At 33.1% G+C, this 72,089-nt stretch overlaps 1 long non-coding RNA gene across 1 annotated transcript, besides 1 other annotated feature; it reads right to left on the bottom strand.

Annotated features, from left to right (window-relative positions):
• Positions 1 to 35,214: 35,214 nt before the first annotated feature.
• LOC102724874 (uncharacterized) lies at positions 35,215 to 60,849 on the bottom strand. The gene is made up of 3 exons (NR_125830.1): positions 60,770 to 60,849; positions 47,478 to 47,545; positions 35,215 to 35,262 (listed from the first exon to the last, which is right to left on the bottom strand). It is a non-coding gene; the product is annotated as an uncharacterized LOC102724874 (long non-coding RNA).
• Positions 51,364 to 53,564: an enhancer, noted in NCBI's record as "VISTA enhancer hs1422". NCBI's record gives its function as "enhancer in: limb[13/14]" and the evidence as "EXISTENCE:transgenic organism evidence [ECO:0001131][PMID:17130149]".
• Positions 60,850 to 72,089: the final 11,240 nt, after the last annotated feature.

The following is a 72,089-nucleotide window of genomic DNA, read 5'->3' as shown; positions in this document are numbered from 1 at the left end:
CATTGAAATGAAAATTTTCATTTGAAAAATGTGCTGCCATGGGCAATCTATGTTAACCAATTTATAGTCTCTATTTTTATGGGAGTTTGGAAGAAAATGCTTTTAAATCAGCCAAACAAAACTCCCTGAATATGTTATAGATTAATATGTGATGACTTTGCCACCATAAAAAAATATAGAAATTATGAGAAGTCAGAGGGCATGCATCTCCTGCATGCATCTAGCTCTGCTTATGGGTTTGAAACAGGGAGTGATGTTTCTATGTTGTCCTCTATGCTAAATCCCTGAATGAGACAGTGGAATGTAAGACTAAGGTTCTTGTCTAATAACATTTATTCCCAAGGAAAATTTAACTTTAAAAAGCACTTATAATATACAAAAGTTAATTATTAGTAGCAACACCACAGCCATACTCAATATTCATATATTTTCAATGTCATATGGAAACAGTAACAATTTAGATTCACTCACTCAACTAATAAACACATTTTCTAATTGGCAATACGTAACTATTGTCACATTTGGGGTGTCCTATAGATTTTGAAAAGTACTGTTAACCATGGAAATGAATAGCACTTTCTATCTCCAGATTGGTCCCAAATCTGGGGATAGAAAAATAAAATTTAAAAAAAATGCTCAACTTTGACTTATCTTTTGTGTTAATTTATTTTCCTAATTTCTGGAAATGTGTTGTATTTATCTATTTGAAAGATGTAATGTTAGCAAATTCAGAGCAGTAAATATAGTTAAAAATTAAGTGTGTGAGACAGAAGTCTAGACAACAGATTTTTATAGCTAGAATGAGAAAAATGAGAATGTGAGAAATTATGTTATGCTGTTACTCTAAGGAATGATACACTTTGACTGTGACTAAATGTATTAATTATCCAGAATATTTTCTCATTATTGTCACATGAAGGATGAAATTTCATCATTCTCAAAAAATGTTGACTTTGTTTTATCCATCTTTCAAGTATCAACACAGAATAGAAATTACAGAAATAAGTAAATTTAAGAGAAAATTGTGATGTCATCTATCTGCTTAAAAACTCAAAGGAAATCTTCAGAACTTTCCAAGGCCGATACCAAGGGTTGGAAATTATATTAAGCAGTAAAATAATGGGACAAATATACAAAGATAATATCTGTAGGCATCTCAGCATAATGGAATCATAACAATAAGCAATAGAGTCATGAAGAATACTTCACAGCAGGAAGAATATATTGTGGTTTAAATAGAGTAATAAAGTTAGAAGATGAATTAAAATGCAGTAGCATATATATATTTATGCTTATATTCATAGCATATATATGTATGAATATATACCTTTATTTTAATAAAACACACAATACTATGCTTCACAAAATTTTACCTCTGAATTTCATTCAAAAGGCAGGTAGTAATACGAAAGTTTTCAGATGCACTGAAAACTGAAGACTATAGAAAGTTTTTATAGACTGTAACTATTCTTCCTATAGTTAAATGTTACAAATGTATGATAAAGTATAGATTATAACTATTCTTCCTATAGATATAGTGAAGAGTTAACTCACATTTAAGAAAAAAATAAAAAAGATAAATTAAAATTTAACTCCTAGTATATAATTTTATGTGAGTTAACCATGCACTCATGTAGTTTGAGGAAAATTAGGAAAATAACAAAATGTATGGAGAACGTACAACACAAAACATGATGAAATATAGCTATGGATACGCTTGTTGTCCCATGGCCTCTCCTACATACAGATTAGAACTTCCTCTGCACACTAGGGGAAGAAGCCACATACATTTGCAAATCAAAATAAAATGTATAGCATAAGAGCTATTCCTCAACTCTATTATATGGACTTTATATATGTAACAATATATTGAGCAGCAAGAGCTAGTGCTAGACAATGGCAATACAGCAATATACGAGATAAACACTTTCCTTCCTGCTTGTGAAGTTTTACAGGCTAAAACAAAACCCAAAACTAAAGCAAAATCTAAACTCTGAACTGATGTGCTAATGGAACAGTTATTGGATGGGTTGTGTGGATTAGCATTTCAAAATAAAAATATGAGCTACCCAATCAATAGTGTTATTAATAATACAGCATAATTCCTGTATCACTTATTTATTTTACATTCATGCAATTCAAGCAAATTTGGCACAAATTAGTCAAAATAAAATAAACACCGAGGAAGCTGATGGGATTTTGAAAATAACAATAACGATAACATGTTAAGTTTTAGTTCAACCAGCATTTTTGTGTGGGTGTATCAAACTCTGGGCAAAGAACTAGCTATAAAAGAGTAATGATTACCATATAAATCTCTGCTCTCAAGGACTCTAATTCTAGCTGAAGGGCAAATTGATAATTTAAAATAATGTGATGAGTATTAAGAAAGAAACAAGAAGTACAAACTGTAGAGTAGGGAAAATAGACCCATTATGGGGGTAAGGGGAACTTTTTCTGGAAACAAATATGCCTCTCACTAAGCAGTAAGCTAAGAAAAAAATGTTTAAAGAGGAATTCTATGTATGGGGTGAAATATACATAAAAGTGAATGATAATAGTATGTATGAGTAAGGTCAAAGAGCTCTGTCTTACTAAGTCATTAAACATAGTACAGAGAATTGAAGGAGTAAATTTAAAAGGCGTAGATTTCTTCCTTTCTAAGGGGATTGGTATTTATTCTAAGAATGATGAGAAATTATTAAAAATACGCTTACACTATTGGTAGAGGAGAAAAAAGAGGAAAACACTGGATGTGTATTTACCAAAAGCTGATTTCCTAAAATTGTGCTTTGGGTTAGCTGAGATGGCATTGCCTTGACAGTACCAGGCTTGGGGAGTTGAAAGTAATAAGTTAAAATTTAAACTTGTTTTATAAAAAACTAAGTATTTTTTATACTTGTATGATATGCAGAAAAACGTAATCATCCTCTTTACACTGGCCTTACCTAATTATTTTCTATTTCATCTTCGACTCCATTTCTTCAAGAGTAAATGTGAGATTGACCTGGAGGTTTGGTGACAGGTATGCAGGAGAGTGCTGTGAAAGCAACGATGTAGTCAGCCATGAAATCCCTGCTGATCAAAGCTCAAGCTGTTGAACTAAAATGATACTATTTATCTCTTCACATTCAGAATTTCAAATGACTAAAAATATGTATTTCTATGGGGGTGAATTCTGCCCTTATTTATAGAATGATTATCTAAAGTGTCATTGAAGACTTAAAACAGCTCAGTTTTGTACAACTTTAAAAGGTAAGGCATATATGAGATTAAAATTGTGAATATACTTGGTGATTCTTCATAGTTAAATTCTTCAAATTTTAAAATATAGTTTTCTGAGATTCAGAAAAAGAGAAATATCTGAAAAAAATTACTCTTTGAATTCAGTAAGTTTGCCCCTTCATTATTAACACTGCAGTATTTCAAAGAAGTGTGTTTATGATTTGTCAGGGTCTTTTAGCTCTTTTACATTACAGAATGTACAAAAAAGCATAGTGTTTATTTAATTAATACATAGAATCCTTGACTACATGATGGTAAATTTTATTAGGAACTTTTCCTAAATTAGGGAAAAAACATGAACTAAAACAATTGGCTATAAGTTGTTAATATAAATTGATGCAATAAAATTTGATATGAAAATATTAAAAAGCAAAAAATATTTTTGTAACAAAGAAAACCTGGAGTCAAATGCAAAAACCAAATACTACCAAACAGAAACCATAAATTTATGCAATTATAAACTTAAACTCAGACTCATTACCCAATGCAAGCAATAGACATTAATGCTTTGGAAAAGTATGAAACGAACTATGAGTGGCTGCCTTGAAAATTCTCAAGTGGAAGAAATAACCTGAGGCTGATTACCACTGCTGCTGTGGCTCTGGTTGAATGATCCCTAATTTGACTCGAAAGTGACAATTTCACCAAAGTACAACAATAAGGAATATATGAAGACAGCCATTTCAGCACAATGTTTTCAGAGGTGGGCTGACCTAATATTAGTGTCAAAATAGGAAGAAATTAAATGAATTTCCTAAATAGTGAAAACCCAGAAACATTTAGGATTTAGCTTATTAGTAGCCAGCCAACAGTCTTCAATAGGAAAGCAAATGTTAACTCAATGGACTGTCATATTCAAAGTAAACCTAATGGACACATGCTATTACCTAAGATTATACAAACAAGAATCCAGTAACCGAAGACAGCTATAAAAATTTTCATTAGGTAATATGTAATTTGTATGGTATACCATATGCAAATAATTAATATAAGCATATTCTAGTCCATTAGTATTTCAAGACTATTGCCTCTCATTTTTAATCAAAAATATTCAAAGAGAGGGAGAGATAGGCCTAATTTAAGTTTGTACATACTTAAGACTGTTATTTTAAAAATTTGTGACAATGAGAGAATACCTGAAAGAATTTTTTCTCTTGAATGTGAGTTGAAGGGATTTTTTAAAACATAAAACATCTTTGCATTTTTAAAAATAATTAGTAAATGCTTGCATACAAAAGTTCCTCAATTAATATTTATTAAGTGATCAATTTTGTGTTTCCCATCCCGCAATATATTTGTGTCTCTTCAACACCCATTTCATACTGAAGTTAACATTTATAGATATCTTTTAGGAAGTATCATGACTAAAAAAGTTGCAAGTGTCCATTTTCCCAGCCTATCTGAAAAATAAAAAATAAGAATCAGAATGCATAGCTATTGTAGTGGAAATTTGTGCCCCTGTCTTTTACTTGCAGCTCACCTGTTCCCTAGACGCTGTTGACTGTTGGCTAACACCAACTCCTGTTTTCTCTGTGAATTCCCCTCACCTAACTGGGAGCTTCCTCTACATGGAGTCTGTGTTCCCTCAGTAACTGACTTTCAGCCAGATACAAAAGCCTGGAGCACTCTCCTCAAGGGAAAAGCTAACTCTGTGGTAGAGCCATAATCCCAGAAATTGCATGGGTTGAGACTGAAGTTAGTCTCCAATTGAGAAAATATCTTTGTTGAGTTCATTCACTACCTCATCTTGTTTCTTTCACTCCCTTTCTTCTGAAAGCACTCCCCTCAATAAAATATTTGAACAAATTTCCCAGTTTCAGGCTCTGCTTCTAGGGAACCTGACCTAATAAAATAATTGAGAAAGATAATCATTGCATTTCAGAGGGAATATGAAATAATTGAGGTGCTAGTAACAATGTATTTCAAACAAAATTTTAAAAGTACTTGAAAAAAGAAGATTTTTTAAGTAAGTTAAATGATTTTAATTATTCATTCATTAGTCACCTTATTTGAAGGTGACTGATGCTTAAGAATCTATGCCTTCTCAATCACACACAACTACTGGCCTTTAAGGTCATACTGCTGCCTGTCTGTTGGGTTTACAAATTCTACAATAGAGAAAGAGGTAAAATGATAGCCCACAGCCCATGTTTTAAGAGTAAAACTGTATTTCATGAATGCATTAGTAATATATTCATGCATAATAAATTACCACAAAACTTATTGCCTTAAAATAACACACATTTCTTACCTTACAGTTTCTGGGAGTCAGCGATCTGAGTTTGACTTAACTAGGTGCTCTGCCTGAGGGTCTCTCACAGGATCCCAATCAAGGTGTCATACATGGGTCGCATCTGAGGGTCCAGTTGCTGATGGATCTACTTCGAAGTTCAGTGGTTGTTGGCAGGAATCAGTTCCCCAGTGGCTTTTGGCTAGAAATATTCCACAGTTCTTTGTTAATTTGAGTCTCTCCATCAAACTGTGCAAGTCAAAAAAGCAATAGAGAGGATGATTTAGCAACATGGAAGTCACAAACTTTTGTAAGTTAATTACATGATTGACATCTCATCAACTTACTGTAGTTTATTGATCACTAGGATTAGTTTATACTTGTGGGGAGTGGAATACACAAAAGCATGAATACCAGGAAGTGAGGTTTATTGGGAACTAAATTTGAAGACTTATTAGCACAGTCGAACAAAAAATTGTTGTTTTCCCTAGCAGTCAGATCGCTAAAGAGCCATTTTAATACAAAAATGTATTAATTCCATTTCACTTTCATTAAAACAATGAAACCATGTCACCCAACTACTACTTCGTAACAAATGTCTCCAAGAGCATTGGACACTTGTAGTCTGACCAGATGTATACCCTAAAGTGGTTTCACAGCCTCTTGAGAGAAAGAAAGTAAAAAATCTGAAAGAAGAGGGAAAACAGTTATACAAATGGTAAGTGTTTAAATTTTTGTAATCTGGATAACATGAACAATGTTACTGGAATTGCAGGTGGATAAAGAAAGGGACAAAGGTAAAGGGATGAAGAAGAAAGCCAGAGTAATATTTTTTTAAAAAACTAGTATCAAATCATGTTACTTGTCTTCATTTAACCCGTCAGTAGCATCTCTGAGCCTTGGGGCTTAAACTTATCAGTTCCCCATACTCTGCATGATCTCGAAGTGATTTTGCTCCCACCTAACTCTGACCTCATTTCCTGATCTCCTCTATTCCACACCTGCCTCCCCCATAGTTCAAAGGAGTCATCTTTAAGTCCTCATGAACTGCAAAATTTTTCCCACCTTGGATATACTTAGTTTTCCCTTTGCCTGAAAGTTTTTATTTCACATTTCACATAATGAATCCTTCCCAAGATTCTGTGTTCACTAATAACAAGTCACGGCCACCCTTTTAACTGAAAATTACTTTTAGCCAAGCAAGAGCAGGCTAGAGCAAGAGCTGCCAGGGAACAGGCAGCTATTTCCTTCTACTGAGCTATCCCCGCCTCATAACTTATTGACTAGGATACAAAAGGAATAAGTGTCTCTTCTTCAAAAAGACATGAATTGATACTCATTGTTTCTTTATAGTAGGTATCACTGTTTATAATTATTTTATTCATTGTTTTGCTTATATTTGTTTATTGCCCCTATTTGGATGAAAGCTCGCAAAAGGAGGCAGGATCTGTCTTTTTTCTTGATCACTGTCAAAACCTCCACAATTAGGAAAGTGTTCGGATTATGGTAAGCTCTCAATAAATATATTTTGTTTTTATTAAAATATTGTGAATTAATTATTTATTGGATCAGAACTGAAGTGTGTTCTTTTGGCCCTATTTAAATTTAAACAATGGCATGTCTTGTCTGCCTTGGCTGCAGCTATGGCTTGGATATGATTTGTCTATCCCCATTTAAGCTCTTGTTTGAAATTAATCTCCAAGTGTGGTGGTGTTGGAAGGTGGGGCCCAGTGGGAGGTGTTTGGGATGTTGGAGCAGATCTCTCATGAATAGCTTGCTGTTCTTCTAGGTAGTTAATGAATTATTGCTCTCATGAAGCTTGACTAATTCTCTTGGGATTGTATAAGTTCCAATGACAGGGAGCTGGTATAAAGCCAAGACATGCCCCAGGTCCTCTCTTTACGCATGTCTGCTTCCCTTTTGACCTTCTCAGCCATGTTATGACTCAGCATGAAAGTTCTCAACAGAAGCCAGTGCCATGCCCTTGAACTTCTCAGCCTGCAGAACCATGAGCTAAATAAACCACTTTTCTTCATAAGTTACCCAGTCTCACGTATTCTTTTATAGCAACACAAAATCTAGTACGCTCTTTTATGTCTAGAATTAAAGTAGTACATTGTAGTGCCCCCAAATAGTCACAGTTCATATTTTGGTGCCTATGTAATTATTAATACTACTCCCTTTATTCTCAAAAGTATCCTGGTTGGAATGATAAATTAAATGGCTACTGAATTTGTGTCTTCTAAAACCTCTCTCTTCCAATCCTCTGTTATCTTTTTTTTATGAGCTTATTACAAAGAAACATCTTTGGAAGAGTAAAATTTCATCTCTCTTGGGTGTAAGACGTTGAGTAAGTCAAATGTCTTTCAATGTATATTTAGTATATTTTAAGGGTATTACTCATACCCACATTGTAGGGGTGTCATGATTTGTAAATGACACAATGCTCATAGAGAATCAGATATTAGGCATTTAAATGATAGTTCCCCTCACCGAAGATAACCATGACAGCCAAGTTCCCAGGAGTTTAGTGTATATATATTATATATAAATATATATACAAATATATATAAATATATAAATATATATGAATATATATAAATATCTATATAACTATACATATAAATATATATAAATATATATAAATATATACATATATATATATACTGGGTTAGATGCATACTTTACTTTCTTGATCTGTTGCACTTGGATATATAAAATATTTAAATGGAGCTGCAGATAAAAGAAAGCTAGCATATAGTATAATTTCTGAAATTTAGTCCTCTCCAAAGCAGTCACCCACTTTGATGACCAAGCATTAAAATGTTTATAAATAGTATGTTTAAGATTTAGTAAAATACATTAAATTTGTGCATTTAAATTGGGAATGAATGGCATCTTTTAAAATATATTTATAACCTAAATTACAAATATTAATGTAAACAATTAAAAAGGAATGATCATTACTTTTAGTTATGTTAAATGTTTTCTTTTTTCTTAAGGAACATAGAGAATCTATGTCAGTATTATCTGAAAATTAAATTTTTACTTTTATGCTGCCAGTAAGTAACATTTTGGGTACATGCATTTAAAAATTAATACTAAGAATGTTTATTTATCCCAATTTACTTATCAAAGCAAAGGAAGCCCTAAAAATATGAGAAGGTAGTTAGAAAATCAGATAAGCTCCCTAACCATAGCTTTAAAAGTATCTGGGTTAGAAGGCCAAAATTCTTCTATTTGAAAGTCAACAACTCAAATCAATGTAAAGGAATGTTGTTTTCAGTAGAGATTACTGAAGTCAGACTACAATGACATCCTCTTCCCTCAAACTGTCAAGCAAATAGACAAAAACTACTTTAAGTCTTTAGTTAGGTACATAAAAGTATAGGAGAAATGAGTCAAAACTAGAATTACTCAAGCCTTAAAAATACTGAATTTTTTTTTATTAAGAAAGTGAAGGAGTAAAAGAATGGCTACTCCATAGGCAGAGCAGCCTGAAATATTTTATAATTGAGAACTCCTACTCTGCCGCCTTAAATAAGGGCCTTTTTATTAACAATTTTTGAAAGATCAAGTAGAGAAAAACGTTAGTGGGCCAGGATGTGGGACTGTTGGTGTCTTCAGCAGCTACTGTTGACCAGCCTTTTCTTTACTCTACAATAGCAAGTAGTAGCAATGATACGAAATGAGAAACTATTTGACCAGGGTGAGTGATAGAGCGAAAGGTTATCTCATATCTTTCAGAAGCCTTGGAACATCTGGAATTGTTCAGTTTATTTCACATGGGCAATAAAATGGAAAAGCTGGTGTATAGTAATTTAGTGGCTTCCCACTTCATCATGCACTCTTTGTATTTTTCAATAGATTAGATATGTGTTTTTATTTTTGAATGCTAAATGGTGTTCATTATATAAATGAAATGAGCCACTTGGCGACTATGGAGACATTGTTTCTACAACCTGCCAAAAATTAGCTGAACAACTGCCATGAGTGATGATGGGGAACTAAGTCTTTGCATATGCTGAAAAAATATAAAAAATAAATTCCACGTGTATTGCATGTCCTTCAATTTACAGCTGGTTAAGCCATTAAAAGTACCACATTTTTTTTTCCAATTTGCTTCACACTGAATGGAATTTATGAGTCTATTTGTAAAATTAACATTCATTCTCCTCTATTATTAAGATTCTGATTATCTTGTTTTCAAATTCCAAGACTACAGAATCAACTCTTTCTCCCTTTAGTCCTCTATTTTACACTACTTTTTTCATTATTTGTTACTAAGTCAGATGATGGCCTGGTAAAGTGGAGAAATAGTGAAAATAATGTATCTAACAATTTATCAAAAGCCTTGATGAATTTGGAAGTTGATGGGTATTTAGATAATAGCTTGATGGGTGAAAAGACAGATGAGAGACAGAGAGAAAGACATTTCTATCTCTCTCTCTCTCACACACACAAACACACACACACACACACACCTCCCCACACCCCCCACACACATTTATATATGTGAATACCATCAATCAAGTCTCGCGTAGGGCAGGGACCCTTTCTTACTTCCTGACTCTGCTCAGATGTTAGTTTTATAAAGTTTAACTTTCAATGCTCTATTTATATTGAACTGGTTGGTTTTTATTATTAATATTTATGAGTCTCTTCCTGTCTTTCATGATCATTAAATTGCTTTCACTTCTTATCCAGTGCTCAATTTTACCCTTTTCTTAAATTTTACTCTTAAAAGATCAGGGTTCAAGTTCATTTAATGGCTCCTCATTTAAGAACTATATAACCTCAGATAAAATTAACTTCTTTGATTCTCAATGTCTTCATCTAAAAAATAAAGTTATCATGACTCTTATTTATTTCACTACAAGTTTGTAAGAATGAATAATAGTCAATGTGAAATTTTTTGTACAGAATAAAGTATACGTAAAATTAAAGAAATTATTAAAGGCTAAGACAACATACAAGCCACATTGTGGAACAAGTCATCTCAGTCTATTTAATAAGCCACATGTAACAGTCAGGCAAAAGGTATTGTCATAATTTTCTTTGGTTTCCTTTGTTTGCCAAACATAATTTTTTACATGTATTAAAATGTGGAATACATAAACCAAGCATCTCTTAATGACTATGTGCTTCAATAATGGCTTTTCTACCAGTTTTGTTAGAAAAAATTTCTTAAGGCATTCATATGAGAATTACAGTTTTGTTACAACTGTTAAGGTTATAATAAAATATGACTATTTTTGTCATTTTTTAAAAATTACAGGTTGTAGCCATCTCAGTGCAAAGCTTAAATATGGTATATGCAAAATTAATTTATAACAACATATACATAAAACTGATTTTTACAAAATATCTTTGTGGAAATACGAACAAAAAAGTGAACAATACAGCATTAATTAATTCAATCAAGTGCTATCTTTTAAAAATGTATTTTTCTAAGACACTTAAGCTTAAATGATATACTATTAAATTTCTCTTCTAAAAAATTCAGATCCTGATTTTGAACATACTGTAATAGGATTCTGAATATGAAACAAAGGGGAAATGACCCTGATTCTAATTTATTTTGATAACAAATCAAGGTTTACAGTGTTATCCATATATTAAAAAAAAAAGTAGGCATTTGAGAAATAGGGGGAAAATGGAGAACCTTAATACTTTGAGACCTAAGACATTTGCATATTTTCACAAGTGTTTTGAGAATAACAAATACCTCTACATGATTTTTACATTAAGAACAATTTCTGTTGCCAATAGGAATATCTTAATTTCCATACTCTCATTGGTATTGTAAAATTTCTTGGAAGAAACAGAAATAATCATTCTGCATCTTTTAATAATTATAAAAGCCATTGGATGCAACTTATTCTTCTGAACATTTTACTAAAAATGTTTTTTAAATAAGTTTACAAATATTGCTATAACTAAAGTTGAGAATTTGAAGCATTACAAATCTGTGTACTTTTTTCTTCCTAGAAAAAAGTAGAAGAAGCTAGTGTTATTATGCTAGCTATCTAGTAAGTACATTAAACAGTAAAAATAGAAAGACTATATAGAAACTAATATGCTATTGAGGTCAAATTAGCTTATAAATTTGCTTTTCAATGAAGAGGAAATCCTCATATATACAGGCCCTGGTGATAAGAGGAAAAATATTTCTGTCAAATATTTTTCTGCTTGGTGAATTAACTAACAGTGTTTCTCTCTTTTTTCATTATTGCATAATTTATTTTCATCTCATAAAAAATTAGGATTCCTTGAGACAGATAGAAAAATCTTTTAAGTCAGTAGGACAAAAGATATGTGTGCTACCATGAAAGTCTTCATAAATTTTCCTAAGAGATGATCTGGCTCAAACAATTGGTTGTCAGTTTTTTCTATTGCAAGAATGTTAAAAAAAAAAAAAGTGTACAACTTCTCTAGCACATTGCTAAGAAATATTTGTCCTAATAGATTCGGAAACTCCCTTAATAAGATTCACAGAATCAATTCTGATTCCAAATTATGCTTGTCAGTATTGTAACCAAAGTTTAGAATGACAACGTTTCCAAGGTTTTTGTGACTCATGGGGCAGATTGCCATAACACGGACTGGTGACATTTAGTGTCACTGAATGAAGACACAAGTGCAAATTGTTTACTTAAAGTGTTTTAAAAGTTGTCTCTATGCAAGAACTCATCCAAAGAAAAAAAAATTCAAGGAATGCATGACCTAAAACTGAATCTGGAGAATTTGGCTGTATTTTTAAACAATACATAGGGGTAGAATTTTGTCTCCATATTAAAAAAAAAAAAAAAAAAGAAATAAACCTGGAAAAGGCTATGCAAAACTCTGTGAATATTACATTGGGTCTTTACAGTTCATGTCCCTGGGATGAACATGAACAAGATGGTTCTAGGAAACAAAATTCACAAAGATCAAAAAGAGGTGTTCATGGAATAAGGTTGTGTCTTGAAAGCTTTCCTAGGTGTCCCACCCAGCTCAGTGAAACTGAGTCCTTATTTGATGTAGTTTCCATTCACAGCTGTCATAGTCTACAGTGCAGTTCTTTTCACCCCAAAATATGTGTGGTTTTGACAAATGTTCTCCCTAAAATAACCCAGAATACATGATAAGATTATTAATAGGCATGCTCTTAATAGACAATGTCAGTAATCTTAACACTTGGTCATTCAAAACTCTAGAAATGCTGATACAAAAATATGATGGCTACTAAAGTAATTTAGGGAGAAAAAAAATGACCACAAAAATAACAACACTGTCTTTAAGGCACTAATAGTATCACTAGAATTATTAATTGACAATATGCACTAAAAATACAAAATTAAAAACTACTTAAGTGTCAGTAATGAATACTAAGCTAATGCTACCAATGTATTAACAGTCCTTGGTAGATTATTTATCCTCAGGAAAAATAGGCTAGACTCATGTAACTACTCATTTATTCAACCTAGTCAAATCTCGCAGGGCATTGGAGGTTTAAAAACAAGATTCCAGAAAAAAATGGCTAATTCTGTTGTTGTTGTTGTTGTTTTGAGACAGAGTGTCACTCTATGACTCTATTGCCCAGACTGGAGTGCAGTGGTGTGGTCTCAGCACTGCAACCTCTGCCTCCAGGGTTCAAGTGATTCTTTTGCTTCAGTCTCTCAAGTAGCTGGGATTACAGGCACCTGCCACCACACCCAGCTAATTTCTGTATTTTTAGTAGAGATGGGGTTTCACTATGTTGACCAGGCTGGTCTTGAACTCCTGACCTCAAGTGATCACCCTGGCTGGGCCTCAAAAAGTGCTAGGATTACAGGCATGAGCCACCATGCCCAGCCACTAATTCTTATAAGGAAAGCAATACCTCTATTCCATTGAACGCTTACTTTAACATTTTTAAGGATAATTTCATTTGATACTCCAACAACCTATGTAAAAGGTACTATCAATTCTATTGTAATAGTAGGTAAATTGAGGTTTAGTAATCTTGACTAGATAATCTAATCATATTCATCCAGATGCAGAGCCAACTGCAGCTTCAAATTCTTCTTCAAACCAAGAGTTTGTTGATTCCAAAAACCATATGGCCCATTCATTCAAATGTTGGCAAGAGAATGAGCCTATAAGTAAATAAATGTGCTCAGTTCCAAGGTAAACACCAAAAGTAATAGGGTACTCAGTAGTGAAGTGTTGACCAGGGGTGATGAGGGTGGCTACAGAGTGAATCTTAGTGAGTAAGTAATTTAAAATGATGAAACAGTTGTAGAGACCAGAATTCGTGAAGGCTTTAGCAAGTTGCCTTTGAAAGCTTCTCTAAATGTTGGCTTTTTTTTGCACTTTGAAAGCAACAATCGTTACAACTAAAACAATCTTTTTTTTTTTTTCAGTCTGAATACTTTGGAAAAGACAGTAAAAGTAAATACCCCTAACTCCTCAAGACTGTAGAAGATTTCTTCTCTAATAGCAGAAAGACAGTATTAAATCTGACAATTCGGAAAAGTCCACATCTTGCCCTGAGTAAAATTATACATGTGTTTGTGTATTTGTATCTTTACATTTATATGTATGTATATATCTTTATATTTATATTTATAAAGGTATATGCATACATATGATTCATAATTTTAAGTGAAGACATTACAGTATATTAAAAGAATATTATCTGTTCTTATAGCCAACTATTTGAATATAAATTAATATTAGACATTAAAATTCTAAAAAATATAAAAAAATAAAATTCTAATTATTTATATTTTAGTTGCTGGAGATAAATTAAATACGGCCTCATTCATCAACTGAAATTCTTCTTCCAATTGTCTCAAAACCAAATAAATAAAACTAAGCAAATTTTCCAATTTATACATTTTAAAATTTTATATTTCCCCAAAATTAACTTAATACTTATAAAATAAGGCTTTTACTAACTCACCAGAAAACTTTATATATCAAGAACTTCCTTTGGTCATAATAGAAAACAAATAATATGAAAAATATTGATATTTTTTGCCAAAGAAGAGTAGAAGAGATTTTGAACTTCATACAATCTTACATTTCATCATTTTACAGGAGAAGTAGAAAAAAAATTCAGCAGCAAAATGACTTGTTCAACATCATAGAACAGAGCAAGGATTGAAACTCAAAACTCTGTTTAATGTGGGACAGTTTACAAAAATGTCCATCTAGTCTTTTCCTCTCATTAAGAAGTAGTGCCTATTTCTCCATGCCTTTTATATTTGGTAGGCTAATGCTAATTGCTTTCCACCACTGTTACGTTAACAAATATGCAAGTAGATGCTTTAAAAATGTGTGTGCATTGAGGCTTGCTCTCTTTCTGCTCTTGGAACTCTGGTAAACATAGGATAACATGCATGATGATTAGAGTCATGTATCTCAAATGTCTTTATCACCTTGGCCAACTGCCTGCTAAACACCTCATGTATGAGTAAGCATAGTCTGTATCATTCAGCCAATAATCAACGTTCCATCTACTCACAGCTGTGTTTCTATGCATAAGAGTCAGCCAAGCCAGTATCAAACAAGTTAACCTGGAGAATAATATATATCCAGCAGAACAACAGAATCATCAGTTAAACAAATCTTTGTTGCTGAAAGATACTGTATTTTGGAATGATATGTTACACAGCAAAAGCAAACTGATACAAATAAATTTTCAACTTCAGTATTTAATAAGTAAGATTTTCACAAATCGTCTTTCCAGGGTTACCCCAAAAAGCAGATCTCCCATGTGTATCATGTTGATAAAATCAAAGGCAAATGAGAATCTGCTGCTTAAAACTTGTTGGAACTACCCTAAATCTATTGAAAAGTCTTCTAAGAGACCACTGCTAAGGCAAATAATTTCCATTAAACATGATAAAAGACTTTCTTTTATCAAATATGTGTAAGGATTTCAAATTACAAAAATAAGGGACCCCAAATAAAAGTGCCTAAGAAGGCAGTTTGATAACCTGGAGACATCAAATAGAAGAGAAAAGCAAATAATGATGTTAACAAAATATGGTCAACCTCAATGATAAAAAAAATAAAAATTCAGAAAGAATTCAGAGAATCTTAAAGAGGTTAGGCATGTTGGAATAAATTTTTTGTTACTCAATCCTGTATTCTCAGAAGAAAAAACAGAGCTAAAACTTAGCCCAATTAACTGATTTAGGGGATATTTAAATTACTTTTAAGTCTGTCATTTTATTGATAAAAATATTAAGTCAATGTGACACACTAGTCACAATAAAACAAATGGCATAAATACTTATATATCTATAATTGATAATAAATTAAATGACTGACTAGTGGAAAGCTGTGAGGTACTGATTTCAGCGACATATAATTTTGGGAGGCAAAATATTTCCCAGAGAGTTTAGACATGAAGGCTTCTAAAAAATTGGAGTTTATCTCTCTTGGAAAGCTAGGATACTTTGGTTAAAAGGTAGCTAACTCACCACGGTGCTTTGATTCTGAGACAAGGCAGAATTATATTCTCTATATTCACCACTTTGAGAATTAGGAAGGATGAAAGTAACACAGCACGTTATTCTTTTCAGTAATGCATACTTTCACTTCAAATTTTCATCTTAAATTTTAAGTAAAATTCAAGCTAACATTAGAATGAACAAGGTTCCATTACACAAAGGGCCATAATATATCACCACTAGAAATTAGTCTTTATTTTTATGTGCTTAATAACAAACATGACAATTTCAAATGCTATGGGTTAGAGGATATCAATGATTCTTGTATAGATTAGTTCTCCAAGAAACGAAACATTTATCAAGATATTTGAAGCAATGCAGGTGAAAAACCTTGGGAAATACAATGTATTATGCATGTGAAGACAATTGGCAAGGGAGACATAGAGAAGGGCACACTGTAAGAATTATAGTAGGAGGAAGTGGATGGAGTAATATTTGTGAAAGATGATTTCTAAAATATCTTATGTGAATTTGAGCACATCAATTAATTGCAGTAATGTTTCCTTAATTTTTCATTAAAAAATTTTAAAGTTACCCATATTCAGCTTAATATGTGGTCATTTTAACTTCATTAGCATCATGAATTATTTGAGTGCTGCATGCAAAGGCATGGAATTTTAGAGAAAGGCTATTTTCATTCTTTATCTGTTCAAATTGTCAAAACATAGATTATCTGACTTTCACCAAATTGTCTGTACTTCTGTTACAGCATTTTTTGCCATTCACCATGAAATACTTCTTATTATAAAAACCAGCTTTCAACTATTTAAATAGAATGAATATTCTGTGGAAGAGGAATTAATTTCATCTGCAAAACTATAGAATTACAGCACATTTTAGAAAACTCTATTGGTCTTGACCATATCTTTTTGTATATAGAATTTTATGCAGGAGAAAAATTAGAATCTGAAAATCAGGTAGTTCTGAAAGTGCATGTCCGGAGCCATAAGAATTAAGATAAACAGGTTAGTTTGCTTGTTTTGGCTTGTTTGCCTTGGTGTCATTGTCATTGTTAGATGTTTAATGATCCAAACCAGTATATTTCTAACTCAGTTATATTCTTGTTGTGTCTATTATTTAAGAGTTTTTACTCACATTGGGAAGGGATGTGTGTGTTTGTTTGTGTGGTGTGGCATGGGTGTATGTGTGTGGTTCATATATTAAAATTATATTAGTATTTAAATAACTTTTTAATCTTTCTGATCATTTGAAACACTGGTTATTGTTTAAGCTAAAACACACATTTTCAAATGGAATAAAAGAAAAAGAGAGAAAGTGAGAGAGAGAGGGGAAGGAGAAAAGGAGGGAGGGAGGGAGAGAGGGAAAGAGGGAGGAAGGAAGGAAGAAAGGAAGGAAGGAAGGGAGGGAGGGAGGGAAGGAAGACCACCCAAGGAGTTGTAGATAAGAAGTATGGGATAAGTTGGGAAAAATTTATGAATGTTTTAATTGTTTAGGTCTATAGGATATGAAACCAGATTTTTAAAAGGACCCAATTTTGCTCCATTTTATGCTTTGATCCACTGATTAACATTTGCAACCACCAACTCACTTTCCTGATGGAGCCAACTGTCAGATAGTGATGCTTCCAGGGCCCAGTACAAAGTTTCCAGCTGTGGATGTAGACAGATCAAAGCATATGATGGACTCTCTACAACACAGTCTATCTGGAATACTAATAATAGTCTGTACTACATGTAAAGAATCAAGTCATTTTTCTCCACTCCTTCAAATAATAAGGGTTTCCTTGTACATGCTATTAATTGATTCAATATGCAGAAGGAATGTATGAACTTTTCCCACGCCTTAACTTACTCTTTTTTTGTAATATACATTAGTCCACCTCCAGAGGTTGTTTTAATTCAAGTCAGGTTGCTATTTTTTTTTCATAAAAATGGAGGGGGTAAAACTTGTTATTTTAGCTTTACATGCTATGCATCTTCTTATGTTTTATAATTATTTGTGTATGTGCAGGTGACTACCCTATGCAATTTTGATACTGCTTAACTTGTTTTTGGTAGAATTTCATTACGTACTTTTCTAAATATTGAAAGTTTTACCATGAATACTTTATGAAGATTGCTTGGTCCTATGAGACCCTACTTAAGATTTTGAAGCCCCTAGTTCAAAGAACTCTTCAATAACTGGTAATTGTCTTTAAGCTTATCACACTATGAAAGACTGAAGTCTTTTGTTTGTTTGTTTGTTTTATATGGGACAGTAGGTGTTTGCTTTTTTTTTTATTCCAGATTCACCATTTGCTTCTCAACGGTTTAATCTCTAGTCAGGGAACTTTGGACATTTTTTACCCAGGTGATAGTTTCTATAGCTTGATTGTTTTAAGACACTGGAGCATGGAAGATGCACCCACAGTCAACATGCATTCCTTATGTCTTCTGAAGGGAAAAACATAATGGCCAATGCTTCTAATTTCTAGCCACATAATCATGTATTGTACACCTCAGATGTATAAAAGCTATATGATAATGATACAGAAAGGACATAAAATAAAACATGTATAACAACAGGATCTCTTTCCTCATATAACTGACTTCATTTTTCTCAGTTTGTAGAGTTGCTCAGAAGTCCCTATGTAATCATTATTTATGTACACTCAGAGTAGATAGAATAGTGTCCTTTAAATTTTCTATATGCCATTAAGTGAAGGGAAGCTTCTGCCTTGGGCATTACAAAGATTCTATTCTTGACCAAATTTTTTTTTTAACAAGGCCTTGACCTTGGACTCTGTCTTTGGCTTGCTTAGTCCAGTTTAGTGAGAATTCTGCTGAGTCAATTTAGTGGAAAAACTCCACCTTTGATATCTGATCACCCTCTACATCTGATCGAATTTCTCATCCTCATTCTCAATATTTTAATCATCATGGCTTGCCTACAGAAAATATCCTGTTCAGCCTTTATATTTTCTCTCCTTAACTTTCCATTCACTGACTCCCAACTCTAATCCTTGACTATAAATCTCCACTTGTCCTTGTTGTATTAGGAGTTGAATCTACTGCAAAGCCCCTCTTGCAGTAGTCTGTCTTGAATAAAGTCTTCCTTACCATGTTTAACATGTGTTACAAGTAATTTCTTTTTCTTTAACAGTTTTGATGTCTATGACATAAAGAATAAGGTTCAGTATTCAAGTGTGCACCTTTGTCTTTGCTCCTGGATGATTGATCAGGGATCCATTGTTGAGGCCAACTCCTGATTCTATGCTCACAAGGACAGTCCTTGAAGCATGGCAGGGAGAGATTTTGATCTTATAATTTTGAATGCACTCTCTGAAGCTGGGTTAGTCTCAGGCTTCTTTTGAAAAGTACCTCCTGTGCTGGAAGTGCTTCCTAGCTTCTTGTTTTGAATGGGATTAATTCCCGGACTCCTAGGATGGAAATGATTTTTTATGGAAAATTGAAAGGCCTTTGTTCTTTCTATTTGACTCTACTCTCCCGTGAGAACCCCTCTGTCAACTGAAACTCTCCTCCTCAAACTCCTCTTGACTATAAAGTTACCCATATTCAGCTTAATATGTGGTCATTTTAGTAGTTAGTGACTATATGTCAGCACAACAATAACTTTGTTGGTCTCTTTCATTGATGGCATGACTCTACTAAGGGTAATTTGAATTTCAATGGCTTCTTTGGGAAATGCAAGATCCCTAAACTGGCTCCATTAAGACCTCTCCTTTCCCATTACCTCTTATATTCATCCATTTTCACACTGCTATAAAGAACTACCTGAGATTGGGTAATTTTAAAGAAAGGAGGTTTAATTGACTCAGTTCTGCATGGCTAGGGAGGCCTTAGGAAACTTACAATCATGGCAGAAGGCAAAGGGGAAGCAAGGCACATTTTACATGGTGGCAGGAGAGAGAGGATTGGGGGAAATTGCCACACATTTAAGCCAACAGATCTTGTGAGAACTCACTCACTTTCACAAGAATAGCATGGGGTAAACCATCCCCATGATCCAATCACCTCCCACATGGCCCCTCCCCTGACAGAAGGGGATTACAATTCAAGATGATATTCGGGTGGGGACACAAAGTCAAACCATATCACCTCTGCTCCTCCCTCCTCCTCCCACCACCTTCAGTCTTCCCTTCAACTCTTTTGAATTCTTTGTTCAGGTGTTATGAACAACTGTAGCTTACAGGTCTGACAAATTTATATGCCATGAAAACTACAATGAGAAAATCTTACTTTGTCATTTAAAATGGTTTTGACTCTTCCCACTACAAATTTCTCATTTCCAACTCTAAGGTTTTAGCTGACAGAGTTTAACTCCAGAATGCTATCTACTTGGTTAGCATTTAATTATGACAATATGTGTGTTTTTTTCTTCTGTTTTGCTATAAAATGTTGAGCATGTTAGAAAGAAATAACGTACAATTAACTCAAAAGTTTAAAATAATCCTTAAAATAACATCAATTTGGTAGATGGGAACATTTTACACCAAAATGCAAGTCTACCTATGATGTTACTTGAGAGCAAAAGAGCTAAAATTATGGAGTCTGAATGATTTTCTTTCATTATGTCACTATTCTGAAAGGTTGCAATGCAAATTTACTACCTTTATTATTCTGCAACCAAAAAGAAATAGGGACCCATGTTGCATGTTTCTCTGTTGGACATCACAAGATCAGTATGAAAGAAACAAAATACAACAATCCTCACTTTGTGGCTAGGATGTGAGAGAGGAATCTATCCATGATTAAGCATGATCATGGTGCAATGAAGAACAGAGAGACCTTTTAAATCTATTTTTTTCTAAATTATTCTAAATCTTTAAAAGCATATGTGTATAAATGTTGATATAGTACATTTTTACCAGTTTAGATCCCAGAATATTAAGAAAATTGACATTAAAAAAGTTAAGTAACCATTTACCTTTCAATTTGTAAACAATAATAACTATATTGGAGGAATATAAGATTAATACTAGTATTTCTTCAGTATTGTTTTTCAGTTTGCAGATCTTTAAAAACAATGAACATGTCATACTTTTCAGACAATGAACATGTCATATTTTTCAAAGGATGTTGTGGACTTTGAAATCATATATTTTTTTTTTAATTTTTTGAGTCAGAGTTTTGCTCTTATTGCCCAGGCTGGAGTGCAGTGGCGTGATCTTGGCTTACCGCAACCTCTGCCTCCCAGGTTCAAGTGATCCTTCCGCCTCAGCCTCCTGAGTAGCTGGGAGTACAGGCATGTGCCATCACACCCGGCTGATTTTATATTTTTAGTAGGGATGGAGTTTCTCCATGTTGGTCAAGCTGGTCTCGAACGCCCAACCTCAGGTGATCCGCCCGCCTCGGCCTCCCAAAGTGTTGGGGTTACAGGTGTGAGCCACCGCGCCCAGTTGAAACCACAGATTTTTTAAGAAAAATTATGGGCCGGGGTAGGAAGAGGTTGGTTAATGGATACAAAGTCACAGCTAGATGGATGGAATAAGTTCTAATGTTCTATAGCATTTTCAGGTGAATATGGTTAACATAATTTAGTGTATATTTTCAAAAGCTAGAAAAGAGGATCTTGAATGTTCACAACAAAGAAATGATAAATGTTTGAGATGATGAATATGCTAATCAATCTGATTTGATCATTACACATTGCATGCTTCAAAATCTCACTCTGTAACCCATAAATATTTACAAACATTATTTGTCTGCTAAAAGCAAAAGAAAAAACAAAATAAGGGGTTCACCATCCTGGAGAAACTGTGACAAAATTAGTATAAAAGTTGACCATTCTGTAAAACCATATGCCTCCCCCCAACACAAAATAAACTACCCACACGGGGCACAGTGGCTCACGCCTGTAATCTCAGCACTTTGGCAGGCCAAGGTGGGTGGATCACTTGAGGTCAGGAGCTCGAAACCAGTCTGGCCATATGGTGAAACCCCATCTGTACTAAAAATACGAAAATTAGCCAGGTGTGGTGGCATGCACCTGTAATCCCAGCTACTCGGGAGGCTGAAGCAGGAGAATTGCTTGAGCCCGGGAGGCAGAGGTTGCAGTGAGCTGAGATCGCACCACTGCATTCCAGCCTGGGAGACAGAACAACACTCTGTCTCAATAAATAAATAAATAAATACAAAATGAACTACCCAAATGGTAAATACATAAAACATAAAAATCATTTGTTACAGAACTGTCTACAATGGTGAAAATTTGGAAATAAGTTGTCAGCTAAGAGGATAAATATGTATATTGTGGAAGACAATTGAATGAGATATTACATAGTCACCGAAGTGATAGATATGCTAAAGATACAAATGGGTCATACCAAATGGAAAAAAAAGTTTGATTTTATTAAAGTCTCAAAAAGCAATACATTTATATATCTCATAAAGTTGGAAGAAAATACACAAACTTAAAATATTTATAAAGAGAAGAATAGGTGATTTCATGTATATTAGAAAAATTATATTTTATTCCATTTTAATATTGTTCTTAAAATTTTAAATATTAGAAATTATAACATAAAATGGATAAACTAATAATTTATTTCCTTTTTAGTATATAGAGAATAACCTATTCTTTATATCATCATCAGTACTAAATTTATTACTAGAGTACCTCAAGGAGGAAAGAGAACAGAGTAAGGAAGATTAAGTGTTTTTCTTAGAGTTTTAAAATGTAGTGTCTTATTAAATGAGTCATTAAAATTATATCTACCTGTATTTACATGTGAAAAGTGCATGGAATAAATGGAGAAAACAATTAAATGAAGTGGTATTCTTGTGAAAGTGTAAGTGCATTTAAAAAAATCTGTATTAAGCAAATTTTAAAATGGCTTCAGTTTCTCCCCATTCTAGTGTGAGAAAAAGTGTGTAAAATGAAAAGAAAGTTTGGAAATAGCTTCCAGGCAATTTATATTTTAGACAAAACGTCAAAATAAGCATTGCTTCTACCACTCATTCAAACCAGTCTCGTGTGTGTGTGTGTGTGTGTGTGTGTGTGTGTGTGTGTTGTTAAAAGAGTGCAGTTTTCTCCTAAGTGGCCTACACTGCCACATCTAATCTAGTATTGCCCTGCCTCTGCTGCTCTTCCTCAATCATTCCATTCTCCACATTGCAGTAGGAGGTATCTGTGAAAAGCAAATCTTATTTTATGTGCCTGTTTCTGAATGCATTTCATTTTTTTTTAATTTTTGCTCAGAAGATAACCAGTGAAAATCTCAACACAACTTTCAGGAACTCAAATCTTGTCCCACTCAAATTTCAATTATGAACTTCCCACAAATTTACCACCCTTCTTTTATTCATGCTTTTTATTGCTTCAGAGTATGATATGTTATTTTTCATATGCTTAGAATGTTCCCCCAATTTGGGGGCCTTTGCCTGGCTATCCACTTAACTGCTCATCCTTAGGAATACCATCTCCAAGACATCTTACAGAGAACTTGGTACTATATACATATTCTCTCTCTCTCTCTCCATATATATATATATATATATATATACACACACACACACACACACACACATACATACATATATGTGTGTATATATTTAAATACACACACACGCAAAATGGCGATTTCAGAAGGCTTCCACATGCCAAGAAACCTAGGTTAGAGATCTGGATTATTAGACACTGTAGCACTCACCAGAGTTACAATTAAATCATCACATAATTATTTTATAATATCTGTATCTCTCACTAGTCTATTGTTCCTTGTAAACCCACAAAACACAGGGATGTTTTCATCATTTTGTGTTTATTTTGAACCCAAATTATTTATTAATATTCTTTAGGATACAAGTGACTACAAAACTAAACCAACTGACTTTTAAGCGAAAAGCAAATATGTAGATTAGCCTAATTGAACTGGTGTAAGGCTAGCTGCAGGATGAGGAACGAAGCCCTCCGCCATGTGGCTGGACAGTGTGAATCTCTCTCAGTCTCAGCACTGTGACTTCTGAGAGGTGGATGCAGAGAAAGCTCTCTGTGGTAGCAGCCACGTTTCTTCTCTAGATGCTTGCATTCTGGGTGCTACAGGAAAAAAAAGGAGTCTTCACACATTCATTGGTTCTGTTAGATTATGTGTTTGTTTCCACAGTGTCACTGAGAGCTTAACAAGGAAATGCACCAATTGACTGTTCTACTAGTGGAGCTGAGGGGTGAAGGATGGAGAATCAGTTTTACCTAACACAGATGGGCTGAGTGGAAGAAGTGTAGATCATCTAAACCCAAACCACAAACTGGTTACCATAAAAAGAGGATGTGATGATTGTGGCGAAACAATAAATACCAACAATGTCTGGTGCTTCCCACAGTGTGATGCACAAAGGTATCAACATGTATCTATGGAATGGAAGAATGAATGATGACGCCTAGAAAGCTGCGCATGTAAAATGCTGTTGACACCTGGTACATTCAATACTTTGAAATTAAAGATGTAGTGAACGTACGATGAAAAATATCAAAGAAAAAAGCAAAAAGAAAGCAAAAAAAGTTAACAACTAATCATATTCATAAATGCCATAAAACACTATTAATTAAACTATAGAAGAAAAAGACACAATATTTGGCTTTCAAACAAACTTTATATATAAAATTAAAACATGAAAATATTTTCTAGTACTTGAAAAACTCTTCTACAATAATTGAAAATGATACAGCCGTTTCTTTTTATGACAGGCAAAATGATATTTGTTGTGTTAATAAAAACTGGAATGTGATAGGAAAGAAAACCAAAAATGTAATTTTTGCATTTTTTTCATGTTTTTTGGGCATTTATATATCTTCTTTTGAGAATTGTTAAAAAATATAGTAGTCTTTCTGGAGAGGAAAAGGTAATACGTAAAAGGAGACAGAAAAGTTGTGACATAGTTATCCCACTTTGGTTACATTTACCAAGATTTTTTTTTAAAAAATTTATTTTCATAAGTTCTTGAGAAGTGGGTAGTATTTGGTTACATGAGTAAGTTCTTTAATGGTGATTTGTGAGATTTTGGTGCACCCATTACCTGAGCAGTATACACTGAACCCAATCCATAGTCTTTTATCCCTCACCCCCTTCCCACACATGTCCTCTCAGTCCCCAAATCCATTGTGCCATTCTTATGCCTTTGCATCTTCAAAGCTTTCACAGCTTAGCTCCCACTTATGAGTGAGAACATACGATATTTGGTTTTCCATTCCTGAGTTACTTCACTTAGAATAATAGTCTCCAATTCCACCCAGGTTGCTGCGAATGCCATTAATTCATTCCTTTTTATAGCTGAGTAGTAGTCCATCATATATATATACATATATATATATATATATACATATATATATATACACATATATATATATACACATATATATATATACACATATATATATATATATGCCATTGATAACTGGTACATTTGAGTGTGTGTGTGTATATATATATATATATGCTTATTTCTTATCGATGAGTGGTACATTCGAGTATATATATGATATATACGCTCGTTTATCAATGAGTGGAGATATATATATATGTATGTATACGCACACACACAATATATATACCACAGTTTGTTTATCCACTCATTGACTGATGGGCATTTGGGTTGGTTCCACATTTTTGCAATTGTGAATTGTGCTGCCATAACATGCATTTGCAAGTATATTTTATGAATAATGACTTCTTTTCTTCTAGATCAATACCCAGTACTGAGATTGCTGGATCAAATGGTAGTTCTACTTTTAGTCATTTAAGGAATCTCCACACTGTTTTCTGTAGTGGTTGTACTAGTTTACATTCCTACCAGCAGTGTGGAAGTGTTCCCTTTTCACTGCATCAACGTCCACATCTGTTATTTTTTGATCTGTTGATTATGGCCATTCTTGCAGGCCTAAGGTGGTATTGCATTGTTATTTTGATTTGCATTTCCCTGATCATTAGTGATGTTGAGCATTTTTTAATGTTTGTTGGCCATTTGTATATCTTCTTTTGAGAATTATCTATTCATGTCCTTAGCCCACTATTTGATGACATTTTTTTTCTTGCTAATTGGTTCGAGTTAGTTGTAGAGTGTGGATATTAGTCCTTTGTCAGATGTATAGATTGTGAAGATTTTCTCCCACTCTATGGGTTCTCTATTTACTCTGCTGACTGTTCCTTTTGCTATGCAGAAGTTCTTTAGTTTAATTAAGTCCAACATATTTATCTTTGTTTTGATTGCATTTGCTTTTGGGTTTTTGGTCATGAATTCCTTGCAAGATTATAATTCTAAATGAAAAAAGAATTATTTGTTACCAAATAAGGAATTAAAAGCAAAAAAGAGGAAATATGTCAATATATTAATATTCTTAAAAATTAAGCTGAAATAAATTATTGAGATGGTGTTTTGCCTTTTAAATAGTAATGAAAAATTAGTAGAGATTCTTATGTTAAATAAAACCACATTAAAGCACAAAAGTTTATATTCAATTTAATAACAATTTCATAGGAATTCTGCTTGAAATGATTAAAATCAGGAGAGCGTTTAGGTGATGATAAATGTCTGATGACATGGGAAAAGTAATCTTTAATATTTGCTTTTTCGGCCAGGCATGGTGGCTCACATCTGTAATTCTAGCACTTTGGGAGGCCAAGGCAGGTGGATCACCTCAGGTCAGGGGTTTGAGACCAGCTGTCCAACAGGGCGAAATCCCGTCTCTACTAAAAATACAAAAATTAGCTGGAAGTTGTGGTGCACGCTTGTAGTCCCAACTACTCAGGATGCTGAGGCAGAAGAATCACTTGAGCCCAGGAGGCAGAGGTTGTGGTGAGCCAAGATGGCACCACTGTACTCCAGCCTGGGTGACAGAGTGAGACTCTGTCTCAAAAAAAAAAAAGTTTCTTTTTCAATGTTGTTAGTATTTATGATAATGTTTGTATAATACATATTATAATTATATGGTACGTAATATATATAAAGTGGTTCAATAATCACATGTGCATTCATATGAAACTCCAACAAGTTTCTGTTGTATCTTGTTACTTTGTAGGTCCTGGGACAAGTTACAGATGCATGGTATTTTTGGCCTGGGCCCAGGGTATTAATATCAGTCTTACTCTCACTAACAGTCTGTCACATCTAAGAACAGGGAACCCTAGAAAAGAAGGTTTCCTTTTCTCAGCTTCTTGTTTTTAGCTGGAAGTCTCTTTGCTTCCACATCAGAGCAAATATTACTAATAAAAATAGAAATGATTTCAATTCGAAAGTTACATTAAAAAATTTTGTTTTCTTCCCTGACACATTCCAGTTTTTCTCAACATAACCTATATCATTTTCCCAGTCATAAAAAGAAAAGACTATATCGTTTTCAATTTTGTAAAGGAGTTTTTCAAGTACTAGAAAATATTTTCATATTTTCCCATACATCTAAATTTCCCTAGTGTTCAGCCAACCATAGAAAAGCAGCAGATTGAATGCAGACTTCACTTTAATTATCCGTGGTCATGAAGAACTGAGATAGCGCTGGTATAGATAATCTTAAAACCTAATATAACCTGTAATGTAAAGCCTTTCCCACACTCTGTCATTTCTGAGACTTAATAGGGTGTTAGCCAAGCTGAGTGACCCAAAGGCCATCTTCTCATTTCCCTTTTGGCTGTCTGCAGGGAATGCAAATGAGGGTGAATGGCCATTACAGAAAGCAGGAGAAAGAGAGAAAGAGAATCACTTCTCTTGATATTTAGTCTGTACGTGATCCAGAAATAGCGATGTTTTCATCACATTGGAACCAGAATCTGAGAATACAAAATTAGAGAGTTCATGTTGATTTATGGTATGTTTTAACTTATTGATTGTCTACTGTATGCCTGAGACAAACGGGCGTTGGAGTTAAAGTGAGAAAGGGAGGAAGACCTTTGTCTTCAGAGACTAGAAATCTATCTTTATTATTCCTCTACAAATAACAATGTAACAGAAAGTAATTATAATTTGATTGAATTACATCATGCTAATTTTGTATACTACAGTTCATCTTCACTAGTGCCCAAACAGTTTGGTTACAATGAAAAGACAAACACAATTCTAATGGACTTTGGATGAAAGCAGATGTGTCTACAACTTTGAGAATAATGACATTGTGTCCTTCCTCTGCTTCTTGAAGTTAGAAAAACTTGGCCAGGTGTGGTGTCTCCCGCTGTAATCCCAGCACTCTGGGAGGCAGAGGTGGGTGGATCACTTGAGGCCAGAAGTTTGAGAGCAGCCTGGTGAACATGGCAAAAACCCGTTTCTACTAAAAATACAAAAGTTAGTCAGGCATGGTGGCACATGCCTGTAGTTCCAGCTACTTGGGAAGCTGAGGCACAAGAATCACATAAACCCGGGAGGCGGTGGTTGCAGTGAGCCGAGATCGTGCCACTGCACTCCAGCCAGGGTGACAAGACTGTCTCGAAAACAAAACAAACAAAACAAACTTGCTCTGACTGAATTTATGATGTTCAATGTAAAACTTAATGTTAGTATTTTCTATAAAATTAATAGAGGAAAACATTTGTACCAGAAAGTGTTTGCATTTTTAATAATAATTATATAGGTTGAAAAAAGAATTTTTTCATTAAATGTTTAAACTATATAGGACATTATAGCTATTAACATTGAAGTTGGACAAATAAATCTATTGGAGACATAATTGATTAAAAAAATCTCTATTAGGAAATGATACAATAGTATACTTGAAGAACCCTTGAGAATCAAACATATAAATAGGTATAGGTGTGTTGTGTATGGTTTAGAATACATCCATGAATGTCCTAGCGTTATCCTCTGAAAACGGCCTAAAAGTAATATACTCAGCAGCAATGAGTACATCTAGAATTCACATCTTTATTTTTTGTCTTCTATTTTTTAAAAAAAACATATTAAATTCCTAGTTTAGATCATTGTACAATTGTTATGCTGGTGAAAAGTGTATTTAAAAGTCTGTGTAGAATTTTTGCCACTTTTCTTGTTATTATATTTAACCAGCAAAAACAAAAAGCCTTCCTAGAAAAAATATATAAAATACACAATTATATTTGTTTTGATGATATATTTGAAAAAACAATTGATAAGCGTGTATTATGGCTCAAACTCTATTCCCTAATTGCTATACAACTAATTGCAAGACAATTACCTAAATTAAACAAAGGATAACACATTTATAAATAATATGCAATAGTTCTTCTTGTTTAAACATCATAATCTCTAGCTTTAATTCTACAAAATATTAACACATTCTTGTGATATGTGATCCTTCTCTTATGGATCCCATGGAACCTAGTAATCACATTTGATTTATTTTTGAAATATTTATAAAATATTTTAGAAAATTATCTAAAAATATTGAATGTTGGCTTATAGAATTTTATAATAATTTACATAGATATTGAGTATATCTTATTGAAATAGAAATGTCAATTAAAGACTTTAATTTCTATGGATTGCTTTCAGAACAGTAAATAGAGACTGAACAAAAATTTTTTTCAATGAAGTTAAAATCTTTTTCTATTAAATCTGGATATATGTTTCAGCACTTCAGATATTTAACTACATACTAACTGAATAATTGCTATTTCAATATTTGGGTAAATGTAAATCTAAAACTAAAAACATTCCCCCTCTCCCTCTTCATATATCTTTTCCACACATTCCTTCTATCTACATACTATCCAGCCTATCATTAATTAATCTGATTCTCTAAAGTTAATCTAGTTCATACCTATATTTTGTTTCGTAATTAAGAAATCAGGCCAGCCATGGTGGCTCATGCCTGTAATCCTAGCAGTTTAGGAGGCTGAGGTAGGTGGATTTCTTGGGGTCAGGAGTTCGAGACCAGCCTGGCCAGCATGGCAAAATCCCATCTCTACTAAAAATACAAAAATTAGCCTAGAGTGATCCCCTGTTCCTGTAATCCCAGCTACTCGGGAGGCTGAGACATGAGAATAGCTTGAACTCGCGAGTTCAAGGCTGCAGTGAGCCAAGATCACACCACTGCACTCCAGCCTGGATGACAGAGTGAGATCCTGTCTCAAAAAAAGAAAAAGAAAAAAATATTGAACTAGATTAACTAATCATTTTTTTTTAATTTATGTGTTGCATTGAGAAAAATTATTCAGAATCCACCACTTCCAACATATTTTACCATTACTGGCATTCATTAATTCATATTACTTAGTAGGAAATACTAAACCATTTTCATAGAAACAATTTGCTATAATAGAAAATTATATCACAAACTTAACACTATCTCTTGTATATTCATATGTTTATAAAGTGTAGATAACTAAAGGATTAAGTGGCATTAGGATCTTTGTTTTAACATTTTAAGTTGCAGTTTGAAGCCACATTCATGGCTATTAACTTTGTTTTTTAATAGTTTCTGCCCTTAAAATTTCAAAGTATTTGTGGATATTTCCCAAGATGGTGACGAAAAAGAAAACTATCCTCATTTAAGATGTTGCTTTTGTTAACGTAGTTTAGAGGCGGTTTTTCTTTCCATTAAATTGAGGATGAGAATATCTGCAAGAATGTATACAAGGTTTGAATAAAGTTTCCTTAGGAAACTAAATTAAAAAACGTTTTATTTAACTGAATTCTAAAATGGCACTTAAAAACAAAACTTTAATCAAACAAAAAGTTATGCAAAATACTGCCTTCAGGCGACATCGCCAAATGCCAATTGGACCAAAAAAAAAAAAAAAATGGGCTTCTAAGAAGAAGCTCAAGAAATATGTTAAATTGCAAAAAGCACATCAAAACTAGGTAAAAACAAGTCAATTCCAACAGTTAACTTTAGTAGCTAAAAAGACATCACATATCCAATGCCTAGGAGACACAGTTTGTAACTTTTTTAGTTGATAACATTGCTTTTATGATACCATGATACCCACTTGTATTGAATCCATATATATAAAATTCTTAAACCTATCAATCAAATTTAAAAGTCTAGCCCCAAATCCCACAGGCTCAATGTTAAATTTCCCCACATTTGTCAAGCCTGCTTATATTGAATTTCCACTTACATCAACCTATTAGTTTCACCAGCTATGCTATGTTTTTATAGGGCTTTATACCACTTCCTGGTACCACAGAGAGGAGGCAGAAAAATGAAGGGGTAGCCAATGTGCTTTCCTACATATATTGTATTACTTTGTTTTATTGAAATTTCTGTCTAATCTGGAAATGAGATATATATAGTAAGCTTGTTTCACTTTCTACAGAGTTAGCTCAAACTTGAATGAAATTGTGAAGATACTAAAGCTTGATGAAATATGTAACTCTTTTTATCTGTCACATCCTAATTTTGAGATTATATTTTAAAATAGACATTCAGGTATTTCCAGATAATTGTTCTATTTTAGAACAAAATGGATGAATTTACTTTTCTTTTAGACTGTAAATGTGGTTTGTTTCTAATATATTGGACACAAATTTTAGAGAGTCTATCTTAGGGTTATGTTTGGCACCGGAGATCACAGTGGCTGTAAAGACAACGTCTTGTAAAAGAGTGGACATTGACATCATGGTATTTTTTTTTGTTTAACCATTCTAAGGTAGGCAAACTTAAATTTACTTTTATTACACTTAAGAAATATTTCTTGCTATTACATTTTGCCTGAATAGAAAGAAAACATTTTTATAAACGTTCCTATAGCTTTCATGCTTCGAGGAAACTGTTGCAATCAGACTGAATTTATTGAATATCATTTCAATTTTCCTTTGACTTCTGTAAAAATTTTTAGTACAAGTCTGTTTTAAGGATGAATTTGTTTTAATAATATAGAAGAAAATTCATTATATGAAGAAAATAATTATCTATTTGTTTTAGATAAATAAACAGGAAATGAACAATCAAGTTTATTTTGAATACATTTATATTCCAAATGAGTGACTCATGAAAGAGGAAGAGTAAAACGATTTAAGGATGACATGCTGTTTTTAGCCAGTATTTTCCAAACTGCATCTTAAGAGGTATTCATTACTGTCCTGTGGAAAAGGGGTTTCTAAACTGTTTAGATACTAAAAATGGAAATTTGTGGTTTACGTTGAGAAAAAAATTAGAATTATTCTTTAATTATAAAAACTAATAGTTCCATTGAACATCATTTATTATTAAGCATTCTAGAGATAGAAAGTTTCCTGAGGTTGCTTATCCCAACTTCCTAAAACCTCATCAATTGAAACTGGTGTGAGAGAGGCTTTGCTTGAGCAATCGAAAGAATAAAAGGATATCTATACATTTTTGTGTCAATTCAGAATTCTGGTTTCAATCCTGTTTCTATCCCTTGAGCTAGGTCTGTAATCTTACGGGATGTAAGTTTTTCTTTTTTTTTTTCTGCATAATGTGATAAAATTACCTCTTACATATTTGTTCTAAAAATTATGATGTATGTAAAGAATATAGAGTACCGATTGAAATTAGTGAGAAATTAATAAACATTAAATAACACACACATGCACAGCACACATTTTCTTACTTGTACTTTACGCTTTTATGCTATATTCTTTTCATGTAAATATTTAATATATGAAAATATATTACAATTTTTGTCCAGAGTTACGAGGTTGCAAAGAGTAGCAAACCTAGTCATTATGAAATCATTTTTGCTAACAGGATTTTTATAAGATTGATCATTCAAACTTTGCTGTCTTTTTAAAATAACTTACTGCATCCATTATATTGAAGTCTTATACTTTCTGGACAACGTCTGCAGAAACTCTAGGAACACACTATGAAGACAGTGTATACACTTAAAAAGAGTGTATTCCTAAAGTTTCTGGAGAGGTTGTCCAGCAATTTAAATCATAAACCTTGAAAATGTTGTAGAATTTCTTGCAGGTGATGAATAATGTTGGAAGGGCAGTTCAGATTAGAGATTAAATCATTCACAAATAAAAATCTGACTTATTTATACTGGTTAATATACAAGAAAATTAGGAAAAGGATAAGAGATAGCTCTCAAAGGAGATAATTGAGGAAATTAATAAAGCCCTTTAATATTCTTTAAATGACTTTATTTATTATTATCTTCAAAGTCACACTCAAATAAAAAATAGTACTTTATACAATTTAATTAGGAAAGACCTATATATTTTCAAATCAATGTCTTATTAATTCTTTATTCTAAGACTTGGCATTGAAAATTTTTGTTAAATACAAGGCTAAGTAAACTCATTTTTATAATTTTGATTTTATTTTTCAAAACTAGTTTCCAATTAAACTTTTTGTCAGTATTTACTAGAAAATTTTTGGTGTCCATTAAGTGGCTTTTACATTGTTCTGATGCAAATTGTACTCTGGTAGTAAAGACTTCCAGAAAATTTCAACTCAGCTCAGAAAATGTTAACTGATAGTATGGTAAATTTCATGAATGGGTAAGTATGACAGATTTCGCATTCATTGTTTAACTGACTGCTTCTAAATTCATTGATTCATAATCACATAACAAATATTCATGAAGTGCCAGCTACCACCTATAATAGAACTAAGTGCAGTAATGGGAAAATAAGAATAAATAAAGCACAGTGCTGCACTTGTGGCATTTTATAGCATGTAGCAGAGATTGACATATAAATTATACTTTTATTCAAGCTATCAGAGGAAATGTACAAATTACCATGTGAGCAATAACAAGGATAGCTCATTCCTGATAAAATAATAATAATAATAAAGTTCTCTTACATAATTCAAAGAGCAACCCCGTTCTTACCCTATGGTTGACTCCATATGCAATTTATTCCATTCATTCATTCATTCATTCAATAAACAATTTGGGAATCTTTTGTGTACAGGAGACACACATACAAACATATTACAATACACTATGTGAATTTTAAGAATATACAGAGCTAACACACTGCCTACGGATATAGAAAGAGGACTCTGAAGTGACATTTGAACAGTCGCTAGAAAACAAGTAATTTTCCACCTTGGTGGTAAGGGTCGGGAGGAGAGGACGGACTAAGAGTACATCTTGTGCAATTTGGGAGCAACAGGTGCAAGGAAAGAATGTGAAAGATCAGGTGTTTAGGGAAGATCTACCAAACTTTAAAAACTGGTATCATTTTCAAGAAAGTGCTACCTAAGCAAAATGTATGCCTTTCAGGTTCCTACCCAAATTAAAAATCCCAGATTAAAGCAGTTCTAGAGATGGGATGTAAGCACAGTCACCTATTTATCATGGAATATGTACATTTTTAAAATAGAATTAAATGGGTGACTTTTTCTTTTTAAAATGAGATATAGCATGCATAAATCATGCTAATATTAAATGTTCAGCTACACGATTGAAAAAAAAAAACTTACATTGTCACTCATGTAACTATGAACCAGATCATATGCAGAAAATTTCCAGCACGTTCACCTCTTATGCCCCTTCTTCCACTCAGTAACCACCTACCCAGTGTAATCATTATTCTGACTTGTATCATAATAAATTAGTTGGTGTTGTTTCTGAAGATAATTTAAATAAATACATGTGACATCTATTGTGTTGTGTCTAGTTTCCTTCAATCAAAATTTTATTTCTTGTACATCTTAAATTAACTAAAAGAGTATAATTGAATTGCTTGTAACACAAGGAAAGGATAAATACTTGAGGCAATTGATTCCCCATTTACCCATTTACCCTGATGTGACCATTACACTTTATATGCCTGTATCAAAATATCTCATGTACCCCATAAATGCACATACCAACTATTACCCACAAAAGTTAAAAAAATTTAAAAAATCTATTTTGAGATTCATCCTGTTTCTTTCATGTATCAGCTTTTGTTTTTCCATTAGAGCTGTATTATATTCCACTGTGTGAACATACCACAATTTATTTATCCTATTTCATGATGGGCATTTCAGTTGTTTCCAGTTTGGGGCTATTATGAATAAAGCTGGTATGAATATATTTATAGTGAATATCAGCATACATTTTTCTTAGATATATACCCAAGAATGAAATCCTGGGCCCTATTTAGCTTAAGTGGATATGAGATATCATTATTTTAAAAATTAAATTTGGCTTGACACTGTAGAGTAATATAAAAAGACAAATAATACTGATAGTAGTTGTATTTATTTGCTAGGGCTGCCATAGAATTCCAGACACTGGGGTGGCTTAAACAGCAGAAATTTATTTTCACACAGTCCTGGAGGCTGAAAGTCCATGATTGTGTTAGCAGATTTGGTTTCTTCTGAGGCCTCTCTTTGGCTTACAGATGGCCACCTTCTTGCTGTGTCTTCATATGATGTTTTTCTCTGTACATGGTTACTCTTGGTGTCTCTTGATGTCCTAATCTCCTCTTCCTATAAGGACAAAAGTTATGTTGACTTAGGGCCTACCCTAATGGCCTCATTTTAACTTAATTATCTCTTTAATGGTCCTATATTGAAATACAGTCACAATCTGAAATACAGAAGTTAAGGCTTCAACATATGAATTTTGGGGGAGCACAATTCAATTCCTAACAGTAGCTAAGTCAGGTAATCTGATTGCCAAACTTTTTTTTAATGTCTGCAAAAATCCATTGACTCAGAAAAGAATGATTCTCTAAATATTAATCCATAAATTATGTGTTGTTTTATTTCCTACAGTATAAAGTCAAGATATGTTTTCTGATTTCAGAGTAGCTTAGAAAAAAATATTCTTTAAAAGAAAAAAAAAAGAGCTTAAAAAATAAACTCCATCTACAGTGTGCTGATATGGTCTGGATGTTTGTTCCCCGCAAATCTCGTGTTGAAATGTGATTCCCAGTGTTGGAGATGGGGCGTGTTGGGGGATGGGGCCTGGTGATTGAATCATGAGGGCAGATTCATCAAGAATGACTTAAGACCAACCCTTCAGTGATAAGTGGGTTCTAGCTCAACTTAGTTCATGCAAGGTTTGGTTGTTAAAAATCCCCCTCTTTGCTCTCTTGCTCCTGCTCTCAACTGTGCAATGTGCCTGCCCCTGCTTTGCCTTCCTTCATGATTGTAAGCTTCCTGAAGCCCTTACCCCATCTGCTGAAGCCCAGCAAATGCTGGAGCTATGCTTATACAGCCTGCAGAGCTGTGAGCCAATTAAACCTCTTTTCATTATAAATTACCCATCCTCAGGCATTTCTTTATAGTGATGCAAAAATGGCCTAATACGTGTACAAACATTATTTCATATTAAATCTCAGAACACTAAGCAATTTAAGTGTTATTACCCCCATTTTACCAATGTGAGAACTGGGGACCAGATGAGTTAAGTGGTCTAGCCTCAGGAGGCAACATCTTTGCCAATAAGCCTAGTAATCTTTTTAGTATATCTAAGTTTTTAATCAAATATATATCCCATAAGATATTGCCTGTGATCTACAACCAGTAGGCCTTGCACTTTTCATTCATTCATCATCACCTATTTATCCAAGCCTATAATATGTATTCATTTATTGTGCCAAAGTTTGTACTGAGTTCTGAAGGTAGATGCATAAGAGAGACAAAATTCCTATCTTTACAGAGCTTAGAGTGTATCATGGAGTTAAATAATTTTAAAGAGCCAAAACAAATGTATTCAATAAATCTATATTGTAAAAAAGTTAACTGTATTATCTTCTTATATTTGAATTTCAACTGTATTATGGCCCCTAATTTATTAGTGGAAACATTTTCTCTGAGGATTTGCCCAAGTTTTGGAGATTGCTTGGTACTCAACCCAGACATGGTGGCCAATATCATTGACATAGTGGTGATGATAACAGAGGTTTTTCACAATTTATGCCCACCTTTGCTGAAAATTGTTTGAAATTTACCCGCAATTTTCTAGGACTGCAAAGAATTCTGATGTTTCAGAGTCAAACATCGAGAAACATCATTGGGCCTTTTCTCCTACTTACACAACACGCTGTAGGGTGAGATACTTGAGGATTTGACTACTTCTGCGACTTCATCTATAGGCCTAGTAGGTTTATAAGCTCCTAAATTTCCTAAACTCTTAAAGTTCCAAAACTTTGTGCTCTTCCTGTTGCCTGCTCTCCCCACCTACCTTCTCTGTGGGAACCAATAAGTTCTGTGCTCTCTTGTTTCCTCTAGGATTCCCCCTCTCCTCACTCCAGTCTAGGAGAACTTTATATAGTCATGGGTAATTGGAGGGCGTGTAATGAGGCTTGCTGTAACTCATCATATACTTTCTATGTGGAAAACTCATTTTGTTAATATATTAAAATACTATCTCACAATAAAACTAACCACAAAGAAAAAATAAGAAGTGGGTATTATAGAGCAGTGCTGACCTGAGCAGGAGCTGTCATGGATTGTCAGGAAGATTCACAGAAATCGTATTTAGAAGATGGATCTAAAGTGCAGGTGGGAATTAACTGGGGAGAAGGGTTGCATGTGTATGTGATTGTCCTAAAGTAGGGAGAAGTTTGATGATTTTTGAGGACCTTAAAGAGGACAATGTGTGACTGGAAGGTGAAAGCAGTGGGAAAAATTATGAGGATGAGGCTGGTTGAGGAAGGCAGGGCCATGTTATGCAGGACCTTAAAGAGTATGTTAAGGATTTTTGGTCTGTGCCCTAAAAGTAATTGAAAATTCTTCAGGGTTTTAATTACAGAAGGGACTTAATCAGGTGTGATTTTTCTAAATGATCTAAATAACTGTTAAATAAGGAAAATCGATTGAAGTGGGTCCAAGGTGCATGCTGAGAAACCAGAGACTATTTAGAAAACGAGCTCCTTTTCAGCAACAGAAAATACCCAATAATAATTAAGCTGTTGATAGATGAGATCTAAGTGCTTACCAGGTGCCAAACACCTAATACTTTTATGTATTATCCCACTGAAATATCACAAAATAATTAGCCTTGTTTAAAGGCAGGGAAAATGAGAAATTAAAGAATTTGAACCTAGGCAATGTGCATAGCTCACATGCTCAGTAAATGCACTGTTTTGATTCATGTAAAAGAAAAAGTCACTGCAATGTAAACTTTTACTGTCTCACATCCTTGTAATCAACAGCAGGCATTTGCAAGTTGGCTATGAAGAATTAAAGAAGCTAGAGAAGTAATTTATTTCATGTAAATATGAAAGTATCTGTAATGCAATCTAATTAGACCTAATGGAAAATTAACATAAGTTCCAGAAATGGTTTTAAAAATGTATATTAGTAATGATTCATGTTTGTAATATAGAATTTTTTTTTTTTTTTTTTTTTTTTTTTTTTTTTTTTTGAGACGGAGTCTCGCTCTGTCGCCCAGGCTGGAGTGCAGTGGCGGGATCTCGGCTCACTGCAAGCTCCGCCTCCCGGGTTCACGCCATTCTCCTGCCTCAGCCTCCCAAGTAGCTGGGACTACAGGCGCCCGCCACTACGCCCGGCTAATTTTTTTGTATTTTTAGTAGAGACGGGGTTTCACCGTTTTAGCCGGGATGGTCTCGATCTCCTGACCTCGTGATCCGCCCGCCTCGGCCTCCCAAAGTGCTGGGATTACAGGCGTGAGCCACCGCGCCCGGCCTGTAATATAGAATTTTTAAACATATTTCTAATATTCAAATTACCAAATTTGAAGATTTTTCATATTTGTTAATTATGTTAATGAACTATATTTTGAGAATCTTACTATGTGCAATACTAAAAATTAATCATATCCCACATGTTTTATTGAACATTTACCTCTCTGAAAATGAAATCATTTACTTTTCATAAAATTCTTCTGCGTCACTACACGTTTATTATTTTTCATCTCAGTACAGGTTAAAGGTGTAGTATTCTTTCTAGTTAAAATAAAGAAAATACTAGAGGAGACCTAACATTTTGTGAGTAAAATGATTCTCTGTCATAAATGCCTTCTATCATAAAATATTTAGAAGTACAGTACCAGAATATACCATCTTACCATTTCAACTGTGATCCATAAACACTGGCTGTGGAATCTCAGAGGTGTTCTTGTTTAGTGTCAACAAGTGAAAAGTGAACCACAGCATCTGTTGTTTGTGAGTTTTCTCCCCATGATGATTATGTCAGTTTCCAGAGTTGGAGGAGGAGGGGTGTTTTTATTTTAAGAGGTAGCTTGTTTCCATCCTTTGCATTTGGGTTGTGTAATGCTATAATTTTATATTCGACTATGGAAACTAGCAGAAGGAGAATTCTTTTCCATTGAGAGAAGTTAATAATAGAGTTTAGTAAAATATTTTACTAAGAGCCAAGTGTACTACAATTGATCTAATAGTTCTAGTAGCAATCTAGCTCTGTAGCATAATGACTCAAAATCTGGGAGAGTTCCTAATCCAATTTTCACACATCCACATGCACAAACACACAATTTCATAATCTCTTCAAAAAGATAAAATAATATAGAAAAGAACATAGGATAACATACCCAAAAAGAAGAAATAAAAATATTCTGTTATACTTGCATCATATTATTTTATATATTTTTGAGAAATGAATCAATATAAATAATATTGTAATCATCTATGTTCCTCTTTCCAGTGTTATGCCCCAGTAACAATAATTATAATGATGTTTGAAGCTATGAATGCTTTTATATTTAGTAAGGTGTATATATGTATATATATATATCATAACATATTTTTCTTTTTAATTGATGTAAAATATTTTAAAAACTATATAATATATACACACTTTGCTTGTTGACTCAATGTTATGTCTGTTTGCCAATCTATGTTGATTTATATAGTTCTAGTTTATATAGTTGGCAGTTGTGTAATATTCCATTGTTCAGATATGGCAACCTGTATTCTTCCATTTCTCTTCTGCTAGATAGTGAGTTGCAGTGGTTTAACAAAAATTCTAATGTAAGTATTTTGAGGATATATGATAAAATTTATAACATTTTCTTATGTCCATACGTGGACATTTTGAGTCATTGGGCATACACATTTTCAGCTATATACACAGTAGTAAATTGCTCTTGGGATTATTTGTAGCAATTCTACCAGTTCTCCTTTTCTTTTCTTGTCAACATCTTCCTATTTTTTTCTTGAGATGGCATCGTCTAGTTTTGTCTACTAAGTTTTATGTATATATATATATGTGTGTGTGTGTGTGTGTGTGTATTATAGTTGCAACATATAGAAAGAAAGTAACAAGGACTATGCTTATTTTATAATAAAGAATTGCATATTTATCTGTCAGTAATTGCATATTTCATTGGGTGATCTCATTTAGTTTACGGGTTTTAAATACAATCTATATTCTAATGACTTTCAAATGTATATCCTAAAACTGGGCTTCTGGGCTTCCACATTGACTCTAGTCTTGTGTAAACAATTGCCTACTATTAATAGAGTGTCCAAATCGGAATTCCAAATGTTTTCTGCCCAAACCTTCTGCTCTAACAGTCATCTCTGTCACAGTCAATGACTACCTCATCCTTCCAACCTCATCTGCCCATCTTGACTCCTCTTTTTATCTTATATTCCACATAATACTTTATATCCAACCCTGTTGGCTCTGCTTTCGAAATACTATATCAGCCACTTCCTAATATCTGTCACATCCACTGTCATCACCACTGTCACAATCCACTGTTCAAGAAAACATCACCTCTGCCCTGATTGTTGCAATGGGCTCCCAAATGGCCTTGCTGCCACCACCCTTGCCCACTTACAGTCTGTTCTAACAGGAGTCATCTGCTGAAACCTTGTTCACATTATGTCACTCCTCTACTCAAAATCCTCCAACTCCCTCTATTTAAAATCCAAAGTTATTTTATGGCCTTCAAGGTCCTACCTGATCTTGACCTCATAACTGTCAGAAATCTCCTATAACTTCCTTCACTGTTTTTCATTAAGCTACAGTGACATTGCCCTCCTCATTGTTCACAGAACACAACAGAGACATTCTTGTGTGTCAGGCTTGGATGGGAACACTCCAACTCCCAATACCTACAATGTCCACTTTTCTAAGCCCCGTAGCCCTTTCCTTTCCTCAAAAGTCACTTCAGAGATGCTTTCTAGCCTCTATATAAAAATTTCAACAACCCACCACATACAACACACTCAAAGTATTATAATCTCCTTCTCTGCATTATTTTTTCTCCTTAACTCTTATCAATACAAATATGTACTATATTTCAGTTTCACTGGCTCCTCAGCCCTTAGCACAGCGTCTGCTCCCTGGAAGACACAGATAGTGAATATTTCTTCATTTAATAAAACATATATTCTAGTGAAAGTTATAGGTTTACAGTAAGTTATAAACCATACTACATTTACGTTTAAATTGTAAAAATTAAAACTAACACACCTATTTATAAAAGTTAACTTAATTTGGAAGTGAGTGTCTAAAGAAATTTCTTTATATCTTTAATGAAGTATGACTTTTGATAAAATTGCTATTTATGTTGATAAATATCATAACCTTTGATATTTTAAAATCATGGAAATATCGCTGTAAATAGAAGATTTAACCATCTTCCTGTTTGATTATTATCAAATATTTTGCATACTAAAGTGAATATTTAACTAGGCATTCAAAACTTTCAAAATGCTAGTTGACAGTATCTCATTGTAGCGGGTGTGTCTGTGATATCGTAGGTAAAAATATCTCTCAAGATGTAAATCAGACATGTATTATTACAGTTTCTTTGCTTTCCAAAAAAGTATGCTTATTCAAATGCATTTTACTTTATAGTTACATAATACAAATTTAGCAATACTAGCAACTTTTTTTCTAGCTAAAATATTGCCAATGTAATCTATATATATATATGTATGTGTATGTCTGTGTGCATTTTACACACATACTCATAGATATCAAGCCTTTGAATGCATCAAGTAAATTCAAAACAGATTACAAGAAAATACATACAAGTTGAATGTATTTGGAAATGAAATCACTTAAAATAACAAATTTACAAGAAAAAAACAAACAACCCCATCAAAAAGTGGGCGAAGGACATGAACAGACACTTCTCAAAAGAAGACATTTATGCAGCCAAAAAACACATGAAAAAATGCTCATCATCACTGGCCATCAGAGAAATGCAAATCGAAAACACGATGAGACACCATTTCACACCAGTGGCAATCATTAAAAAGTCAGGAAACAACAGGTGCTGGAGAGGATGTGGAGAAATAGGAACACTTTTACACTGTTGGTGGGACTGTAAACCAGTTCAACCATTGTGGAAGTCAGTGTGGCGATTCCTCAGGGATCTAGAACTAGAAATACCATTTGACCCAGCCATCCCATTACTGGGTATATACCCAAAGGACTATAAATCATGCTGCTATAAAGACACATGCACACGTATATTTATTGCAGCATTATTCGCAATAGCAAAGACTTGGAACCAAGCCAAATGTCCAACAACGATAGACTGGATTAAGAAAATGTGGCACATATACACCATGGAATACTATGCAGCCATAAAAAATGATGAGTTCATGTCCTTTGTAGGGACATAGATGAAATTGGAAATCATCATTCTCAGTAAACTATCGCAAGAACAAAAAACCAAACACCGCATATTCTCACTCATAGGTGGGAATTGAACAATAAGAACACATGGACACAGGAAGGGGAACATCACACTCTGGGGACTGTTGTAGGGTGGGGGGAGGAGGGAGGGATAGCACTGGGAGATATAACTAATGCTAGATGATGAGTTAGTGGGTGCAACGCACCAGCGTGGCACATGTATACATTGTATACATATGTAACTAACCTGCACACTGTGCACATGTACCCTAAAACTTAAAGTATAATAATAATTAATAAATAAATAAATAAATAAAAGAAATAAGGGCCAAGAGTGTGGAAATAGGCCCTAAGATTTGACAAGGAGTATGTCATTGTTTACTTTGGTGACTATACTTTTTTTGTAGTTATACTGTCATAAACTGATATAAATCTTTGAAAAATAAAAAGAGATTGTGAGAACATAAAAAAAAATGCCTGTTGTGAAACAATCATTAGAGTATTGTGAGCTGTATTCTTTGGTTCAGCTTTGCTCACAGTGCCTAACTCATTATAAATTTACCCACATTTTCTTTAATTTAATAGCATTTACTCATCCCCATCATCCCCTGCCTTTGAAATAAGTGAACCGCAAACTTTTGATTATAATCTTGTAGCCATAGAAAACTTGGAAAATATAATCTCAATTTAAAATTAACTCTTTCTCTTTAGATTGAAAAAAATGCTTGAGTTGCATACCCTCTCTGAACCACAGGTGATATTTCATAAGTTTAAAGCACATTTTTTAAAAAGAGTACTTTTTCAAATAATTTTCCATGCCTTCATGCAGCAGGTAACCCAAACCTTCATAATCCCCAAATGCTGCACTTCAAAGTTTTGCTCGGGAAAAAAATATTGAAAAGAACAGCCTCTCTTTCCAGTTGATTTAAAACATCACTAGCTTATTTTCAGTACACATATGGAGTTACTTTTAAAAAGAAATCTTGGAATATTGCCAGACTACATACAGGAAAGGCTTTTCTTCAGAGAAAGCTAAAATTCATTATCTGAGGTTTGGGACACCCATGTTCCTTCAAAATTTGGACACATCTTTGTTCCCTCGTGATTAGTGATAGTTTAACTTAAAATGAGAAAGTACTGAATGTGTGACTATAGTCTGAAGAAACCAAATTATTGTATTGTTTGAACTGATGCTGATTAACAGTTACCTACATAAATAAAATATCACTTTGCATGATGATCACGTTAGAATAAATTAGAGTATTTGTAAAATCTGATATTATTTATGAAATATAACACTTATTTGTTTATCAGCAGTATTAAAGTTAAATTTAGGCCCTTTTTCATATCTCTCTTTCATTAAATGGTTAGCTTCTCTCATTTAAATCTATCTGAAATTTTTTATTTCGGGAAAAAACTCATTAAATCCAAATAATTTTAGGGCAATATAATTATGTTATTATTGTTTTTAGTGACCATTTCATCATGATAATGTTTAAACATTTTAAACCTCCTTTTTCTTTTTTTTTCTTTTTCTGAGAGGGAGTCTTGATCTGTCGTCCATGCTGGGATGCAGTGGTGCAATCTCTGCTCACTGCAACCTCCCCCTCCCAGGTTCAAGCGATTCTCCAGCCTCAGCCACATGAATAGTTAGGATTACAGGAGTGCGCCCACAGGCCTGGCTAATTTTTGAATTTTTAGTAGAGAGAGGGTTTCGCCAGGTTGGCCAGGCTGGTCTCAAACTCCTGGGCTCGAGTGGTCTACCCACCTCGACCTTCCAAAGTGCTGGGATTTCAGGCATGAGCCACCACACAGGGTCCTTTAATCCTGCTTTTGATGCACAAAATGAAACTAACAAAGGTGGAAATATTGTTACACATTAAGAAAAAGATTAATATCAGCATAATAATTTCAGTAATAATCAATATTTCACTGTGAAATACTACAAAGTGGTAATTATTTTTAGATTTATTACATATTTTTCCCAAGGCATATAACATATATTAGGGGTTTTTCTGAAAAGGTAGGAACAAAATTCTCCTAACTGATGATAAATAGCCTATGAATATAAAACAAAATTAATATATACTAATATGAAACAAATTAAGTAAATACAAACCATGCTCTCTCTAAAAGATAAAAGTTTAACATGTGCAGTGCATCCACAAAATTGAATAAAGACTAAGAATATGATTTTTTAAATATCGATTTTATACATATGAAAGAATAAGTGTACTTTGTTATATGCTGAGTAAAGAAGCTAAGGGACCTTATTATCCTCATTTTTAATTATTCAGGAAAGAATATGTGGAATTACAGAAACCGCATCAATGAAGGAAGAGAAAGCTTCAGCAAGTTGGAGGTGCATTTTATATCACACATGAGCATTACCTATCATGGGAGTTTTCACTTACTTTGTTCTTGTCCACAAAATAGGCATGGACACCTTTTGTATATGCATAATTTGATAAAATCAGGTATTATGAACTTAATAATGAGTGATTTCAAATGGAACCAAAATGTAAGCTCTACTTTAAAGAGTAATGGTCGAGTTGGGCAGGATTACTTCTGCAAAATGAATTAGAACACTATGAACTGTAATATATCAGCAATAAGTCTAGTATATTTCAAAACCACAGCTATTGGAGAAATGAGTCTGAATCACTTGAGCATCACAAATCCTAGGCCATATTTTTATTTCCAGTCTAACCGTTTGTGCTGCTTCCAAGTACGCAGCTCCAGTTTCCCAAGTACGCAGCTCCAGTTGATTTCAAAGGCAGTAGATGAGAGATAAAGAGGAGCAAGGATTGTTCTACCTCAGCAATTCATGATCCCTCTAAGGCCATTGATTTTGAAAGAATATGGAGACCTTGGCGTCTCAGCAGAATAGATCCAGCTACTCTTTTCTATCCTACTCCCATGAGGTAGGCCAAGCATTTATCCAGTTTAGCATAGCAAATGATTCTCCATGTCCAGAAAATTACAACACTCTTCCTCTCTTCACTCTGAGGAGTCATAAAACCTAAATTAAACATAACTGTCCAAAGAATTATTTTCAGTAATGTTAGCATTTCAACAAGGGAAATAAATGGAACAATGTGATTTAAGTATTATTATAATATCAAATATAATAATGTATTAGAACATTTAAACATCCTTAACTTAACATTATTCATTTAAAATATTTACTTATTAAATTATTAATTTTAAATTATTTAAATTATTAATATTAAAGTTGTGGTTAAAAAATATTTTATGGGCGTAGGGTAAAGTTGTATAGTATATTACTTAAACATGTGTGCTTATAATTCTCAGAATAGTTAAAGCTTTCTAAGTGATATTTCTTAGACATAAATATGTCCCTTATACATGAATACCTTTTTTCTTTGAATATTTTCTTCATTTCCATGTAAATAGTGTATGTATGTGTGTTTATTTATAAGCCTCATGCAATTATAATGGTCTAGTAATGTGTTTTGGTGTCCAAAATATTTTCAACTAACTTATATAGCTGTGCTAAGATTTTTCAAAATGAACAAATACTTAAAATACAGCTTTATAAACCATATTAATTAGTGTATCACATCCTTCAAAAGAAGTGATTAAAACTGCTGAAAGGAATAAATTAAGTTAAAAACTTTGGATATATGTAGTAAAAATATCTGACAATTAAAATATTGGCTGACTTCAGTTACTATACTGTTACATACATTATTTTATTTAATTGATGCAAAATCTTTGTGAAATAAGCAGTATTTTGCTCCATTTTGCATATATTAAAATGGAGGGATAGAGGGGTTTAGGAATTACCCAGTTTTAAAGATGGGACAGAGTTGGAACATGGACTCAGGCCTATCTGAATTGAGAATCCTATGTTCTTAAATATTCATATATTTTATCACCTTTCTGTTCTGGTGACATAGTGTCTGTGACTAGGAGAATTTTAAGATAAGATTTCTAGATAAAGAGTGTGTATTTTAGGAGTGCATTTTTGTTTTCAAAAATATGCTTGTTCAACTTAATTTATAAAATATATTCTCTTCTGAAATTATTGGGTTCCATTCGCGTCGGCCATGTTCTGAAGGCTAACAAGGATAGCAAAGATGAGGTCAAGGTCCTTGGAGAGCTAGCCCTACAGAGGAGAGGTCAGAAACTTTTTTGTATGGAGCCAGAGAGTAAATATTTTCTGGGCCATACAGTTTCCCAAAACTAATTGGCACTCTTGTTTTTAGCAAGAAATTTGGCACAGAAAATATGTAAATAAATGATCATGGCTGTGCCCCAAGAAATGTTTATTTATAGATATAAAAAATTAAACTTCATGTAATTGCCAGGTGTCAATAAATACTATTCCTATTATGATTGTTTCAACCACTTAAAAGTGTAAAAATTCTTCTTAGCTTCCAAGCCATACCAAAACAGGGATTCAGCTGGATTTGGCCAGTGAACCTGTGAACCGAGGTTGGCCAACTCCTGTGCAGAATTGCCCTGGCCATTGAGCACTTAAATTTGGCTAGTCCAAATTGAGTTGTGCTGTAAGTATAAAATACATACCAGATTTTAAAGATTTAGTCTAAAAAATTTCAATGTCTCATTTATAATTTTTATGTTGGTTATGTTTTGAAATAACCAGCTTTTGATACATTGGGTTAAATATCTTACTACAATAAGGTTCACCTGTTTAGTTTTTTCCTTTTTGCTTACCCACTATCTACACATATTTTTTTCTTAAATTGTGCTTAAATTCTTCCCTTCCTGTACCTTTTCTGCCACCACTCTCTTATTTCATAATTGATCTCATAGCCTTCATTGTCTCCTCAACACACATCTTATTTTTTGTTTTTTCTTATTTTAAATCTTCTGGTTCTTTGTCACATGGTCTTTAGGAGAAGTTTTTGACAATGAGTTTTTCATATCCAGTGCTTTCTGTTGGGGCACTCTAAGACAGGGAGTTAGAGGAGGGAAAGCTTTCTGGCTTCTGAGCTTACTGACTACTTCAGTGAGTAACATTCTTCTTATTTTCTTTTTTGGACATGGAGGTAAGATTTCCTTTGACATACTTTCAATCCTTAGAAACTTGGGCAAATATGTCATTCTGGCTTCAAAGTACTTACCAACACAATTTCCCTCCTCTTTCACACCTCCTACAACGAAGTTGTAAAAGACGGTAAAATAGGTGATTCTGTGAAAGAAAAAAATACGTAGTCAATTTGAAACGCAGAATTTACTAAGGGGACAAGTATGGGCTTTGCATAATTGTCCCCTTAGTAAATTGGACTATTGGCCAGAGCAGGGAAATAAGAAAAAGTTATTGTTGAGAGTGAGAAATATGAAGAAACACTTTTAGAGAGAAATGAAGAATGTTGCTATTCCACTCTCAAAAATTGGGAGCAGTCAAGGATACTATATCTTTTACCTTAATGCCTTGTTTATTAGTTAGGGTTTTCCACAGAACCTGAACCAATAGGAGAGATAGGTAGATAGATGGATGGATAGATAGATAGATAGATAGATAGATAGATAGATAGATAGATATAGATATAGGTATAAAATATAAACCCTAACGCATATATATTTCTAATATATATAGCGTGTGTGTATATATATAAAATCTACAACTGAAACAATAGGATATCTATATTAGAACCCTAATATATATATTTTATATATTTTATATATATACATATAGTATGTGTGCATGTGTGTGTGTATTAAACTGAAATTGAACCAATAGGATGTGTGTATGTGTGTGTGTGAATATATATGTACACACACATATATATGAACTCTAAATATCACATATATATAGTGTGTGTGTATATATATATATATTATACAAGAAGAGATTTATTAAGAGAATTGGCTTATGCAATTGTGGAGGCCAAGAAGTCCATGATCTACAACCTGCAAGCTGGAGAACCAGAAAGGCTGGTGGTATAATTCAATCTGAGTCTGAAGGCCCAAGAATTAGGAGCACCCATGTGTGAGGGCAAGAGAAGATGAATATCCAGGCTAACAAAAAGAAAGAGCAAATTCACTTTTTTTTCCTGCCTATTTTTTTTCTATTCAGGCTTCATTGTGTTAGACGATGTCCACTTACAATGATGAGGGAGAATCTTGTTTCCAAAGCCTATTGATTCAAATGCTAATTGCTTCTGGAGAAATGTTCACAGACATACCTAGAAATAATGTTTTACCAGCCACCTTGGAATTCCTGAGCCCAGTCAAGTTGACAAACAAAATTAATTATCGCACCCTGTGAGGGAGTGTCTTCAGGCTTGTGGAAAATATCTGGTAAGTTCTCTCTAAAACTAAGTGGATCCAGGAAAAGTGGACTGGTGCCTGACTCACCCCGGAGAAAGCAGTAAGGTAGAGGCAGTGGCACTAATGGCCCATACTCTACACTTAGGTTCTTCCTTGGAAGAAAGTCTAGGCTATGAAGAGAACTGCAAAGTAAACCAAGAGTGAGACTGAGTTACAAGCCAGAGTGTTGCAGAGTGTGTTCCTTAGAGATGGGCTCTGAATTTCCCACAAATGCCCTTATAAAGGGACAGGTCACATTAACCAAGTCTTAGGCTCGGGGAGTGTGAAGCCACCCAGAAAATAAAACCATCTGTTCTATCCTTCAACCTCTCCTGTCTTCTCCCACTTCAACCCTGCTACAAGAAACAAAAGAAGTAAATGGGGAGCATGGACAGGAATACCCTATCTTCTTCCAGGAACACACTTCCATTTACAGGACTGATCGTGGCTTAGAGGGAGAAAAAGCTTTATTTTAAGAACAAATATATTAACTAATATCTTGGGCTGCACAAATTCTAATTTCTGAATTGGGGCTTTATTTTAGAACTTAAGATCAATTTATGATTATCTTTTGCTGAAGAGTGAGTAGCAAATTCAAAGAACTTTGTAGTTTGATCTCAGCTCATAAGCCATGTATTTCATATACCATTTATCCAAAATTTGCTTCTGTCACACACATTCATATTCACATATCACTCACCTTTTAGAGAATACATAATGCAATTCTTTCTACCACTGTCCTCCAGTATATACTCTTTACTGACTTCAGAGAAGATCTTCTATGGTGTCAGAGTGCTTCCAAAGCCCATCTGTATCCTCACTTCCGTTATGAGGAATCTTTACTTTCCATACAGGCTTAGTCTCTGTGTCATGAGCATTCACTTAAAACTTGGGGCATGGCTACAACAAAGCCCTTACTTCAATTAGGATACTGAAAGGAGTAGTACATGGTCTCCTGCGTGAAGAGGCTCACAGTGAAAGGGGAGATGCTTGTAAAATATAAATCAGAGAGGCTCAGGAGAGGAAAGCATTCAATTTTAGCTTTTTGATTTTGTAATTTCCCCAAAAATGGGTAACCAAACTGTCTACAATAAACAAAGCTATACTACATTTAACTTCATTTCATTGTGGTTATTTGTATTGGAATGTTTTCTCTCCTCTCAAACATAAATGAATCAAAAAATATTAAGCTTGATTTCCCACAAAAGATCGAGGGAGAATAAAATTAAGGCATTTCTAACATAGCTGAAAAACCCACATTATTATCCCACTTCCTGAAAAATCTTCTTCAAAAATATTCTTTAGCTCCAATAACAACAATTTAAACTCCAATAGGAACTTTTCTTCAAAGAGTTAAACCACTTTGTCAGTCTGTGATAAGCAAAATCGAGATCTAAAAGCACTATGAGAAGATCCTTGGTTTTGATTGATTGTACTTTAATTTTATTTTAAATTTTGCATACTTGCAAATTTCCTTGGATGATCATAGATTAAGTCAATTGATTACAGATATTTTAGGAACTCATATGATGCCTACTTTCCAAATTGAGAATAATAATACTCTAACCAATATAATTATACATATTTATTATGTCAGTTTCCTAAGCCAATGTTAATCAAAATACGTTTCTAGACAGAAATAATAATAGGATTTTCTCAAAATTAAAGAAGAATTACCTGGACCAGTCCATCATAGGTATTTTAGGTTAAGATCCATCAGAATCTCTCTTGCTTTCACTGAGTCTATGGGCATTTGTATGACTTATGGTTTTTGTTTTTGTTTTTAATTCACAGAAATGTTGTTAAGCAAATCAATATAACTTCAAGATGTTGCTTCGGCTATAAGGAGCAATCAGTTCAGGTGCTGAGATAGTCTGGAAAATTCTCAACTAAATTATCTGAGATGTCTAAATTTCCAAACCATAAATATTAAGTTAAATATTAGAAAATTGACCTACAAGTATTTTAGTGTTTTGCTTACTAGCTGCTCCCTGAGGCTTACTCTGGGTCTTAAAGATAGAAATGGAATATGGTAGAAGACACATTATTTCTAAATCTTCCCTAGAGTATCCCTTTTCTAATTAATAATTGACATTAAATAAAAATTGTAACAATAATACAATTAAAATTAAAAGGAAAATAACGTTCAGTGTTTTCTTTTATTGCAAAGATTATTTTTTTTTATTGACACACATTGTAAGAATTGTAACTGCTTAATATAGCTTCTGGAAATGACTTCAAAGACTTTTCAGTTTCACTCTTTTAAAAATGACTAATATAAAATTATTATAACTAACATAAAACTTAAATGTGCTCCTACAAAAAAGTAAGATTTTTCTCTTTGAGCAATTTTTATTTAGAAGATTATTCTTAAAAAGCATTGATCTCTTTCTATACCACACACACAAGTTCTAAGTACAAGAAGTCTATTGCTAAGGAGATTTTATGTCACATTGCTTGCCATGGAATTAAAACTTTTCTTGACTAATAGAGTATTATAAAGAATATCTTTGGAAATATTGAAATATTCTCAAACCACTTATTTTCTTAATTCACTTATCAAATACTTATTGAGCAACCAGTATGTACTACGCATAATTCTAGTTACAAGGAATTTAACAGTGAAAAAATAAAAAGACAAAATTACTTGCCTTCATGGAACTTACATTCTCGCCAAGAATTACAATAATACTCCTTAAGGGAGAACATTAAAATGACTACACTAAAAAGCATATATTATACATTTTATAATGAAGTTTTCTGTTAATATCATATTAATGTTCTCAGAATGTCAAAAGCGACTAACTACTTTTAATCGTTAGTTAACTTTTTACCTAGTATATGAAAAAAAGAACTTAGAAACAAACATCTATCCTTGTGTATCCATGTCCTACTCTAATGAAAACGAAAGGAAAGTTTTACGATAATTTAAAGTACCTAAAAAGTTGACTTTTCATAGGCTCAATAATATAGGTTGAAATACTGCTGTGCTGGCGGGCTTTCCTGTAATACAATTTCTTTGACTTCACTTTGAGAAAAAGAAACCCTTTTTTTCCTAAGCACTTCATGTAGCACGTTAATTCAGCATTAATTATAGAACATGTCAAACTGTATTTCAGTCAAAGCTCCCTGTAAGTCTCCAGAGCTTTCTTAATGACAGTAATTATAGGTCATAAAAAGAGTCGTCTAAAATTAACATTTCTCTCATGTCTTGATAGGAAAATGTAAATGGCTGCACAGTACAGATGTTTTGATTAGTAAAATTTACACTTCCTTTTTTGTTTCAATGCCTGTCAAACTTCACAGTGTTAAACATAAAGTGCCACATTTCTCATCTCTCTGAGTAGATAAAGGTGCATCAAAGTGGTTGTAGAAGTTCTTAAAATGCTTTACCTTATTATTTTGTACTGCAATTAAAAATAAATCAACAATTTCTCCTTCAGTAAGGGATGAGCAAAACAAATTATTAGCTTTTAGAAAAATCTGCAAAAAGTTTATAGAATTGTGTTTAAAGGAAATTTATAAAAATGACTTATTAGAATGTAGAAAAACATCACTCAACTTATATGCTGACTTAAATCTCCTGGTAAACTATATTTTATCATATAGTATCAGAAAACGCACATAAAGCCTGCTCTATTCAGAACTGTCAAAATTTACTTACTACAAAATGAGAATGGAAACATTCTGGTTTAAACAATGTTAATATCATCAAACATCCAGGGAAATATAACAAATTAAAAGAGAATCACTTCAAAGAATAAAAGGCCTACACCTTAAGTAATAATAAATCTAATACTTGACATTCATCTCCCTGGAAAATAAAATTAGATAAACTTTTGCAAGGGCATTCAGAACAGCCAATCCAGTTTATTAATAATTTCCTGTTTTCATATTGGAAGCTCATATTATCTGGCCCCAGCCACAGTAGACCTCCACAGATATTTAATAAAGCTGCCATCAGTAATCCTCTCTGATTACCTATAACCTTCCAGCTATAACACACACTGTGCTGCAGCTCCACAGAAGGACAGCACAGTGTCACCTGCTATGATGTTTGACAGCTTATTCTGCGACATCAAGCCAGCACAAAATTACTTTTTCCAAATCCATCCTTGGTTAATAACCAAAAGCAATAATGGTATTCAGCATGCGTAATACTCTGAAAAGGCAAAATGAGGCAACAGAGAAAAAAAAAAGATTAAAGAGTGACTATTATGGAGGTGAGATCAAAAATGGAATCTTGTAACACACAACAATGTTTCAATTATAACACCATGCTGAGAGTTCTACATATCACTCTACAAAATCCACACTGCAGGGCTAGAAACATGGAAAAGATTTCCTATTGTATTTACACTAGGTGCCTGATTATTCTAGTTCATCCCACACAACATTTGAGAATTTTCTTTCTAAATTATTCTTAGACATTCTCTTGGGAAACTAGAAATGATGTATCTTTAGTGGAACTGTCTGGCTAATGGAAATGCATTGCTTTGATCTCACCTTATGGTTTGCAAGAGTAATAAGGTATTTTGTTTATAGAATAGATCAGACTAAACTTAATACAAATTTACAAGCACACCAAATTCAATTTAATAGATGTTTTTAAAGATGAAACACTAAATTAAAAGTCTCAACCCTCAATTGAAAAATAGTTGTTTATATGATATAGCAAGGATACAGTATTTTACATTTATCTTCATTATAAACAAGTGAATGACCTTGGCATAAGGTTGAATCTGACTGTGACAATTAATGGAGAAAAAGTGAACAAATGTTTTCTTTCTTTCTTTCCTCTATTAATTCTTCTAACTTTATTTTTCTCTTATTTTCTCCTTGCATGTCTCCCTTTATTCTTTTCTCTTCTTGTCCTACAATCTTTTTCAGTAAGACTTTATATACTTTGCATTTTATAGAAGACTAACAATAGTTACAAAATGCTTTTATATTCTGAATTCTTATATATATAAGAAAGTCATAATCAAGTTAAATACATTATCAAAAACTCAGAATATACATTGTGTGTTTATATTTTATATATCTACACAGATTTAAAGGTGCCTCTCCCTGACAATAATACAGTCACGTGCCACATAACATTTCAATCAAAGACAGACTGGATATACACAACGGTCATCCCGTGAGATAAGAGTACCGTATTTTTACTGTACCTTTTCCATACCTAGACATGTTTAGATATGTAAATATTTACCATTGTGTTACAATTACCTGTACTACTCAGTTCAATAATGTGCTGTACAGATTTGTAGCCTAGGAGCAATAGCATCTAGCCTAGGCGTGTAGTAGGCTGCACCATCTAGGTTCATGTAAGTCCATTCTATGATGTTCACACAAGACAAAATCACCTAACAATGCATTTTTTAGACATATCCATATGGTTGCATATGGTTGAGTGGCACATACCTGTATTTGTATTATATATTTGACATAATGGGGGTAAATCATTGAAACCTTGACCTCCAAACCTACTTTCCTTTCTGTGGTCCACATCTCCATAACATGATTTTATACCCAGGAGTTTATGACAGAAATGGTACTGTTAGCTTGACACCTCTCCTTCCTTTCTGCTCCATCTCTGATTATTCACTCAGTTCTACTTTTTAAATATCTTTTGAATTCAACCGTTTACTTCTTTCCACCTCTACTGCCTCCCATCGTCCAAAGCCACCATCATTACTCACCTGGACTGTACGTAGACCTACTAAAATCACCTCCTGATCTTGCTTCTCTCCAACCTAAACTGGAACTTGAAGCAATCATTTGAAATGCAAATATAATGTGTGTTTTTTTCTCCTTCCTGAAACTCTTTAATGCTTCTAATGGCTTTTGGTATAAAGTAGAAACTGTTAGTTACTGTGACCTAAAAGAAAAGGTATGATTTGGCACTTGCTCACCTTGCCAGCTTTTCTTGGTGACCATTCTAGGTTTCCTTATTCTAAGTTACTCAGCAGTGCTCTTTAGACTCTAGCCAAGCTGGCCTTTTTTCCTGCCTCTGGGCCTTTCTCCTCAGCTTCTCCCTCCTATGAGGAAATGCTCCCACACTACTTAGCTGGTTTTCTCCTATTCAGCTTAAATATCATTTCTTTGTGTATGATTTCTCTGACTACCTAATATAGTTCACCCTCCCATCTTTGTTTTCATGAGTCCTTTACTTTCCCTTCACAAAATAATCACATCTTGAATTAAGTATATTGTACATTTAATATTTTTGTCTACTAGTAGACTATAGGCTCCATGAAGGTAGGGAGAAGACTTGGTCTCTTCTATGTTCAAAGTTCCTACTCCAATGCTTGACACCCAACAGCTTCTCAATAAATCTTATTTTTTTATGTTTGTGGTTTTATTTTTTATTTTGTGATTTTTTTTCACATTGCATGCCTATTTGAGCAATGCACAATGGTCCCTTAAACATGACTCACTACCCTAAGGATATAATGGGTCTCAGTTGGATTAATGGGATATTTCTGATGAATAAAATACTATCTACCTGGGCCATTCTGTACCACATAGCACAAGAGAAATTATATGAGCAGCAAAATGAAGCTCAAACATAAACTAAATTAGGTAAAGGGTAAAGATTCCAAATATGCAATACTTAATCTCCAATTAATATAACCTGGGATATATTATTGTATCTGAAACCAGCGAACTCTAAGGATTTTGTATATATTCCAAATTTGATTACTTTTTATATGCTATTCTATTAGAGCTGTTTCATAGAAGCAGGTTAGTTCTGGGTATATACACTCTTAGTATGTATATATATTTTTGAGGTACATGAGATGTTTTGATATAAGCATGCAATGTGAAAAAAATCACATCACAGAGAATGGGGTATTCATTACCTCAAGCATTCATCCTTTGTGTTACAAATGATATAATTACACTCTTAGTTATTTTAAATTGTACAATTAAGTTATTATCGGCTATAGTCAAAAGAAGGGGATTCAATAAATCAAAGAGATATCTGAACCCCCATGTTTGTTGCAGCTCTGTTCATAATAGCTAAGATTTGGTAGCAACCTAACAGTCCATCAACAGATGAACAGATAAAGAAAATGTGGCACATGTATACAATAAATGTATTTTTAATGAATTCACTGAATATAGACATTTTCTCTCAGCAAACAGATTATTTATTGGACAACTCTAAAATAAACTAATTATTATGCAGGAGTGTTTTTGCACATTATCTTCCTCATGTTGGATTCCCCGGAAATGGATCTGAGATAATTTTTATAAAAGTTACTAATTAAGGAAGTGTTTTCAGGAGACACTGGTAAGAAATAAAGAGAATCAGAATAAAGAAAGAGAAAGAAAAACAAGCAAGGAAGTAACTTTAGGCCAATCATTCCTTGTAACCTAATCTTACAAGGAATCTGTGAAGTACAAATTATCCCTAAGAATTGTGCATTGTCCCATCTTTAGGCAAGTGAGCTTGAGTGGAGAGATGAAAACTCAGACACATCCAGTTATCTGCAAATGTATGGAAAGTGACTCCATTTGAAGGAGGGCAATTCTTCCAAAGAGGAGTAGAAGTGTGGACTATTAGTAGCCCGAACCATGAGATGGGGACAGAGAAATGGCAAAAGACAACTAAAGCATAGCATCACCAGTAGCTGTTACTGAATATAAATACTTAGAATATTTTGGACTATTTTTATAAAAGATATAAACTGAAATTCCATTGCCTTGGTGAAAAGTTAATCACATACTTTCTGTTAAACCTTGTAGAACACATGTCCCATCATTTTATGCCTAAACACGTCTTTCACCTATTTTGGGGTGAAATTATTCTGATTTCATATGCTTCTCTATAAACATTGAAGTGAGAATTTAATACAAAATCCTTGCAGATTGTTGCAAAAACCTAAGTTCCATTTGTGAACTCAGGAGTCATGCCAGGTCTGTTGGTGCAGATTCATAACAATGCTATATTGTATTTTGTTTCCATCAACATTTAGGGCTTCAGCAAATTTTATGTACCATGGTCCCTCTCTTATTTCTCTTAATTTGAGCAATGCACAATGGTCCCTTAAACTTGACTCACTACCCTAGGGATAAAATGGGTTTCCTTTGGATTAATGCAATATTACTGATGGATAAAATACTATCTACCTGGACCATTCTGTGCCACACAGCACAAGGGAAATTATATGAGCAGGGGAATGGAACTCAAACATAAACTAAATTAGGCAAAGGATAATTTAAAGATTCCAAGTACACAATACTTAATCTCTCATTAATATAACCTGGCATGTATTATTATGTCTGAAACTAGTGAACTCTAAGGATTTTGCATATGTTCCAAATTTGATTACTTTTTATACTCTATTAGAGCTGTTACACAGAAGCTGGTTAGTTCTGAGTTTTTAATCTCATTCTGCATGTAGCAAGTAGTGTGCTAATATCATTCTGGGTTTTTAGAATATTTCTTTAAACAACTACCACTGTCTTTTGTTCATCAGATATAATCATCGGTTTGTAGATTGAGGAAACTGTCTAATGGTGTCTTCCTGTAGATACCTTTACCCAAAGTAAATGTTAATTAACTAAAAACTAGATAGATCATATACCAGTTTTGGGTTTAGTGAACTACTAAGCCTCTCTCTATCTGTGAAAAGGAGAAAGAAGAAAAGACACACTAGATTGTGGTTTGAATGGCATCCAGTTTTATGTCTTCTATTTTTTTATTTTTGTTTCTTCTGTATCTTTTTTGGAATTAAAGCCATGTACCCTTACTTGTATAGAATTTAAGTTACATGCCAAAATACAGTTTGGGGGACACAAAGCAATATTTATTATGTTATTACTATGTACTGGGTACTACGTTAGGGACTGAAGATGCCAAAATGAATAAGAGATACTCTGGCTTCAAGGAGACCGCTGTTTTTAAAATTTAAAATAGATATTATAACATAAGTAACTGACAATTATCAGCTGCTGGTTACTGAACATAGAAATTGTACTTATTTTCAAGGATTTAAGAGTGATTTGAAAAGTTTCTAGTGCCACCCACACTTTCCTCCCAACCTACAAAAATCTCTGTGCAGAAGACAAGGTATTTATCACAACAATTGAACAGATGAGAAAAGTGAGGCTCAGAAATACTGTAACTTGCTACCCTCGCTTCTATGGCCAAGGCTCCTGAGAGGTATCAATGCCTATCATTTCTCACCTCCTGCTTGCTTTTCAACCCAATGAAACCTGAGTTCTATGCCCAGGACTCTAGCAACTTCTCTCACTAGGAAATTCTACCTCCTCTTTGTTACTAAGCTAGTGTTCCCCTTTCAGTCCTTATCTGCCTCGTTGTCTGCAATATATTACATTGACTGCTTTCTCTTCTCCAGACTTTTGCAGCCTAACATTCTCTCAGGCTTTCTTTCACCTTTGGTCTTATTGATTGATTGATTTTTCTTGCCGTTTTTTGCTAGTCTTTAAAATGGATTTACAAGATACTCCTTGTCTTCCTATCTTCTTATTGATTCATTATTTAATTGATTGGTTTAATATATTTTCACAGTATTAACGATTACTTAATTGATGAGTTGAATCATTGTAACTGCTATCTAGATATTTTTTGCAAGAATAAGGTTGGGTCTTACCACTTAAATATAAATAAAAGAGATATAAAAAGAGATAAAGGAGTCTGGGACTTTCCTGAGTTTTTCAAACAGGGAGCTGGATAGCTGTTAAAGGAAATCATTCAGATGACGGAATATAAGATGGGGAACAGCTGTGCAGATGGAGATTATATGTGGAGTTTAATTTGGGGCTTACTAAGTATGACAAGCTAGTGGGCCATCTTAATGGTGATGGCTAGACCACACACGAAATATATGAGAAGGAGATAGTAGATTTAAGAGCAATTAGTAAATAGTGGGTAAATGAAGCATAAAAAATTAATAGGATAACTGAAAAAGCACAGTCTTAGAAAAAAAGAGGCAATATGTGGATAAACTGATTTGAAGTATGATTAAGAGTTCAATTTGAGATATGTCCATGTCATCCAAATGTAGATCTCCAGGAGTACAATTATTTTTACATTTTGGCCCTCAAATCCCAAAAGTTCTTCAGAGATCAATGTGAGCTCTCAGGAAAAGTGACAAGAGCAGAACTTTAGGGGTTTGAGGCTTTGAACCCTCCACTCACTGATTCAATCAAAGAAGATGTAGTTTTGCTGATAATTTTATTCATTAATTGACTGCTGGCATAAAAGTTTGAAAACTGACAAAGAAAACATATTTATTTAGATGACAAAACTGAGACTACAGAAAATTTAAGCTATTTGATGAAATTTACATAGCTTATAAGTAGCCAAGAATAATGTTGGGTGTTTCTCCCAAACATTTGTTTCATCAGTACCTTACACTGTCTTCTCCATTTGGCTGGCATTTGTAGCATCTTTCAGTTCCATGCTTTGCTTTTGAGTCTCACTCATACTTCTTTAATTAATACTATCTTTATCTATCTCATAAATTACAGAGACAATTGTCTCTACACTTGCCTAACACCACACTACTCTACCTTGCTCAATCTTTTTCCAAATGAAGTAATCTTTCTGAAAGGCAAATCTGATTATATCAACCCATGGCTTAAAACCCCTCAGAACACTCAATTGTCCCCAAGATAAAGTGGAAACACACAAGTTATAAAAACTCTCCCTTATTTACTTTCTATTTTCATGTCATATAAATCCATTCACTAAATATTTCTGTACATGTTATGTTCCAAGTATTTTTCAATGATAAATAAACCTTCATTCAGTTTAATGTGTGATAGAGGAGACAGATACCTTAAAATTTAATATACACATTATTTAATGAATACAAATTTTGATGACTTGTAAAAGAAAATAACAAGATACTGTGAAAGAATTTAAGAACAAGGGTCTAATTTGATTGTACTTTCAGAAAATATTTTTTCTTGGAGCATCATTTAATTTAAGACACATATGGTAAATAGGAGTTAGCCAAACATTCAAGAGAAGAGATATCTGGCAGAAGAGACAGCATTTGAGAAGGTTCTGCAACAGAAAACAGATTGGTTTCTTTGGGGGGCTGAGAGTGCTGATTGTGGTTGGATTCCAGTAAACAAGAGGAAAGTAGGAAGGAGTTTAATATAGGTATAGAGAGACTGCTTATTGCAGTTACTGAAATAGGCCATTCTCTCTCTCTCTCTCCCGTTCTCTATCTCTTTCTATCTCTATCTCCTCTTGCCTAGTATACTTGCTATTCCCTCTGTCTTAAACTATATATTCTGCTTCTACACATGTTATTTTTCTATCTTTTGAATAATTCTTTTCATTCTATAGACCACAGAGTAAATGTTGCCCTATTTGGAATGTGTATTAGTCACAGTGCTGTAACAAACAACCCCAAGATGTCAGCGATTAACACAATAAAGTCACCCAACATGTATGCTCATGAATAGGCAGTTCTTCTGGAAGACTCTCTTTTTGTGTAGTGACTCACTGACCTGCTTCATTCCAAATAGTGATTCTAATTCCCACTGGACCCACAGGTTAGGTCAGTGTTTGGGAAGAGAGAGAGGAGATTATTTATGGGTCAGAATTGGAAGTGTCCTGCCTAAGAATAACTTAGCCCAGATTGAATGGGCCAAAATTCTGTCCATGGCCACTCCCATCTATAAGAGAGGCTATGAGACAGAAAGGGAAATGGGCATAGTAAACAAGTCATCATTCTCTGCCACATTCCTCTTTTTGGCCACCAACTATCAGAAATGTCTCAAATTTCTCCCGTGTAAAGAATGCAACCAGCCTCTTCCTAAGACATAGAAGCTTAATTCCCATCCAGTCACTGTATCCAGCTCAAAGTTCAAGATCTCTAAGAGAGGCACGGTCCTTGGCATTACATCTAAATGTGTCTCCTCATAGCTCTTCACCCCATGAACTAAAAAGTCTAGGTGTTTTCAACCCAACTTTAAGCAATCACAGGACAGCTGACTGCTTAGAGATATATCAGAATGAAAAACATGTGGAGTCATCTGATTATAGCAATGGTGAAATCCTACCAGAAAGCAAGGAAGGAAGGAAAGAAGAACCTAGAACACCACTTACAGTATTAGAAACTGAACATCACGGCTAAGGCAGGAGAATCGCTTGAACCCAGGAGGCAGAGGTTGCAGTGAGCCGAGATCGCGCCAGTGCACTCCAGCCTGGGTGACAGTGTGAGGACAGTCTGGGTGACATATCAAGGAAAAAAAAAAAGAAGAAGAAAGAAATTGAACATCATAAAGATAATGAGAATTGTTTCTGTCAGACACTAGGCTAAGAAGTGTACATTTTTTTTCTTTAAATTCTCAAAGAAACCATTTGAGTTGGGCATTATCATTAGCCCCATTTTACTGATAAAGAAACTTAAAATTCAGAAAGGTTAAGCAACTTGCCTCACTTTACACAGATACTAATTTGTTGGAATTAGATTTTAAGATTGTCTGAATTAACAATTAAAAATCTTAATCATTATTATATACTATCTTTCGTATCTTAATTTAAATAGCTAAGGAGCCAATTAATGTATTTTTAGATTATTAGTACAATTTATATACCAGGGGAAAATTAACTAAAAATTCTGAATAGCAACCACTATAATACATAGATTTATATTAGAAGGGTTTTAAAAGTATCTACAAATAAAATAATGATACTTAAATAAAAAGTTATTTAACTTTGAACCTAATAATATACACAAGCTCATTGCATTTCAACAATAACTTCGAATTCTCAAATCTTTAATAACTCAGATGCCTTTGGCATCAGGTCCTTTACTCTATTTTTTAAATTATTATTATACTTTAAGTTTTAGGGTACATGTGCACCATGTGCAGGTTATTGAATTGGAATCTCGCTGTGTCACCCAGGCTCAAGTGCAGTGGCAGGATCTCCACTCACTGCAACCTCCGCCTCCCAGGTTAAAGCAATTCTCTGCCTCAGCCTCTTAAGTAGCTGGGACTACAGGTGTGCACCACCACGCTTTGCTAATTTTTGTATTTTTTTTAATAGAGATGGAATTTCACCATGTGGGCAAGACTGTTCTCGAACTCCTGACTCTAGTGATCCACCCGCCATGGCCACCCAAAGAGCTGGGATTACAGGAGTGAGCCATGGCTCCCGACCTAAAATTTTAATAATAATGAATATATCAGAACAAGGCAATACTTCGTTTTAAGATTTATTTTCTTGAGAAATTGCTTGTAATTAATAAATTCATCATAGTTCACTTCAAATTCACATAATCAAAATAAGGAAATTGTTCGTCATCCAAAATTTCCCCATAGAAATATGAACAGGATTTCTGGATAAATGTAAATGTAAAGGTATATATTTATTTTCATGGAAAGAATTGTAAAGTTTTCTAGTCTTACAATGGTAATTTAGACAATACAGTGGAACAGCTAGATGTACTACTTTGTTAAGTAGAGCACTATTTTCCCTAAATGTCAGAAAAAACTGTTTAAAATGGCTTTCTGCCATGTATCTTTCAGGAAGAACATTTACATAGGCAACATATTTTTGATAGTAGTTGCACTTTATGAATTGAAATGAAAAGGTATCCTTTAAATTTCCCATTCTCATAAAGAATTACGTTCACTATTTTGTAACACTTTTATTCAATAGAAAGTCTTCTTTTTCAATAAACAGAGACTTTTTCCTACTGAACTTCCAGTGATATCTGAAAAACATAACTACAGTTCTGTTATCACACACAATTTTTATTTTTTTAAAAATAACACACACAGTTCCAATAATATTTCTTGTTAATACATGTTTTCTCTGTAAAGCATTTACTCAATTGGCTAGTGGCTTTCTTCAGACTTTGAATTTATAATTTTCAAAAGGCAAATATAGCAATTAAGAGCCTGGAAGAAATCCCTCATCAAATTAGAATCAACTGACAAATTTGGACCTTAGCTAATTAACTATACTCTTAAAAATTTTGCTGAGAAATGAACTCAATTTAAACTTAAATTAATTAAATTAAATATATTCTAAAACTTGAAAACTCGAAACCTATTAATTTCAGTTTAGTGGGTTCAATACAACCAAGTCTTGCCTTCTGACCTGATATATGTCTCACCCCAAGAAGTTATGCAGTTAACATTACAGAGTACAAGGATTATGCACTAAACAGTACCAGATACCATTAACTTGGCCTAATAAAATTATATGTAGTGCTGTTATAACTGAAGCATAAATAAAAGTGAAAAAAACAAAGTAGTCCTTTTGTTTCCATAGTGTGATTAAATTGACTTAGTAAAAAAAAAAAAAAAAATCTTTTTCTCAAGCAGTGAATTGTTTCCCTTGCAGATATTCACTAAACTGGTCCCTACTAGCAATTTTATCGTGGTGTGTTTTTGAGATTTTTTGTTTTAATGTTCCACAATTCCCCTCTGCACGAATTCTTGTTTAGCACTTTTCAAAAACCCAAGGAATTAAAAGGCCTATTTTATTAAATTCTTTTCAAAATGTTTTTTGTTAATATGTGAAAGATTTTAAGGTCAAGGGATCTATTGTAAAAAAAAAAAAAAAAGGTGAATATAGTCAATTCCAACGTCTTGTATTCTTGAAGATTACTAAGACCGTGGATTTTGACTGTTCTCACCACAAAATGATTAGTATGTGATGCCATTGTATGTCAGAACTTTCTGTTGCACATAATAAATATATATAACCATGTCAATTAAAATTAAATGATTTTTCTAAAAAGTTCAGAAAGATGAAAATATTTATAAAATGACAAACACCAAATGTTTCTATTGAGAAACTTTGAGTGAGATAAAGACAGTGCTATACTAATTAGTAGGAATGTTAAGCAATTTTGTATAGATGACTTTTGCATAAACAAAGGATATCAGGTGATATGCAGTTGAGAGGGTGGTTATTTTATTTATACCTTATAATAACCTTTATTGCTGGGATAAAAATAAGACATTATTTTCCCAGTAAAAAAATATTGTTATGCCTGTTATTGTGGTGTACTTATTAATTATTGACAGTGCCTTGCTTGGAATATAAAATTATATAGTTGGTTAATTATTAGATCCCTTTTGTGTGGAAAGGGTACCAAGATTTAGAGAAGCATTTTGAGATAATGAAGGTAAAATATTGTCAGTGAGAGAAAACTCTGAGTCCTCATAGAATTTCCAGACATGCAGAAATAGAATGAAACAGAATGACTGGTTTTTGAAGTGCAAGGGGAATTGTATTTATTTATTTACAGTTTTTTTGGAAGATCTGTCACTAGGCTAAGGGTAGATTTAGACAGCATGTGATGTGTACAGGAAGACCTGACGGGTCTTATTAATCTAGTATAGTCATCTACGAAGCAAAGTGAGCAAAACCTAGTTCATTGATGTTGATTTGATCTTGATTTTTCCATTTCTTCTTATGTTTCACAGTGTGTTTAATGTAATAGTTCCATAGTGCTCCATAGGTTTTAAATTAAAAAAAAATAAGTTGAAGACCTGATTGCAATATCTATACTGATGGGGCTTGGCAAACAAATTGATTTTGGCAATCTTCATCTAACATATGGGGAGTGTTTGTTAGGCACTGTTAATAGTCTGGAGACTAAGACAATATAATCTTCTCATAGTCTGTGATTTAAACACCCAACAACAGTGCCTAAAATATTTTGACTTTTTTTAAATACTGAGTCTTGCCCTATAGTCCAGGCTGGAGGTTATTAATATTATACAACAATGAAAATAGCATCATGTGTACAACTTTTTTCCAATATTTGTTTTTGGTTCTATACATAATATTATCAGCTAAAAAGTCTTCTAAACAGAGTTTCCTTGTAATAATACTCAAATTTTGTTCCTGTGATCTACTGAAATACTAAAATGAGAAAATGGAGATGAGTAGTCGTTTAGGAAAATACTACGTTAAGTGCTTAAAAAGTCATTAGAGAAACAGCTAAAATTTTGCAAAAAAAAAAAAAAACAGTATGTAACAATACACTTGAAACAATACACATGAAACAATGTGGTTTAACATATTATGTAAGTCCTTGGCATGGTAGATTTTTAAAAATTAACTACGTGGAAAGCATTACAAATTTAAATTTTTTATTGTTTTTATTATTATTATTATTATACTTTAAGTTTTAGGACTTAATTTTAAAATATTCATATTCCTGGCCATCTTGAAATTTAAGCCAGATTATATGAGACACATGATGCATTTTCTAACATACCTTCCAGGATGATTATTCTTTATTCTTCTCTTTTTGAAATAGATGGTGGGACTATAATGTTCATGTATATTGAATTTCTGGCTCTCTTAATAGAGAGAAACCACAAATTTGCAATTTCTGATTCATGGCACTTTTTCAGCATGGAAAGTTTCTATTTTCACTTATAAGGAAATATAAGCTGTAACTTTTTGACACGTTTACTACAGAAATTTTTTTTACTTTCAATTTATCAGGCTAAAGTCTTCAAACCTCAACAGAAAGCTAGCATATAGAAGAGATAATGCAAGTGCATACAATTTATTCTCTATTGCCAATTTCATACCAAATACTAAAAACAAAGCGAATAAAATCACATGAACCAAATTTAAGGACCCACAATTTAGGGCCTACCACGACAGAATGAGTTTATGTAGTTGCAAAATTAAGCCTAAATATAATTTTCATAGACAATGTAGGAAGTTTTTTGTGAAAGTGACAAAGCTCTGAGACAAGGGCCTATATAGGAAGAGTGAGGTAAGTTAAACAAGTATAATTAAGTCAAACTCCTCATGACATCATGTGTAACTGACCCAGTTATCCTAAGAATCTTTACATTTCCATGTTAAAGGCTAAAAAGAAGTCTCCAAATCTTTGAATGAAAAACTGAATTAAAATGTTCTGAGTAATTTATGTCCATTTTAAACCTACTTTATCTGTGTCAATGAAATATACATACCAAAAATTATCAGTATTTTGCTCAAAGAAACATAACTTCATATACAATTTTTAAATGACTGTAATAAAAATATATCATTTTTACTCAAAATGTCATTATTACAATTAGTTAAAATAGAAAGACCATTAACACAATTAATGTTATATGGTACTACTGTAAATAAGTCATTTTAAAAGCAAAGGTTTTTACCATTTGAGAAAAGAGAATGATTTTTATTCTAAACTTATCTGTGTCTTGCTACAACCAAAGACTGTCAATATAAAATGGTTTTATCATGTACTAAAAGTGTAAGTTGGATAATGAGTCTGCAGTCTATGATGTTACAAAGGTAAATATCCAGACAAATTCATAGACACTCATTTTCTGGACAGGCACACTTAATTTATTTATTTAAGAAAAAACAAATAAACAAAAATGCAATAGTAGTAAACATATTTACTATAGTAAGCCTCAAAAATATTAAAATGTTGAAAAAAAGATCATCTTTGAATTGTGAAAATATGGTATACCTTTTTATGTTTACTTGGGTTGCTGTTTTTTAGAAGGTCCTTATTTAAAATGTACATTTGCACAGATAAATAAACTATTATTTCTAGTATGTGGAGTAAAAATAATATAAAATCATATATTTTATGACTTACTATTAATCTGTTCAAGTTGAACAAAGAGCCATAGGTTCAGATGCTGGGCTGCCACTGTCTGTGTGCATGCCCTTAAATAGCAGGTCACTTTCCTCTTCTGAGGAATAGTCTCTAGTCTGTACTGAATGAGCTGTAAAATCTCAGCGCTATCTTTAAATTGGGAAAGAATGGAAGTGACAGAATTTTTGGCTAGATTTTCTTCTTTGGGAGTGAATCAATCTAATTTTCTGAAGCAGTCATTTGGCAGGCAAAGCACTATATCTGGCAATAAATAAGTTCATGGTCAAGGTAACTAGAAGGAGATGAGGGCTTTTTGCTGGGGCTATCGGAGTTGGGGAACTGGAGCACAGAAAGAGGCATAGCACAGAAGAAAACAAAAGAGAGGGAGACATACACTCTAAACCAGGTAGACATTCAGCTACACTGAAGGATGGGTTAATAACAGCAGGAGGCAAGAAATAACTTGTTTACTGCTACTGGGAAGAGAACAGAAAATGCCATGTTGAGGTGGAAATCCACTTTGGGCCTACAAGCAACTTCTAACGCAAAAATGCATTCTCTCCCACTGATATATTTTCTAATTTAACTCCTGGGATATAGCAAAAATTAGGTATGTAATTTATGATTTGATTTCAAATGAACAAAACACACAATATGTTGTCTTTTGGGGAGAGAGTAAAACACAGCATTGGTGTGCAAGCTCTGAATCTATCCTGCTTAGCTATAGTACTAGCTTCAAAATGTACAAGTTCTTGTGAACTAGGATGAGTTAATTAAACTTCAAATTTCTCACCTGAAAATAAGGATTAAACTGACACAATGATGTCACTGTGTAGATTAAATAAAATAATATTGTCAAATAATTTAACACAATAATCTGCACATATTAAATGCCTTTTAAGACATTTCTATTATTTCCCAAAATAATTGTTTAACAACTTCAAAATCGTAACTAATTTCAAAAATAGAGTTAAATATACTGAAATAGGTATAGTGGAAATCAAAGATGAACACATCTCTGCCCATCAGGAATACACAGATTTTTGGCAAAGAGTTTTCAACTGAAATTTTGCTGTTATTATTTAGCCACTCTGGAACAGGGAGCTAGGAGAGAAGTCCAGCATTTCTAGAATTAAAGTAGAAACTCCTACAAATATCTAGTGCTATTCAGAAGCATTGGTCAAAGGACACGTGATCACACTTACATAGGAGGAAAAAAGTTCAAGGGACAGATTGTAGAGCATGGTGACTACAGTTAATGACAATATATTGAGTTCTTGAAAAATGTTAAGAGAATGAATACTGTATTCTCACTACAAAGATGATAATTATGAGAAGTAATCCCTTTGGTAATATACTTAGATTTAACCATTCCACTGTGTATATGTAATTCAAAACATTATGCCAGCATGATGAATACCTAGAATTCTAGGTTAATTTAAAAATTATTAAATTTGATGAGAGAAGCATTATTTGTCAAGTGGTTTCTTTACAGCTGGTAACAATTTTTATATGAACTGCTATTTTACTTTTGAGTCAAAATAAAATAATTGGTGAATTATTTTATTTTGATTCAAAACTAAAATAACAGTTTATATATATATACACACATAAATGTGTGTATATACATATATATATACCCACACATAAATGTGTATATATACATATATATATACCCACACATAAATGTGTATATATACATATATATACCATAAATATGCGCTATAATTCTGTATACTTACCTATATATCCATTTATGTATGAGTGTGTGTGTGTGTGTGTGTATTTATGAAGGCATATATATGTATCCATTTATGTAGGTGTATATATATTTATATATAGTAGGCATAAATATATAGGTATGTATGTAGGTATGTAGATGGGTAATGTAGGTATATATACATATCTACATATATATCTACCTATTTACATATATATCTACCTATATACATACACACATCTGCATATATATGCATCTACCTATATGGAGATATATACATTTATGGTATATATATATATATAGGTATACACATACATACATTTATGTAGGTGTATATATACCTTCCTAAATATATAGGTAGGTGTATGTACATACATATATATACCATAGGTGTATACCTACATAAATATATTTCTAAATATATAATTTTTTTTATTTCATTCTCTCTTCATTCCATTCATTCAAGAAAGAAGCATAAAAATTTAAAAGCATTTTGTCCTCAATAAAAGTGCAAACACATGTCAAAATTTGGGGGATAATATTATAGTCGAATTTAGAGGGAGATTTATAGAACTAAATAGCTATGTTAGAAAAAAAATGTTCTCAGATCAGTTACCTCATTTTCCATCTTAAGAACTAGAAAAACAAGAGTAAACACAGGTATAAATAATTGGAAGAAAGAAGATAATAAAAGCAGAACAGATATCAACAAACTAGAAAGTAAAAACAAGAGAGAAAAATCAATAAAAATGAAATACAACTATTTGAGATCAATAAAATTAACAAACCTCTAGCCAGACTGATAAGAAAAAAAGAGAGAAGATAAATTACCCATACCATGAATCTTAAAAGTGACACCTATGGAGAGTTTACAGTTACTTAAAGGAAAATAAGAAATTAGTATAGAAAATGTTGTGCCAATAAATTCAAAAATTTAGAAGAAATAAGAAAATTTGTTGAAAGACATGCACTACCAAAATTCCTTCAAGAAAATATAGATAACCTATACAGCCTTATATGTATCTATTAAATGAAATTGTTGAAACATTTGTCAAACAAACCAGCAAAAGACCTTATAAGTGGCTTCCTGAATAAAATGTTCTTAATTAAAAATGAAACTATATCAATTCTAGAAAACTCTTCCAGAAAAACTGAAGGAGAAATACTTCATAATTTATATTTTTGAGGCCAGCATTAACCTGATACCAAACTGATAATATTACAAATACAGAAAACCACAGACCACTGTTCCCCATGAAATTTGACACAAAAACTTCTAACAAAATGTTGGCAACTTATTTGTATAAAGTGATTGCACATTAATACCAAGTTGGATTTACTCCAGTAGTGCAAGCTTAGTTTAACATTTGAAAATAATAGAAAAAGAAAACACTTAAAATTCATATGGAAATACAAAGGCCGCAGATTGCCAAAGCAGTTTAGAGCATAAAGAATAAAGGTGGAGGAATCATACTACTTGATGTCAAAATACGTGAAAAAGCTATAGCAATCAAAACTGCATGTCACTGGCATAAAATCAGGCATGCAGACTAATAGAACAAAACAGAGAAGCTGGAAATAAATCTGTGCATTTACAGCCAACTGAATTTTCACAAAGGTGCCATAAACATACATGGGGGAAAGGACAGCCTCTCTTATAAATAAGTCTGGGCAAACTGGATATTCACATGTAGGAGGATAAAACTAGATTCCTGTTTCTCATTTTATACAAAGATCAACGATTTAAGACTTAAATATAAGACCCAGAACTATGAAACTACTAGAAGACCACATAGGGGAAGTGTTTCATGAAATTAGACTGGGCAAGAAATTTTTTAATAAGACCTCAAAATCACAAAAAAAAAAAAAACAGAAGCAAAAATAGACAAATGGGATTACATCAAACTAAAAAGCTTCTGCACACAGCAAAAGAAACATTCAATAAAGAGACAATCTACAGTATGAGGGAAAGTATTTGCTAACTATGCATCTGAAAAGTGGTCAATATATCTGAAAAGTGGTCAATATCCAAAATGTATAAGGAACTCAAGCAACTCAACAGTAAATGAACAACCCAATTTTAAAAAAATAAAGAAAATATCTGAAGAGACATTTCTCAAAAGGTGACATACAAATGGCCAACAGATGTAGGAAAATATGTTCAACACCATCAATAATCAGGGAAATGCAAATTAAACCCAAAGTGAGATATCATCTAATATGTTAAAATTACTATTATCAAAAAGACAAAAAATAACAAGTGTCAGTAAGGATATATAGAAAGATATGCACTCTTGATGAAAATGTACATTAGAACAGGCATTATAGAAAGGGTTGCAGATGTTCCTAAAATAATTAAAAATGAAACCATTGTAGGATCCAGAAATCCTATTGCCAGGTATATATCTAAAGGAAATAAATCAGTATGTTCAAGAGATATCTGCATTCTCATGTTTATTGCATCACTATTACTGATTAATAAAGAAAGAAAATTACACACACACACACGCACACACACACGTACACAGAGATAATGGAATACTACTCAGCCAGAAAACAGAATGAAATTCTGTTTTCATTTGCCACGACATGTATGAAACTGGAGAAAATTATGTTAAATGAAATGTCAGATACAGAAAGACAAACATTGCATGATCTCACTCATTTGCATAATTTTTAAAAGCTGATCTCATGGAAGGAGAGAATAGATTGATAGTTACCAGGAGTTCAGAAGGTTAGAGGAGAAGAGGGCAGGAGAGTAAACTGGTCAACAGGAACATAATTACAGATAGGTTAGAGGAATCAGTTCAGTGTTATATTTTACAATAGTATAACTATAGTTAACAATATAATTACATTTTAAAATAACTATATTAAAAAGAAAAGAGGGTTTTTTATGTTTTCATCATAAAAAGCCATAAATGTTTTAGGTGATACATCAGCTAATTACCCTGATTTAATCATAACACAATGTGTACATGTATTAAAACATTATCCTATAAATATGTACAATTATTATGTTTCAAAATAAAATGTAAAGAATTATAAAACTGCAGTAATGAAAACATTGTAATATTGGACTAAAGACAAACATAAAGAATTATAAAACTGCAGTAATAGAAACATAATATTGGACTAAAGACATAGACAATGGATCAATGCACATGAACATATGTGTGTGTGTGTATATAAATATATATATATATGATCAATTGGTTTTAAGAAAATTGCAAGGGCAATTCGATGAAGAAAATTAAAATTTCTTTAACATTAAAATTATAATATAAAACATTATAATATTGGACTAAAGACATAGACAATGGATCAGTGCACATGAACATATGTATGTGTGTGTGTGTGTGTGTGTGTGTGTGTGTGTGTGCATATATATACGTTCAATTGTTTTTGAGAAAATTGCAAGGACAATTCAATGACTAATGTTAAAGAAAATTAAAATTTCTTTAACATTAAAATTGTCTTTAACATGATGCTGGAACAAGTGGTTATCCATTAAGTAAGAAACCTCTCACATCACATGCAAAAATTAGTTTAAATAAAAATAGACCTAAAGATGAAACCTAAAACTATGAAACACCTAGAAAAAAAATTTATGAATTTGGTTTTCCAGAAGCATAAGGCATAAAAGAAAAAAGTAATATACTGGAGTTTATCAAAATTAAGAAGTTCTGCTCTCAAAAGACACTGATATCAAGATAAAAAGACATGACACAGAGCAGGAAAAAATATTTGCACAGTATGTATTATAAAAAGGATTTGTATCCAGAACATGTAAACTCTTGACAGTTAAGTAATAAATATACAAACCCAATAAAAATAGACAAAATAATTCAATATACATTTTACCATAAAAGAGATACTGATGATTAGTAAGTACATTTAAGTATTCTTAACACCACTAGTCAGTAGGGAATTGCAAAATAAAAACACAATTACTACTACACACATATCAAAATACCTAAAATTATAAAGTTACCTAATACCAAGTACTGTTGCACATGTGAAAGAAATAGAACACTCATATACTGCTGATGTTATTGTAAAAATGGTACAACCACTTTGTGAAAGAGTTTAGCAGGTTTTTT

Source organism: Homo sapiens, chromosome 8 (assembly GCF_000001405.40).
Source record: "Homo sapiens chromosome 8, GRCh38.p14 Primary Assembly".
Lineage (NCBI taxonomy): Eukaryota > Metazoa > Chordata > Mammalia > Primates > Hominidae > Homo > Homo sapiens.
The sequence above is the reverse complement of the archived record's forward strand: the minus strand, read 5'-3'. Positions and strand labels throughout refer to the sequence as shown.